General features: G+C 47.9%; 1 protein-coding gene across 2 annotated transcripts; it reads right to left on the bottom strand.

Moving 5' to 3' along the window:
* Window positions 1–26,865: 26,865 nt before the first annotated feature.
* On the bottom strand, window positions 26,866–56,372 carry LOC144175044 (retinaldehyde-binding protein 1-like). Of its 2 annotated transcripts, none has more exons than XM_077704081.1 (6): window positions 56,153–56,372; window positions 41,812–41,955; window positions 33,867–34,118; window positions 32,479–32,672; window positions 30,817–30,927; window positions 26,866–27,174 (listed from the first exon to the last, which is right to left on the bottom strand). In XM_077704081.1, exons 2-6 carry the CDS (start codon window positions 41,924–41,926, stop codon window positions 26,932–26,934), a joined length of 915 nt encoding a protein of 304 aa, XP_077560207.1. In that variant the 5' UTR covers window positions 41,927–41,955; window positions 56,153–56,372; the 3' UTR covers window positions 26,866–26,931. The 2 variants fall into 2 exon arrangements, with proteins under 2 accessions (XP_077560207.1, XP_077560206.1); XM_077704080.1 differs by having other exon boundaries at window positions 41,812–42,011.
* Between the last annotated feature and the right edge of the window lie 2,799 nt (window positions 56,373–59,171).

Consider the following 59,171-nt stretch of genomic DNA (forward strand, 5'->3'; position numbering starts at 1 on the left):
AAAATCACCATAATTGCGACAGAGTTTTATTTTTGCGATACCCGGAGGTTTTTTGTCGGAATTCAATTTATGTTTGTATATGTTTGTGTGTTTGTTTGGTGAATCGGGGCTTAGTTACGGGTTAGAAGGCATAGCACGCGAGCTATGGACAAGTTTTCAGCGCGTGATTTCAGATTTGGGGAGGAGTTGGGTAATGCCGCTTCCTTCTCACGGCAACAAATCATCCTCGAAGTTATGACCGGGAAGAAGCTGACTGTATGGGAGGCCCATGAAGGTAGGAGGAAACATATCAGCGTGAGAAAGGAGCACTCACAGTGAGTGGTCTAACTAGAAAGAATAGCAGCTGCAGTTATAAACGGAAAATTCGGTTGAATGTCTGGGCAAGGGCGAACGTAAATACGAGTATATTGTTGGGTTGCATGGGAAAGAAAAAATCGAAAAGAAGGTTTTTCATGAAATGTTGTTCTGGACGAATGAATAAGGTACCGACCCTAGAGGTTTACTCCGAGTGTTTAAGCTGCATGGCAGGGTGCCACTCAGTGCAATCAACAAGACGCCTCTGGCCACTTAGTAAAATGTGAGTTGAATTCAGATATTTGTGCAAATGCGTAGGTGATGCTTGCATTTAGCCCCATGACCGATACCCACCATCAGTTATCTCAGTGGTGAATATCAGGCAGTCTTCTGTTCCGGTATTTTTTCGTGCATTGTGCAATTACGTAGTTTACTCCAAGATACCAGTTGCGACATTTACGGCGATAACTTACTAATTCCACATCCCATTAAACAATAGTTAACCTTGATAAAACCATAGGAATTTATTTCTTTTATTAATTATTAGGTCATAATTGGTTGGCCTTTGCTTGATTTAAAGTATCATGTGGAGGACCCTGAAATAGTTGTGAAGCATACACTGTGGCAATTCTTACTCTTCCAAGGTTGGGGCGAAAGCGTACATATTTAGTTTTATTGAGCGATTAGACAGCACAAAGAAAATGTTTTACTGAAGTTTTCGCGTTGATAAAAGTGAGAAAAGAGGCGCTAGTACATCATTGTGGACCCAAATTAGCTGAAACGTGCTGCCCACTTTTAACATGCTGACCTAAAGTACTGTCAATTGAGAGATAATAGAGGCAAAAGTTTATAACCCGGAGGTAATTCTCGCAGGTATTTCTAACGCGTAGCCACCATTAAGAAGCGGAGAATAAGAGATATTGAATAAAAATAAAATAAATCCCAATTTGCTCCGCCTTAATCAGCAACATGCGCCCAGGTTTGGAGCATTGTTTATTCATTTTTTTAGACAGAGAAAAAGGTATGCTGTTGTTGCCTTTCCCTAGTGCATGGGCTTCGATATGACTGCGGGGTGCAATACTCTAGTTTCATGGGTTCCTTTCCTGTTTCATCATGCATTATTTCTACAAGCTTCGGCAACTTGATCTTAACAAAAGACTGCTTTTCTGGGAGGAGCGCCGCTGCGAAGAGTACCCTTTCTAAGTGTGTGTACTGTCGGTGTGAGCACCACTTGAAGGTAAGCTGGGGCGTAAACGCTTTTCACGCACACTTTTCCTGCTTTAACTGAGATTTAATTAGGCTCCAACCAATACAATGCAAAAAAGCAAAAACCCGACCCGCCGCAAAGAGCAGAAGAGGGGGACAAACTCTCCAAGAACTTCAATCGTCGGACCCCTGAAACGCGTGCCGGTGCCGTATATTCCAGGAGCAAGCGAGGCCTTGGCCCGCATTTTCAAAGGGGTAGGAGTACAAATAGCCCACAAGCCTTCGACAACTATAGGCCGCTTAATCCCCCGCCCCAAAGACCGGCTGACAATAGAGAAGGCACCCGGGGTCGTCTACCGCATCCCGTGCGCGGGGTGCGACGCCTCGGACATCGGTGAGACCAAAAACCTGCCGGAGAGGATTAGACAACACAAGAACGACGTCCGGAAACAAAATAGAGTCCGCAGTGCAGTCGCCGAACACTGCGAAGTGGCCGACCACAGAATTGACTTCCCCGGAACGGCCATCCTCGAAAGGGAAACGAACTGGAGGAAGCGGCTTTTCCTCGAATCGTGGCATATTCAACGCACACCTGGGAATGTTAATCGCTCGCTTGGCACTCTCCCCACGGTGTACGCACACGGATTACGTGCCGCAGCGAGGGGCTTTGTGCGAGGCCAGCAAATGTGAGACTATAAGACGCAGCTGCAGCGTGGCCACTGTCACCCCTGAAGAAGAAGCCGAGCCGGCTTCGAAACGTCGGGTTTTTGCTTTTTTGCATTGTATTGGTTGGAGCCTAATTAAATCTCAGTTCAGTAATTTCCCAACCAGACAGAAGTCTGTCGAAATGTTCACTTTCTTTTCCTGCCTTGTAAGCCTATTTTATAGTTGGGGTTAGCTCTGGCAGAAATTTTGTTTTCTTACCCTTCCAAGCAAGTGAAAACATTATCTGGCAACAGAAAGCTTGAAACTGTTGCGAAGGGGAAAATATTTCACTATTTTTTACCCAACCCCTCTGGGTGAACTGGAAATCACAAATATTTTTTACATGTTTTCCTGACGCTGGAAAATTGTCGTTGGGGTGTTTTGCAGCTTCCTATGAAGACAAGACGCATCATTGAAAGGCCGTTTGGTTGCGCCGTATCGCGGTGGATAAACAATGGGCTATCTCCTTTTACTAACCGAACGGAACAAAAATAACTCGGCCACCTTCACAATGGAGATATCATGACTGACAAAACCGTGCAGCTGGTGGTCTTCAGCATCTTTTCAGTAGGTCGCACACTGATTCCGCCGAGCGCACGCCGTCTCTCTAGACCAGAACATCTGCACGCCGGAGCTTACGTCATCACTAGGCCCTGCAAATCCCCCACGCGCGCCTCCACACCCAAACATCCATCCACTTCAACTCAGCCAAAGTCTAAAGCCAATGCCCACGCTACGAACCGAAAGGAAATGCTGAGCGCGCCGAATACAATGCAAGCGCAGTCTGATAAACGCCGATTTCATATTGTGAGAGGCCGTGGTTCGATTCCGACAACCGGAACAGCTTTGTTGAGGATCCCACTCCCCACACCTGTACGTCGGCCCCTTGCCTCCTCTCCACTTTTGGTCACACTTCTTGGAATAGCATTTTCCTCCTCCCAACCGTGTTGCGACGAGTTTTGGGCGAGGCCAAGCCCAGATAGAACTCAAGCTTTAACGGATGGAACGTCAAAATTAACCTAACAGAAACGTTCTGCATTGCTACAGCTAAACATATTGTCACGCAGCCAAAGACAACGCAGCTGTCTTGAAGAAAAAGAGGCCCATCTCCCCGCGAGGGCGACTTGTGTAAATGCGTCGCATAGGGGGTGGGTGTATTGCGTTAACGTTTAGTGTTTGGGGAGTTGGTGGTAGTGAATGCGTTGTATCAGCAGCTTCTTGACGTAGTTTGAATGAGTCAAGGATATAAGGCGCGTTCGTAGCCTTCCATTCTGTGTCGACTTTGTGGCGCAGTGGGTAGAGCACCATGTACCTTGCGTTCCGCCCGCAGGGTCGTGGGATCGAAACCAGGCGCCGGTAAGTATTATTTTTTTATATAGTGTAGGGGGAGGGGTGCGGACCTGTTGTTGAGAGCTATACTCCGTTTCATACATCAAGTGCAACGCTGTCAAAGCTAGCGCTCTTGTTTGCGCTGTGTGCTTCCGCGACCAAAAGGAGTGGTTTGCTTGCGGTGAGCCAGAAACAATAAATGCTTCGCCGGCAACCTCAAAGCACAAATATTTATCATCAGCTTGACAAAAAACGTCCCTGTTGCCGGACAAACGATCGAAATATGCGAGTTTGTATTTTATGTTTGTCGCTTTCGTATCAGGTTTTCGCTCTCCGCGCAACCTTGAACGCCGTATTTTGTTTACTCTTTGAGGCAGCGCTGAAAAAATGGCGTCCAGCTCTCGCGCTTCCACCATGTCTCCTGTACGCATTTTTTCGAGGGTTTGCACGTGAAAGTTGTCAAAGAACGCCAAGCAAGTAATTGCAAATGTGTACCCCCGTGCCAGGATGCGTTTCCCGGCGAAATCTGTGGAGGAAGTACTGCGTGTTGTCAGCGAGGACACCGGAGTATCTTCCCGTACCGTGGCGAAATTGAAGGCGAAGTATCTGCGTGGGAATTTGGTGTCCACAAAGAGAAGACCTCGCGACGTGACGATATCAAGCACGCGAACGGTCAAGCATGACAGCTTCACAGTCCATGCTATCCGTCAAAGTGCAGAGCATGTACGCCAAGAGGGAGATCCCGACACTGGACAGTGTGCGAAAGGCTGCCAACGAAGACGACGACTTGCCGAGCTTCACGAAAACCACCTTGTGGAGGTTCATGAAGGACATGGGCTTCACATATGATAAGAGAATACGGAAGCTTGCCATCATTGTCTGGCGCCGCAGGTACCTGCGGGCGATCAAGGAATCCGGCGACAGGGTAGGGGGAATCGTTGATGACCTTCCCAGGAATGTCTGACCTGTCAGTGGTGGCTTTGTTCACGAGGTTCAACTGGCAGAGGTGGAGCGTGGACACATTTCTATCCAGCCTGCTCGCGCTGCTTCATGGTGAGCCGATTCCTCGAGAAGGCTTTGTTACCGCGACAAAGCAAACTGTGTTTCCTCGTCGTGTGGTTTTGTTTGTGGGGTTTAACGTCACCAAGTGGCCCGCGCTATGAAAGAAAGTACTTTGGAGTGCTGTCCTGTTCGGTCTTGAAGTGTATACAGCCGGAACAGTCATATAACTTCTGCAAAAACTGGGTGGAAGAAAGGAGCGAAAGGAAGAAGTCGGAACGTACCAGGAAATCGACCAGAGGTGCTCTCCTATAAATAAAGTTTGTTTTTTAAACCGCGAAAGTCAGCCTCTTCTTGCAATATTTGTGTATGACACACCATCCGTATTGCCCCTGCATGCATTTATGTAGGGCAGCAAATCCCCAACTCATGAGCAAGTATTGTTTTTTATCACAGCGTTTCCTTAACACAAAAACAGGCCGTATCAAGGTACCGTATGTAAAAACAATTGACCTATCCATGATTCTCTTGCGAATAAGAGCCCAGCTTAAAGAGCTCTCTTGTCAATCACAAAAGAAGATATAACTCTTGTTTCCGGGATGAAACATTGTAGTGAAGAAATAAATAAATCTCACAAAAATTTCTCAAAAATGTTGCATATATTCGGACTGGAAAGGGGCGAATAACAAATTTAAAATATGTATTATGCGTTTCTGTGCCAGAAATCAATATTTTAAGGTACAGAAATCTGCTTTCTTGCCTTTCCCATGAATACCAAATGATACGTTATTCGCACCAAGTGCTTTGGGCTACTCCAGAATGCAGTGCCAAAGTCGTTTCCAAACTGTTTCGGTAAAAACTGAACCTGTTGCTCTGTTGGCGGCCCGGTATAACCAATAACATGCTGAGAATTTTAAGAGAGGCTCACAAAGAAGTGGATCATCAGGGCAACTGCGAAAACGAATGTTGAAAGTGAACACCTGTTGGTAATTCACCCTGGTTGGAGAAGATGTGCTAACTAATCAATCAATTAACGTGTTTTTCTTACACAAAGTTCCCGCTAGAATCAACGAGGTAAACTGACAATGCTGCAGAATCGCGACAAAATCGCCATTGCTGGTCAAACATCTGTGCAAGCTTGTTTCGGCCTGCACAAATGAGCACGGTATGCATCCAATGAACCCATACGTGCAGTTCATTTCCGCATGCGCGTAGTGTTTAAGTTACTGGGAACGAAATAAGATTTAGAATTGAACTCGCAGAAGATGTGATAAAAAATAAAAATAAACGTCGGAACGCGGTTTCGAACTCATGTACTTCAAAATTCAGCGTCTTTTCTCCAGAGTGACGCGTTAGACCACACGGCTACAAAACCGCGCGGAGTGGTACACCTTCTTTCTTTGCGGACTACTTGTGTAGCCTTCACAGCGTTGCACTTGATGTATGAAACGGAGTATAGGAGGGTAGTGTGATGCGGGAGAGGAGGAGTGGGGGAGAGGGCGCACCTGGAACGGCTGTTGCGGACGCCGAGGCACGCCGACAACGCCGGGTGACATCGTGGGTTAAAGAAATGCTCTGCATTTAAAAAACAAGTTTATTGGAGCGAACTTGTGCTCCCCTAAGAACTCAAAGAATACACAGGCGCCGAAACAGCAGTCAACAAAGTGACGTGCGGAGACTGGTGTCGACGATTCGAATGCCACGGCATCTGCTCAGCGGGGATTTATCACTCGGCGCGAGGGTTTCTGGAATAGTCGAATTGTAGCCAGAGCACTGTAGATCAACGAAGATTATTCTAGGCTTGTTCGCGTTAGTTCGAAACGCTCTGCCTATCAGAAGAGATAACAGATGCGGCACAGAAAGAGAGAACGGAACACGCGCCTCCCTTGGCACACACAACAGCGATAACACAGACCGGCGCAGCCGGGCGACAAAAGCGAAACACAAATAAAAAAACCCAATGCATGGTTCGCGGCAATATTGCGTTTTTTACAGTTTTGAAGGAGGCTGCGAACGGTAAAATAGCTTTTGTAACTTTATTAGAGCGCGAGAGTTAGAGAAACTTCTAACTCGATTGATGCCCACAAATAGGAAGCGCGGGAATGCGTGGAGAGATATTTTTCACAAACAGTGCGAATAAACAAACCTTTATCTAACGCAGGGGTACCGAAAGGACTCTCCGCGGAAAACAAGTTTGCCCCTAAGAGAACTTGGCACTTTTGAGTTAGCCTGCCAATGAAAAGAAGAAATGTCTTAGCCCAGTCCAATATTAGTTCACGCGGAATACCGTGCAGTTTTTATCTAAAAGAAATCTCATCACCAACCGTGTTAATTCAGCGCAACCGTAAGTCAGCGAAAACGTAACTTGTGTAAATAACAAATGCGGACTTTCTCAACAGATACGTTTGAGCGGTTACCCAGCTAACTGGGATTGTATTGTTTTCCACTAAATTTGTGAAACGGCTCGCCACTCGGTTTAATTCGCCTGAAAATTCCATTCTACGCCTCGCTCTTTTCTACGTGGCACAATTTGTTTACGGAATTAGAGAATGTAGAAGTGAAATCACGAGAAGGATAAAGAGGATGCAATAATGCGGGCGGGGTGCATTCCATGAATGCACTGAAGCAATTATCGGTGTGCTAACCCTGTCCATGAAAGAGGTAAACTGAGTGATGACCTAAATAATAGAAACATGTTTACTTACTAAACACCTTGAAAATAATTATGTAAGTCCATAAGCCACGAAAAAACTTTCCCAGGACTTACACCTGCTTACGCAATTTCAAGGTGAAATCAAGCTATTGTCATGAGTTATGCACTGCTACATCGTGTTTGGGTCTCTTTCTTCGCTTAGATCTTTGTCGTTTTAAGCGAATTAATTACTCCGACAGGCAGCCTGGCCGCACTTAACGCGGCGGCTTCCCCACAGCATCCCAATTCCCGTCTAATTCTTGAAGAAACTTCTTCACTCCCATCCCATCACATCCTTCACTGCATCTATCGTCGTCATGGCCATACTTGGTGTCCAACCTGTTATTCCGGCCAATCCATCCCTCATTTTTATTAAAAACGCACCCCCACCTTTTTTTGCCCCGTCCCTCACCTCCATCACTTTTTGGGAGCTGTGGGTGTTTCCCCCGCGGACAGTGAACACACAGGATGCCCAGGAAGTTCTCTGTGGACGTGTCCACCGGATCCGCACGAACTTTCCATAGCGCTACGTGGACGCGGCGGACTGGAGACAGACATCAGGACCTGGACCAAGGTCCTGCGGACAATAAAGTTTGTTCTCTCTACCCACAGCCATCACTCTCCTCCGCTTGGATCTGTTCTACGCAAGTGCCATCACATTCACTTTTTGTGGGGCACCCATGGGGCTAATTCTTGTTCTGTTCTGAAACCGTGTCGGATTTTGCGAAATTAAAATACGTGGTGGTGGCTCCTTGCATTACGATCACTAATCTTGTGCTAATCCCACGGTGGGCGTTCACCTTGTGTTAAGGATGATAAAAATACGCAGCCTAAATAAGTGTCATACCCACGATTCGACGACCTCAATGCACGATTAGTTCCTGGGTGATGACACTGCTTCGAGACGGTTCCAAACGGTCCCACTCAACTCCTTGGCACGTTTCCATTGCTGACTGTGTACGCGCTACCGTGAGAACGATCGCTGCTTTCGCTACACATCCACATAAGGCAACAACAACTCGACGTGAGCGGGCATTCAAGGTGCGAGTCCGCCCAGGTAAGGATCACTGAGCATATCCTGCTTAGCTCGGCCGACAAGTATAGCGCAAACTTTCCCAAAGCATTGGCACTTAGATCGCTATAGCGATGTAATTCTTTCGTTTCTGCAGTACGTATTTTTCGGTGTTTATTGTCCTTCCCCACTACAAATGGCATTGTTGAGCCGCGTTAGGCTAATAAAGCTGCTGTATTTGAAGAGTTTCTGCGAATTCTGATGGGAAAATCAAGGGTAGGATTAATGAACATCGTTATAAAAATTATGAGGCCGCCAATTTTAATCGAGGGATAAGCACGTTAGTTTTCCGTAACTTTCATTAATCCGGAGTGTGGCTGACCCAAACTTATAAATGAGATAAGATTCCCGAACCTCGCGGTCGTGGTGCGTTTTGAAGGCGTATTCTAAAATCGTTGCTTTAAGTTGTTCAAATGCATGCCCGTGACTGTTCACATGTCTTGACAGGGGGCAAATAAGGGCAGCTTTTTGTATGAGAGCGGTGATTATTGAACCGTTTTCGGAAGGGCGTTTCAGTTTGGCCGATATATTGTTGCCTACATACAGTGCACTCTAGAAGGTATAGGACATTAGCGGAGTCAGAGTTAAAGTTATTTTTTATATTTACGTAGTAGTCTGAAGCCGTGCTGGTGGCGCGCTGTGTAGTGGTCATGTGTGGGCATAAAGTATGCCCACTATCAATATCAATAAGCGAAAATATAAGTGGAGAAAAAATCCGCCGTTCGACTCCCTCTCCCGGAAAAAACGGCGGATTTTTTCTCGACATATATTTTCGCTTATTTATCCCTGTATCGAAGAAACATGACAAACACACGTCATTCGGCACTATTAAATATTTCGGAAACAGCCGATTAGCTCTGGCAATGACGACTACAATCCGACATGTCCAGAACCCTCTTAAGCTACCTTTGGCTCCAAGACTGCCAGAACAGAGGCCCTCGCTATGCATGTAGTGAATCAGAAATGGGAAATGAGAGGCTCAGTGAATTAACACAGAATAAGGGTTGGCAGTCAAGAAAACCTCGGAAAGCAAAGGGGGGAATGCGTTACGTCATAGAAAGAAATGAATTTTTTTGAGTCTGGGTTAAGTGAGCTATTTACATTATTTGCATAGCGGCCCTTACAGAGCGGGCGGAGGCTGCGCCCCTCACATCTTCCCATTTCCTCCTTGTCGTCAGCTTCTTGATGGTGGGCCATGGTGCCATGCTCGATTCACCGAAGCGTCCTGTGACATCACCCCTCCCCCCCCCCCGACCCCCGATTGAGGGCGACCGTCCCGGTCGAAGCCAGGGAGCCGTGACAATTCTGAGGCGAATGGACTATGCGATGGCAATACACCTACATTGAGGAATCGCTTGCTGCCACGGATGACGATGCCGTGCTTGGTGATGCCTGGCCCAGCAAGACTGATATCTTCAATGGCAACGAAGCGTCGTTGGTTGTCAGAGCCACGTCAGACGACAGGGCTGGGAACACATCGCCGGTTCGTCTTGTCACGGCTGGTCTCGGCAGGTCGTTGTCAGCGTCCCACAGGGTGGGGCGCGAGGCGGCGGACGTGGTCAAATTGCGGTGGCAGTGAGGCTGGGGCTTCCCGACATGGCCCACGTACCACCGATGATCGTGTCCAGGCCAAGACGGCGCGAAGCGCTGGCCAGGATGAAGATGATCGACCCGCACACTCCACTAAAGGTTACGTGGCGGCAGGGCAGAGATAGACGAACGATGAGACGGGCTGAAGCGATCTATTGTCATTATTTACCCATGGGGATTCACCGCAGCGCCTCGTGGCAAAATATATGTATGTATGTATGTATGTATGTATGTATGTATGTATGTATGTATGTATGTATGTATGTATGTATGTATGTATGTATGTATGTATGTATGTATGTATGTATGTATGTATGTATGTATCTATGTTGTAATGAACCAACGTCCGATGCCTACGACGCCATGTTTATTCTGCCCCTGAACGAGTCCCGCGCCGCTTCTCACTTCTCTTCCAGTCGGCCACTGTCCTCTTTGCTCTGCTGGTGGATTGGTCGCTGACCTCGCCTGCAGCTTTTCGTTGGCGAAGCCTCACGTCTTTACACTCGGGCACACTGCAAGCGGGCCCCCCAACGAACTGATTGCGTGGGCCCCTGGCTCTGGCTTGAGGGTCAACCCCCGAGGAGCTGAAAAGCCTTTGTACGTCTCTTCTCGGTGGACACGTCTCGTTGTTCGGTGGATGTACGTCACGGCTCGCTTTAAGTCTTTCTTTCCGGTTTGTTTGAGGGCCATGTCGGTTTCTGGAAAAAAATGTGTTTTGCGGGCCCAAGACAGGCGGCATGCTGTCCTTGTAGCCGGTGTGTGTTAGGCTGCTATTGTCGGTCTTGTAGAACGGGTGGTTGTTTTCGTTGCTGGGCGACTTTGCCTGTTCTTTGTGAGCTTCGAGTTTGTGTCACCGGATTGGACGCTTGGTGCTGCTCGGTTGCTGGTTCTCGACGGCATGTTCTTCCGGTTACTTTCATCAGCCTTAGCTGAAACGAAGGGTAGTCCTTGAACAGATACTTGAGAGGCGTCAGCAGATGGGTTCCACGGCGTATTTATCTAAATCGTCTTCTGGCGTTCTTGTAGCGACAAGAGGCGCTCCGTGCGGTTGTTGGTTTCGCTCGTCACGGAGAACGGAACGGTGTCTTTCTGCGCCATTTTGTGGGATTTTGGAGGCGGTTCCCCGCCGTCTATGACCTTCATGGTCGTCTGTATGGCCACCTCCTCTTCTTTCAGCGACTTCAGTTCAGCACTGACCCCTTTCTCGATCCAGCTCTGAGGGATTTTGAGCTCGTTTGCCTCCATCGGTTCTTGTTGGCCTTCCAACAGGCAGAGGTTGAGTGACTATGATGACCGGCCCTCCGTCGGCGACAACATCTCCGAACCTTCGGGAGTTGAGGGTGGCTCATCTTCAATGAAGGCCTACAACGGCATGGAGGAAACCGTCGTCTGGTTAGCGGTTTGGTACTAGGGCTCGACACACGGGGCCCCTTCTTCAGTCACAATCGGAGTCGTCTTGCTGGTTGCCTCCTCTCCTTCACCGCCGCATCACTTCATTCAGGACCAGGGCCCGGATTCTACGCAATGGTCTGCATCGAGGCTTGCAGGCGAGGCCCATCTGTCTCCCTGGTTGCACCGTGCTGCAGTTGCAGTTCCACAGCAAGGTGGATGAAATCTTGCAGTCTCAAATCTCGTGGCTGCACCGCGAGGATTGTAGCTTGGGCGGGGCCAGCAAGGTCATCTACGACATATTGCCAGGCTGCAGAAGACAGCCAAGGGAGGCCACAGTGTACGAGCAGGCGGAGCTTGTCATAGAGGATGTCCTTGAGGTCCTTTCCGCGGCCTTGGTAGCGGCTGCGCATCACGAAGTTACGAAGTCTGCATCACGAATCACGAAGTCTGCATCACGAAGTCTGCGAAGTTACCGAACGCAGGGATCAACGCACAGCTCCAGCTTGCCCGGGTCGAATGCGTCTGTCCGTCGTAGAGATTCCATGCGCGAGCAGCGTCGCGCAGGCGTTCTTCTGCGATTGACCGCTTGATGTTCTCAGGCCACGCATGGCAGGTGGCAAGGCTGTCAATCAGCTGTACCCAGCGAACAGTGTCGTCCTGGAATCCATGAAACGCCGGTACGTCCGCGAGGGCAGGCGATGAAAACGCGCTGCCACGGACCGCGTATTCAGGAGCAGGAACGATGTCGTCAAGCCACCCGCCCACCTCTGTCATGGCCTGGACAGCCCAAGAGGGGTGGCCGCCACGCGCAGCACTGTTCGCCATCAGGAAAGTTCGCTCACTTACGAAGGAGAATCCAAAGTGCAGAAATCACGCGCGAACGGCGGACGCAGCAGCGAGTCAAGAAGACTTCGGCCGCTAGGGAAGCTCGCGCCCAAGGCTGGCTCGCCTGGGGGCTGGGCCGTCCTTGCGTTCGTTGCTCGTGCAGACACTGCTGTCCCACCGATGAACTCGGGCAGCAGCGTGCCAGGCCTTGGCCGCTGCTTAGGGTCATCCCTGCGGCTGGATCGCCGCTAGGGAGAGCAGGTCCGGAGGTTGGGCCGCCTCGGGGCTTGAAGGCGTGTCGAATGCTCCACTTGTATTGAACCAACGTCCGATGCCAATCAGCGGCCTTGTGGTCAGTGGCCAATCCACCAATAGAGCAAAGAGGCCAACGGCCGACTGGAAGAGAAGGAAGAAGCGGTGTGGAACTCGTTCAGGGGCAGAATAAACATGGCGTCATAGGCGTCAGACATTGGTTCATTGCAATATAAATATATATATATATAATAATTGCGCTGGCTATTTTCTATCACCATGAACCAATACCAACTCGCCCAGCTTGCCATCTTGGTATATATATATATATATATATATATATATATATATATATATATATATATATATATATATATATATATATATATATATATATATATATATATATATACATAAGCAATCACAATAGGAAATGAGGGCCTCGTTGAATTAAAACAGAAATAATGGTGTTGGCAGTCAAGGAAACCTTGGAATGAGAGGAGAATGTGGTAGGTTATAGAAAAACAGATACAGAATCCGGAAAGACAGAAAGAAAGTGGAGAACAAAATGCCCGCCGGGCGGAATCCGAACCCAGCCGAACCCAGGACTTCCATAATCTTTATCTGCTTCCATGACCTACCACATACTCCCCTTTGCTTTCCCAGGTTTTCTTGCCAGCCGCCACCATTATTTCTCTCTATCTCACGCTCTCTCTCTCTCTCTCTCTCTCTCTCTCTCTCTCTATATATATATATATATATATATATATATATATATATATATATATATATATATATATTGTGAGCATTCGCGGCGTTACATTAATGGGCTACGCAGTGCAAGCGATACCGCCACTATCATGGCCAGTGTGAGCACTAAGAGATACGCTTCCCAATCTCCTGAACTGACGCCCCATCGCCATTACCATCTGTAAATAATCATCAGCATCATCGTCGGTCTCGCGCTTCCCGGTACGTTCGCTCCGAGGAGGACAATAAACGTCGTCTCCGAGACCTGGTCCCTCACTCTCTCAAGTGGTGGAGTGTGCGCTTGATCCCGACGTCTACCTCTCTTGGTCGCACCGCTGGAGCTACGATCGGGTCGGCGTTTGGCGCTAGCAACCAGCACCATGCAGCACGAGATCAGCCGTAGTGCTACCAGCGCAGCAGCTCCTGTCCAGCCCGCCATTACTATCACCGCTCACCAGCGCGATCCTCCGTTTTTCTATGGCCTCCGTGGTGAAGACGTGGACGAATGGCTCGATCAGTTCAACAGGGTAAGCTCCTTCAACCGCTGGGACGACACGTTCAAGCTACAGAACGTTGGTTTCTCCTTGAAGAAGGTGGCTGAGACCTGGTACCACAATAATGCGGGAGGATTCTCTGATTGGAGTGACTTCACTCAGCAACCGCGTCAGATTTTCGGCACGTCCTCTGCTAGCGCGGCTGGAGCCAAAAAGAAACTGGACGCCCGCATACAGCACCCGGAGGAAACCTACGCTTCGTACATAGAAGACGCCGTCGGACTGTGTCGTCGAGTTGACAAAGACATGCCAGAGGCGGATAAGGTACGACACATCATGAAAGGAATCTCCTCTTTCGCTTTCAATGCCCTGGCGATACAAATTCCCACCACCATTGCAGACGTGCGGGCGATATGCCAGCGCCTTGACAATCTGCAAGCTATTCGGCTCCAGCAGGATTCCTGGCCTATCATCCCCTCTGGGAATGTGGAGCTCCGTGCTTTAATACGCGCTATCATACGCGAGGAGCTGCAGCAGCGTGACGCTCCCTGCCCCCAGAATGCTCCTGTCTGCGCACATGGACTGCGGGACGTGATCAAGGAAGAGCTGGCGTGTATGACCAACATTCCCCAACCATGTCAGACTGCGCCACTACACATTCCCACTTATTCAGAAGCTGCGTCCCGACCACCCATTCCCGTGGAGCACATCGTGCACCCGACTGCGTCCGCCCACTTGACCACCCTCTCTGCGCCATCGATGCCGGCACCTTACCCGTCAACGTGGCGACCGATGCTTGCTCCAGGCGACCGGCCTGTGTGGTTCTACTGCGGCATCAGAGGACACATTTCCCGTTTTTGCCGCAGACGCCAGCTAGATGAGCGACGAGGCTATGCCCCCTTCGAACGAGACAACCGCTTCAGCTACGCCCCCCGTCAGCGTGGGTACTCGCCCCTCCAGCCCGCTCGTCTCCCTCTCCTGACGCCATGGACTATCCCGGCGATTCTCGCCCCGTTCGACGTCGTTCCCCCTCGCCATTCCGTCGGGCCTTGTCACCACTTCGACCTGTTACCAATGCCCCCAACCGACAACAGGAAAACTAGGTGCTGCAGTTTTTGGAGGGAAAACTGCATCACTTGGACCGACCACAATTCCTCCTGAACTACCGGCTAATATGCTGTCTGTTGTTGTCGAAGGTATTCAAGTGGAAGCATTAGTTGACACAGGGGCTACAATTTCCGTGATTTGTGCTAATCTGTGTTCGCGTCTTAGAAAAGTCAAGACTCCTTATTCCGGTCCTTGTTTACGTGGTGCCAATGATAGTGACATCCAGCCCAGTGCTTATTGTACCGCGCGTGTCTCGATAGGAGGAATCCGCCATTCTATTAAGTGTGCAGTTATTTCCCCGTGTGCCCATGACCTCATTCTCGGTTGGGACTTTCTTTCCTCTGCCTCTGCCGTTATCTCCTGTCGTCGCCCGGCCATCCGTATTGCTGACACACGATATCTCAGTGGTCCAGACGTGCCATACCCCACCCTGAAGTTGAATTCCGATCACGTTTTGGAAGCAGGTTGTGAAGGCATTCTATCCGTTTCTTCGGACGCATTTGCCGACGGTGATGTTTTGGCGGTACCGTCCACTCGATTTCTGCCACAAGGAATTGCCATCGCACCATGCCTCCTTCGGTTTGTGAGTGGGTCTACAGTCCTGGCTGCTTTCAACACCACAAATGAACCCATTCTATTGTCTGAAGGAACTACCATAGCTTCGGTGGCTGATAGCAGTCCTGCTTCAGTGGTTTCCAGTGGCACGTCCCCTTCAATTAGCACACTGATGGCTGTGCCAGCGGATATGTCAGCTCTTACTGCCACGCTCAGTCCCGACCTTACACCTACTCAGGCGAAGCTACTAATCGATGTTTTGGCCAAGCAACCGCGATTCATTTGACCTTCATTCATCTCGTCTCACACAGACTACTCCAACAGAGCACCGAATTGAAACGGACGGGTCAGCCGTGATTCGACGCAGACCATACCGCGTCTCCTCGTCTGAGCGCAGGATAATTCAAGATAATGTTGCCGATATGCTCAAACGGAAGGTTATTCGGCCATCCACGAGCTCATGGTCTTCTCCCGTTGTTCTGGTTGAGAAAAAGGATGGATCTGTACGGTTCTGCGTAGATTACCGGGCGCTCAATAAAATCACTCGAAAGGACGTCTATCCTATGCCCCGCATAGACGATGCCTTAGACTGCTTGCAAGGGGCCGAATACTTCTCAAGCCTCGACCTTCGCTGCGGGTACTGGCAGATACCCATGCACGAAGCCGACAAGGAGAAGACGGCATTTGCCACCCCAGACGGCTTGTATGAATTTAACGTCATGCCGTTTGGCCTGTGCAACGCTCCGGCTACCTTCGAACAACTCATGGACACGGTCCTTCGTGGCCTCAAATGGCAGACGTGTCTGTGTTATCTGGACGATGTCGTGATATTTTCGACCACATTTTCGCAGCATCTGCAGCGCCTTGACGAAGTCCTGACCTGCCTGTCTAACGCCGGACTGCAACTGAATACGAAGAAGTGCCGTTTTGCAAGCAAGAGCATTAAAGTTTTGGGGCATGTCGTTTCCAAAGAGGGAATACGTCCGGACCCAGACAAGACAGCCGCGGTTCTAAACTTTCCTCGGCCCCTCCAACTGAAAGATCTGCGGAGCTTCCTTGGCCTGGCGTCATACTTTCGCCGTTTTATTCGCAACTTTGCGACCCTCGCTTCCACTTTGAACCAGCTGTTACGTGCCAACGTGCCCTTCATCTGGTCAGACGATTGCCAGAAAGCATTTCAAGCCCGTAAGGATGCCCTTACAGATGATCCCGTCCTGTGTCATTTTGACGATACAGCGCCTACCATCCTGCATACTGATGCCAGCGGGTGCGGCATTGGCTCCGTTCTTCTTCAGCGTGACACTCGATCCAGAGAAAGGGTGGTAGCATATGCTAGTCGCTCACTGACACCCGCTGAGCAAAACTGCACTATCACTGAACAAGAATGCCTAGCTATTGTATGGTCCATTCAGAAGTTTCGCCCATACTTATACGGCCGTCATTTCACCATCGTCACAGATCATCATGCCCTCTGTTGGCTCTCAACTATGAAAAATTTATCTGGGCGCCTAGGCCGTTGGGTCTTACGTTTACAGCAGTTCGACTTTACGGTCGTGTTCAAGTCCGGTAAAAAGCATTTTGCTGACGCCCTGTCGCGATGCCCACTATCTACTTCGTCGTCTGCTACCTTCACCGAACCACGCCAACCACGTTTACCTCTGGCGCCTATCAACCATACTTCGGTGGATGCGTTAACTGACCTGCCATCGACTCAGTGGGCAGATACGTATTGTCGGACTCTCATCGACTGCCTGAATGGATCTGCCCGACCACCGAATAGCCGGCTGCGACGCCAACTTAACAACTTCCGGCTGATTGATGGAGTACTTTGCCACATGAATCGCCATGCTACAGGCTACAAATGGGTGTCAGTAATTCCTCGTGAGCTTCGTCTTGGCGTGCTTAAAGCACTTCATGATGATGCGACGGCTGGACATCTTGGCTTTGAAAAGACATACGACCGCGTCCGGAGTCGGTTTTTTTGGCCAGGCTTATCCACAAGTGTTGCAAAGTATGTCGCATCGTGCGCCCCGTGCCCACACCGCAAGCGATCTACGTCCCCTCCCGCTGGATTGTTGCACCCGGTTCCTTGCCCATCTGTTCCTTTTGAAACCGTGGGCATAGACCTGTATGGGCCCTTACCTCCTACATCTAATGGCTGCCGCTGGATCGTAACTGCGGTGGACCACTTGACTCGATACGCGGAGACTGCTCCCCTCCCGTCTGCCTGTGCTCACGAAGTTGCCGACTTCACCTTACGCAATATCATCTTGCGACATGGAGCCCCTCGGGTCCTGCTGAGTGACCGCGGCAAGACATTTCTTTCTCAGGTCCTTGCCGAAGTCCTTCGTGCTGCCAACACCATTCACAAGACTTGCTCTAGTTATCATCCCCAAACAAATGGCCTTACCGAACGTTTTCGCCGCACTTTATCCGATATGCTGTCTATGTACATAAGCCCCGACCACCGAAACTGGGATATCATCCTACCCTTTGTTACGTTTGCTTACAATTCAGCGGTTCAACGCACGACGGGTTACCCCCCCTTCTTCCTTGTTTATGGCCGCCAACCCTCTTTTGCACTGGACACCGCTGTTACGAATGGGCCAGCGCCGCAGTACTTCCCCGCATCACTCCTCGGTTGTGCGGCGAAGCCACTCGTGCGCCTTCGAAAACAGGCGCAATCATGTCGGCAACAAGTTGCGACAAAGCCTCGTCAGACGCTTCGCTCTCTGCGCATTCGGCGGCTGCCTACGGCGGCTGAACGTCGGCGGCTGCCTGCGTGGCTCGTCTCCACGCTCTTCAAGGACAGAGGCCCCGGTGATCGCTACGGAGTCCTCCTCTCTCCCCTCTCTCGGACTCAACGTGCCCGAGGCTATGAACAGCTTACGAACTCTGGAAAGAGTGTAGTGCGTGTTCCAGCGTGTTGGCGTTTGACCGTTACCGCTTTCGGGTATAAATGGAGCTCCCAAGCGTTGTAAACCATTCCTGTTAGAGCAGCGAATCGATGTTGTCGCTCTGTTCGAGTCCTGTATTGTAACCTCGCCCGTCGGGGCATTGTTCTTTGGCTTCGGCTCACCTCTCGCTATGAAGTAAACAGTTACGTTGGTCTATCAGCTCTGGACGTCTTCCCGGCTGCAGTCGGCCTTCGCGGTCGCAACAACTGGTTGGCAGCGGTCGGATGGCAACTTCGTAACACCTGAGGCCAGCGGTGCGAGACCCAACACCACGGACGTCAAGGCGGCTTCGGACTTCGCAGAATTCACGGCGGTCAAGGGTGAGTGCGGGACTTTTCTTCACTGAGTTTTACCAGGCTGCTGAGGATAGCTGGTAGGGCGTGTTTTTGTCGCGTGGGTTATTCGCGCAAAACATTTTTGGAGCAGTGGGAAAGCAGTACTCTAGACCGGCCATGAATTTGAAGGCGTTGAAAAAACCGCAGTTGTTGGAGCTTGCAAAAGAGTTGCGCTTGGATGTTACGGACGCACTGAGAAAGCCAGAGCTGATACAGGCTATACTCGCTGTCGGGGCTGACGATGAGGAGCTGTCGGAATGCATTGAGCTGATCAATGGCAGGGAGACCGCGAAACGTCAGGCCGCCGAGGCAGAGGCAGAGGCTGAGCGTCAGAAACGACAGCAGGAACGCGAGGAAAAAGAACGACAGCACCAGGAAAAGATGCGATGGTACGACCTCGAGCTCGAGCGCCTTGAACAGGAAAGAAGGGAGCTCGAGGGAGAGAGACTCCAACGGGAGAACAAGAACCTAGAGCATGAGATTCAACTCGAGCAGGAAGAAGTGAAGCCTGAGTTGATCGAAAAAGACCTCGTTGTCGTGGATAGAGAAACTGGCCACGGTAACGAAAAGAAAGTAGCAGACGCTCGGGAGCGCGAGTCGGAAGCGACCGTTGCTGCCCCGCAGCGCGTCAAGGTTGCTGAGAGAGATAACGACGGCACATTAGCTCAGACTGTCGGCAGAGGGCAGTGCGTGTACACTAAGTGCGATAATGTGTTGGCGTTTGTTTTGGAGATCTCGGCGGAGTGTTCGGACGGTTCAAATTCGCGGGAGGCCTTGGGAATGGCTACCGACTTGAACATGAACATTTCGCGAGATAGCGAGGTTTCGCTGGAGTGCGTAAACCATGGGGCTACCGAAAGACAACACGAGTCCGCTGAAACGGAGGTTGTTCTTTCGGACGGTAGCACAGAAACGAGCGATGTGGTGGCAAAGCCTGCAGTCGAAGCAGCGAGCGGTTTGCACAGCTCAGCTGGGAGTCATGACGATCTCGCCACTGAGCAAGTCGATTCCGTCCTGCCAACAGCTCAGGTAGCTGACCTCGAGCAACAGCCAGCCGAGCTCGTAGAGATTCAGGTGTCGCGGGCGGCTGAGCCGTCTTTCGAGACAGGGCAGCCTGGTTGTAGTGTAGTTCTAGCAGTGAGGAAGGAGAACGGGAACACACTTCGGCCTTCGCGTGCTGAGGCTGTCGCCGAAAACGCGAGGGATGACGAGATAGGGTCTGTTGGAAGTTACGAGGTGTCGAAAGAGCGGCTCGTGGCCTTGTCACTCCCAGCTGATGCTCCCGATGATAGGCCAACATCGGCGGAGCTAGTTGAGGTTGCGGTGTCGACTGCGGCTGAGCCGAAGTCGGGAACCGACCAGCCTAGAGCAGAGAACGCAAACGCGTTCCGGCGTTTGCTTGCCGAACGCGTTCACGAAAAGGCGAGCAAGAAGGATAGAGGGAAAACTTCCGCGCGTGCTTGTGGCGCATGTTTCAGTGCGGGCACGCCGAGAGGCAAAGCAGTGAGCTCGCTTCGCGCCAAGGGAACGCCGCCTCCAAAAAGGAGTGCGCGCCTCTCGTTTGAACGTTGGAAAATCTCGTTCGCTCCTCCGCGCGCTCGACTGTTGTCGAAGCGAACGACCGGTGTCCTCTCACGCGGTCGCAGCAGCGTTCAGAGAACGGGTGCACCTAAAGTGCGATACAAATTGGGAAAAGCTCGGAGCAATGATGAGAGCTCGAATCGCAGCTCTCAGCGCGAGAAGTGGCTTGTAGACGCCTGACTTTCTCAAGTTCATTGTTTTTCCTGGAACAGGTTTCGCCCTTTACGATTACATTTCTTTTTGTATGGGACATTTCCAATCAAGCGAAATGTCACCTTTCAAGTTTGTTCACGTGTCTAAAGTACTGCTGGGCAGAAATATAACTAGAGTAGTTAGTTATTAGCGTATTTTATCGCAACTAAAAGCCTGGTAGATCTTCAGTGTGGATTTGTCTTCGCGCTTGCCGGCGATGCGGTTGTGTCTTCCTGTGTTGTTCTGTTGCTTGCCTGAGCAAGCCAGAGACGTTCTTGTGGAGCCACTACTCGTCCAGTGACCCGCCCAGTGAAGCTCCAGCACGGTGTCGTACAGCCAAGGCCTGGAGTCGAGCGTCTGCCGAACACTTCACTTCGACAGCATCCCTCCGGACAACGGTTGCAGACCCTTATCCATCGGGATCTCGGACCCCCGGCGGAGAAGCTGTTACGAATGGGCCAGCGCCGCAGTACTTCCCCGCATCACTCCTCGGTTGTGCGGCGAAGCCACTCGTGCGCCTTCGAAAACAGGCGCAATCATGTCGGCAACAAGTTGCGACAAAGCCTCGTCAGACGCTTCGCTCTCTGCGCATTCGGCGGCTGCCTACGGCGGCTGAACGTCGGCGGCTGCCTGCGTGGCTCGTCTCCACGCTCTTCAAGGACAGAGGCCCCGGTGATCGCTACGGAGTCCTCCTCTCTCCCCTCTCTCGGACTCAACGTGCCCGAGGCTATGAACAGCTTACGAACTCTGGAAAGAGTGTAGTGCGTGTTCCAGCGTGTTGGCGTTTGACCGTTACCGCTTTCGGGTATAAATAGAGCTCCCAAGCGTTGTAAACCATTCCTGTTAGAGCAGCGAATCGATGTTGTCGCTCTGTTCGAGTCCTGTATTGTAACCTCGCCCGTCGGGGCATTGTTCTTTGGCTTCGGCTCACCTCTCGCTATGAAGTAAACAGTTACGTTAGCCTACGGCTTCTGGACTTCTTCACGGCTGCAACAGCGGCTGGCCGCTCGCATCATACACGCTACCACTCGTATGTCGGAGGCCACGGAGCTAGGATCGGGTGCCCCCGCCCGGTCGCAACACCGCCTTTTTCTCTGCTCCGGTCTCTGCCACTTCACCATTTCATGAACAGTTCGCCACGCGGATCGCTCACTGTCGACGGATGGCACGACTTCACACGGATTCGAGTCAGCAATAACGGAAGGCAAGATACGACGCATCACATCGTTCTGTTGAGTTCTGCAAAGGGGATGAGGTGCTACTTTGGACTCCGATTCGCACATCAGGCCTCTGTGAAAAGTTTCTTCACAGGTACCTCGGTCCCTACGTCGTCGTCGAACAAGTTTCTCCAGTCAATTATCGCGTTTCTCCAGTGGATATTCCAACGGACCGTCGCTGCCGTGGAACAGAAATCGTGCATGTCTCCCGCTTGAAGCGTTTTAACCGTCGCCAACCATAACCGCCGGCGGCCAGGCGGCCGCCTTCAGCCGAGGGGGGAAAATGTGTGAGCATTCGCGGCGTTACATTAATGGGATACGCCGTGCAAGCGATACCGCCACTATCATGGCCAGTGTGAGCACTGAGGGATACGCTTCTCAATCTCTTGAACTGACGCCCTATCGCCATTACCATCTGTAAATAATCATCATCATCATCGTCGGTCTCGCGCTTCCCGGTACGTTCGCTCCGAGGAGGACAATAAACGTCATCTCCGAGACCTCATCCCTCACTCTCTCAATATATATATATATATATATCAAAGTTGCAGTCCTTATTGCCAGTGCTGTTTGGCGTTTTAACAGTGTTTTATAGTGCCGAATGAGGTATGATTGCCTTTTTTTTATGCAGGAATAAATAATAGAAAATTTAAGTCGAGAAAAAATGCGCCGTTTTTTCCGGAAGCGGGAATCGAACCCACAACCTCCGCATAACGCGTGCGGTGCTCTACCATTGAGCTAGTTCCGCGGCGACTCCCCTCTCGACTATACCGCGGGGTTTGTATTTACGAGTGCTCAGAGCCCGGTCAACTAGCGCCGCCCCTCGACCACCGCGGGAAGACGTAGAACGTCTTTTCCCAGCGGCCGCACGTAAGACGTGGTCGGAAGTCGGGGATAGCCAAAGGCATTTCAGACTGCTGAAGCCAGAACCCTCGTAATGCATTTTGTAGAACAGAGACGTACGGGACGAGGGATTCCGTAAGGACACATATCAAAGTTGCAGTCCTTATTGCCAGTGCTGTTTGGCGTTTTAACAGTGTTTTATAGTGCCGAATGAGGTATGATTGCCTTTTTTTTATGCAGGAATAAATAATAGAAAATTCAAGTCGAGAAAAAATGCGCCGTTTTTTCCGGAAGCGGGAATCGAACCCACAACCTCCGCATAACGCGTGCGGTGCTCTACCATTGAGCTAGTTCCGCGGCGACTCCCCTCTCGACTATACCGCGGGGTTTGTATTTACGACTGCTCAGAGCCCGGTCAACTAGCGCCGCCCCTCGACCACCGCGGGAAGACGTAGAACGTCTTTTCCCAGCGGCCGCACGTAAGACGTGGTCGGAAGTCGGGGATAGCCAAAGGCATTTCAGACTGCTGAAGCCAGAACCCTCGTAATGTATATATATATATATATATATGTATATGTATGTATATATATATATATATATATATATATATATATATATATATGCAATGAGGGTTTATTGCCTTGAAAGCGGATAGTAGGATATGCAGAGAAGTGGCAAAAGGAACGGTGGTCCAGCCGGCCGAATGGCTCGCGCACTTCACGAGCTTCACGCCGATGACGATGCCGCTGCGGTGGCTCGTCCTGTTGCCTCGTCGTCATCTGCACAATCAGAGTGGTCAATCTCCTTGAGTGGGCGCACGGCAATCACAAGGCCATGCTGACCGTTGTTGGGGCCACGTAGCTTGCACATTGTTGCGTAGCGCTCTCACGGTGGCTTCACTCAAGTTGCTCGTCTTTCGCACCAAAATTACCACCCACAGCGAAGGGATCCACCCTGGCGACCTAAGGGCACGTCACGACGGATGGGTCGTAGTACGGCTTGAAGCGATGCACGTGGACTGTTTCGCGGTCGCGGCAGCGCAGGTGAGATGACGGGGTGAGCGGCTCCACAACGTAATTAACAGGGGAGGTTTGTTCGAGTACGAGGTACGGTTCACGGAACTTGGAAAGGAGCTTACTAGAAAGCCCAGGGGTAGTGGCTGGTACCCAAAGCCATACGAGAGAGCCGGAAGAAAAAGTCACTTGTGGGTTATCACCGTCACGCCGATGTTTTTGGTGGAATTGGTCTTCTGAAATAAAATTGCCAACAAGCTGACGGCACTCCTCAGCGTGGCTGCGGAGCTTAGAAACAGGCGTGTATTCGGTAGTGTTGGGTCGGTAGGGTAGAATAGTGTCGAGATGGCAGGATGCTTTACGGCCATAGAGAAGGAAAACGGCGAGAACCTTGTATTAGTCGCTGTCGCAGTGTTGTACGCGCAAGTCACAAACGGCAGAAGCGTGTGCCGATCGGATTGGTCAGAGAACACGCACTTGGCGAGCATGTCGCCAAGGGTACGATTAATTCTCTCCGTCAGCCAATTAGTGTAGGAATGGTAGGCTGTAGTGCTGCCGTGGGTGACGTTGCATTCTTTGAGAAGAGCCTCGACCACTTCTGCCCAGAAGAGACGCCACCGGTCACTGAGAAGTTCCCGTGGTGCTTCATGACGCAGGATGAAATGGTGCAAAATGAAGGTAGCAACTTAGCGCGCTGTGGCAGCCGGTAGCGCGGCGGTCGCAGCCTATTGCGTAAAGTATTCGACGGGCACGATAACCCAATGGTTGCCGGCAGCAGTCAAGGGCAGAGGCCCTATAAGTCTATCCCGGCCCGGTCGAAAGGGCGCGTGGGGCAGGGCAAAGGCTGTAACGCGGAGGTTTGTGACTGCGGCGGAGACTTGCGACGTTGGCATTCTCGGCATGAATTGATGAATTTACCTACAAACGAATACATCCCTCGCCAAAAGTATAGCAGCCGCAACCACTGGCACGTTTTAAAGGCTCCTGCATGCGCAAATTGCACATTCGTGTGAAAACTGGCACAGATTGTAGAGTGCAAGTCACGAGGGATCACCAACAAGCACTTACGGCCTTCGGCGAGGTACTTCCCTGCGATACAGAAGCCTCTCACGAACGGAAAAATGTACAGCCTGACGTCGCAGCGCCCGCGTTGCGCTACGTCCGGTGGGGGTCGAAATCAGGTCAAAAAGTGAAGAGTTCCAACGGTCGTTGCGTTGCTGCCCTGCCATGTCCTCAAGTCGTTCAGATGCCTGTAGGCAATCAATGGCTGTTATCTCGGACAAATCAGTGGATAAAGCTGAGCGAGCCAAAGCATCTGCGTCGCCGTGCATTCGTCCAGACCGACGTATCACTCGGATGTCATATTTCTGAAGACGAAGGCACCAGCGTGCAAGGTGACCGAAGGGATCCTTCAGCGACGATAGCAAACAAAGGGCATGGTTATCTGTGACTACATCGAAAGTTCGGCCGTAGAGATAAGGTCGGAACTTTGAAATAACCCACATGTTGGCCAAACACTCTTTCTCTGTAGCAGAGTAATTTGATTCCGCCTTTGTAAGAGTGCGGCTCACGTATGCCACCACGTAATCGTCGAATCCCTCCTTACATTGGGCAAGCACTGCTCCCAGACCTAAACTGCCGGCGTTGGTATAGATCTCGGTGGGTGCCGAAGGACCAAAATGGCGTAAAATTGGAGGCGACGTAAGTAAGGCGGCTCGCCACGATGCACGGTTAAGGGTAAAGAGGAGGTATTGCAGATGAAGATCATGCTGGTGCCATTTTCGATAGCAAGAATGGCGTAGGGAACAGGAGTGGACCTGTCGGCTCTGAACAACCGAAAGGATGTGTTGGCAATCCTCAAATACGCCAGCTCCTGTGCTCATCTGTCGAAGTAATGCGTTTGCACCGTGATAGAGCTGTCTTCACTCAACGACAGTAGACTCTAAGAAAGGAATCCGACATGGCCAGGCATCACAAAGCAAACTTAGCACGTACCAGAAAAAGTATTTTGGTGATTCCGTTATTTTGCCGCTATATGGGGGTCGCATACACCATCCGCTTTCCTCGCCAAAAGAGTGAATAAATAAAAAAAGCCAGCTACATAGTAAACACCGACAAATACATACTGCAGAAACAAAAGAATTACATCGCCATAGCGAATCTGCCAGCTCGGGCTAAGTGCCAAAGCCTTGGGAAAGTTTGCGCTATACTTGTCGGCCGAGCTAAGCAAGATTTTCTCACTGATCCTTACCTGGGCGGACTCCCACCTTGAATGGCCGATCCCGTCGAGTTGTTGCTTTATGTGGATGTGTAGCGAAAGCAGCGATCTTTCTCGTGGTGGTTCATATGCCATTGCCAAGGGAAGAGTGCCAAGAAATTGACTGGGAACTTTCGGAGCCGTCTTGAAGGAGTGACATCACCAATGTTGAAGTCACTGGTGGTGATTTGGTACGTAATCTGCGTTCAGGCACCACCCGAAAAGGTAGCACAAGCTGGCCAATTTCATTAACCTGCAATTAACTGTATGAACTGGCGTTTGTATGGCAAAGGTGGACTGCGAAAGGTAACTTCTCAGGCAGTCAAGACAAAAAATGGGTCAAAGGTAGGCAGTATAAAAGAACGTACACATATTTGTGATCTCTGTGAATAGGCGATCGCCCTCCTGGGCGCGCGGGAATAAATGTGTGGGCTCAAGTTCGTGCCTTGCACCCCCTCTTGTTGGAGCAGTCGGCAGTGCTGCCCCAACCAAGAAAGTCTTGCTACACCCCCAGTTCCAGAGCGCGAACACCACCTGAAATGGCGCGTTTCTTCTTTACACCGAAACATCTTATGTACCTAAATTACGCTGTCGGCATTGGCTCAAAGCGGTGTAGAGCACCAACATTTGAGTCCCGCGGGAGGGAAAGGAAAACCTGGTTGATCAGTTTTAATGCGGCTCAGTTCCGTTGCCCCTTTTACCAACGTCTTGGAAGTATCTTTAGATGCGGATGAAGCAAATGGATACAGCTGGCACAGTGCGCGATGTCTCTGTCGTGCCGTTTCCGGTTACCGATAGAAGTATTCGATTCATCAAGGGCTTGGGTTGTCGAAGACCGATTACAAGCGAACGCGTTGTCGCAGGAGTATCTGGTCAATGTGGGGGCGCCCGAGCTAAAAAGCCGTTTCTTGAGCGATGATGTCTTGTTTCTTGTTTTTTATCCAGACCATTTTTGTCTGTGTGTTTTTTATTTATGTGATGTACCCCATGTGTGTACCGACCATACAAACTTCACTTGAGACTTGTTTGAACCATGTGACTTAACGAATAAACGATTAACTTTGATTCACCAGTCTACCTCAGTGACGCTGCCTCTCTCTTCTCACTTTTATGTTATGCACAAAGTTTTGTAGGGCACGTTGGTGCATTTTTAGTGAAATCCCGGGCTTCACTCAGGTAGACGCGAACACAGGGTGAGACAAGACAAACTTTCTTGGTGTTAGTTTACTGCAATGCTCTTTGTATTTCATTGATATCAAAAATTGAAAAAGCTGTTACATACGGGTCACTTCACAACTCTTCTTCTCGTCAATCGCGACTAGACTGGAGATGGAATTCGTGTCTGGATTGCGATAACCGCAACGGTTCAGGTCCTCGAAAAACTTCGTCTTGCTCTCCAGCTCCCTCTTTATTTCGTCGTAGTCGTATCTTTCGAGGCTGCCTCCATGCTCTTCAGGAATTAGGTCATCAGGAAGAAGCTCCCGCATCTTCTCTGCGTCGTTTCCTAATAAATGGGTCTGAAAGTGCCACGCAAAACAGATTGCTTCAAGTATAGTTTCACGGAACTCCGGAGAAGGAAAAGGTTGGGGAAGTGTGGAATACATTTTGAACCTTCACTAATCTCCTTTCTGTGCACCTTTCGTTTACCAGAGGGAAATTTATACTGGTATGTATTTCGAGGTTGCTGGTTACACACGTACTGTTACCAAGATTTCAGGATCCACTCTCGTCGATTCACAGATTCTTCACGTAGCAGACGTGCACGTTTCTGTTATTTGTGTTTCCCGTCAACTATGTTACGTGTTTGGCTCGTATTTGCCCGTATAGTATTACACAGATTGTTCTCAGGCTGATTCGACGGTTCTGGTAAAAGCTGTGCACAAAGGATGAAGCGCAGGGGTGGCATGTTTCCCTCCAGAGAAGCCACTACAGGTGAGAATGAGCGCACCACGCTTTACAGAGGGTACGGAATTTCCAAATATTAAACCCACCTAATATATGGTCGGTGTATATTCAGGGAGTCTAACTTACTACAAAGTGAAATATTGCGCCCAGGCATTAGCCAACAATAAGGACCAGAAATAGTCTAGGCGAGCATAGAAAACAGCGTGTCATCGACAATGACAGTTGCGGTGAAAAGAACGCTGTGAATCAGCCTATTGAATGTAAAAAATACGGTACTTCCGCATTGCCTTAGGAACCGCGTGCGTCCTCGTGAAAACTTATTAGCAGAAAAGTAATGTATAGCCAACTAGCCCATACCGAAGCCTTACTTATTAGCAGGATTAAGCTTCGCCTGCAAAGTGTAACACTATAGCCAAGCAGGAGCATACGTGATTCCGCAATAAGCAAAATGACAAACATTGCCCGTAGACGACTGTGGTAAACCGACGGTTATTTTCTCGTCTGCATCCAGTTTCCGTTGTTTTTTCATCAGCCACTATAACTAGAAAAAGAGGGCGTTAGTGAACCGCAGCCCATATCGTAATTAGGAAATGTGGAACACTAATTTTTGACACGTTGCTCTCATAGGTCAAAAATGGCTTTAGGTTTGGACGAATTGGTATTTTGTGTTGTACGTTCACTTGCACAAAAAAGAGGAGGATAGAGAGAGAACACACCACACAAAGGGCACCGTTGAACTGATTTTATCATGAAGATAGCACGCTTTTTATCCGCTCCTACGCAAACATACGTCAAAAAAGGACACAAATTGTAAATTAATACAATTTTTCCTCTGTATGGGCCTTACTACACTTTTCGGGCAGGTGTCCTCACTTTTTATATTGTTATGTCAATGCCTCAGCTTGTCTCAGAAAATACGATAGTTTTTCATTGAATGACAGGCAGAGCGCGCGAAAACAACAGTCACCAGCAAGTGTGATGTCGTCTGCGACTGTGATCTCTCGCGTTGCCGGGTTCCTGCTCTTGGCTCTGATGCAACACTTTTCAAACAAGGGTGAGCACTTGCAGTCACGACAGTGAATGGCCAAATGACCTTTTTGATGTTGCATTTCGCAGAAAATTGGCGTACTCGCTAGGCATCTGGCATGCTAGTCAAGCATATGGGAAGGGCAGAGTTTGTATCGATGTATACATATTTTCAATTTTTATTTGCGTATGTGCGTAGGAACTGTTATAAAAATCTGGTGGATCCCTCTTTCATGGGAACCGGTAAAACACGAAAGTAAAATGCTATTTCACAGGAGCAGTTGAATGTTTACTGTGCATCGATATGAACGTGCACATTCTTTTTATATTTCGTCGGTATGGCACCGTTATACACGTACATCAACGTTATACACTGGATTTTACGCGCCGGAGCACTGCGAAAATCCGACTGAAACCACACGCGCTTGCATACCATCCCTGTGAACGAAACCAAACGGGTTGTCAGCAAATCGTTTGGTGAAGACACTTTCTGCAGCAGCGAAAGGAAGCAGCGGACCGTGTCAGCGGACCCTGTCATGAGCGCGACCTTCGCAAGTCGGCTTCCCCGAAGCTCCCGCGGAGCGTCCACCGTACACGTAGGCGCTGGCACCGAGGCGACAACTGTCGGCGCTCAATAGCGTCATGATGCACTACTTTACTTCGCCTCTCCTAGACGGCAGCACCATAAGACGCGTTGATCCTCCTATTTACGCGTCTGTTCATAGCTCAGATAGAAGAGAGTTTTGTACCTCCCGTTGCGGCGAAAAGACTTCGCGGCTCGAATCCCGGTGCAGCCGCGTCAATTGAAGTTTTTATGGCGATGTCATTTCCGTGACGGATATGACGACAATGAGATCTTGGTAGACCCCACTAGTAGACACTTTCGCGTTCAGGAGCCTGATATCTTCATAATAAAGTCAGTTTAGTGCTGCGGTTTGCGTCGTCTTTTCCCTCCTCTCTTGCTCTTTTACCGAGAGCAAACGTAAACGAAGAATTACGATGTTCTGGTCATATATTTGCACCTCCATGTTTGTAAAACAACGGAGACAGTCTCTTGCTTCGCAGCCGGCCATCATATTCTCCATAAATCTATTTCATGGCTTCGACAAGACGGCGACTGTTCTTCCCACGGCATTCGGGGCAGGCTCCTTGCCTTTCGATTTTACCGGAGATGCCAAAAGGCGAGTTTGGACACGAGGAAACAATTACTGATTGTTACCAGCCAGAAAAACAATGCAGTTATCTCTTTGTGTATAGATGCAATAGCGTGTGCTCTGTAAGCACTACAAACAAGAATAGGTATACAAACATTGTCCTTGCACATCGAACCTCAAACTAGTGAGATACTCGGCTTTCGCAATTTAGGTATGACACGTGTGTCACTTCGTACATAAAAAAACTATCGATTAGCTCAATAAAATTTCGTAAACAACGACTCATGACCATTTATTTTCTTTCAGCGAACCTAATAAAAGCTTCCCTGAGATTACTTCGAACAGGGAGAAGATAATGTTGCGCGGTGGCAAGGCAGTCGAGAGGGGGCATGAGCGATGGGGCCATGATTTATTCGGAGGCCATGACCGCAGGAGCGCCAGGTTTATGCCACACTCGGTTCGTAGCCTTCTTCGAGGTAGGGTTATCTTGTGTAACACGCTCCTCCCCGCTGCATTGCGCCGCGTAACCATACCTAGCAATCGCGTATGATGGGAGCAAGGATTGCTGGAGGTCACACACGGAACGTCGTAAGCCTTACAGCCAGCGACCATCATCTCATAGTTACAGTTTTATCCACTCAATTTCCTCTCCGGAGCAGCAAATCTAGTATTACTTGATCACGGTCTCCTTTGAACGGCTTGGCTTATTGCTAGGACAGAAACGCGGAAGCGGAAGGTTTGTTTGGGAACAAAACCTGGCTCTGGGTTAAATAGTTCTTGCAGTATTCGCTTTCTTGCGTCCTTCAGCCTTTTTATGAACACCTTTCAATATTTTGCGTCTGCTTTAGTATATCACGTGTTAGCGAAAGCATTCCTTACGAACATTAACATACTTGTTTTGGCCATCACTGCAGTTGGTGCGAAACCCGTGTTTTCAAAAAAAGTGTTGGGATTTTCTGTGAAATGCTCTTTGAGTTATTGCATGGCGGCCAAACTCTATACGTTCGTTTAGGCACCTAAGCGACCCACCCGACTACAATATGACCAAATGGTGAATGAAAAGAAGTGGCTTACCCTTTGGAGTAGTTTAGCCTTCATGAAGAGTTTCGCAATTGAGAAGATGGCATCAAATACAGGCGGGTTATTAATTATGTAAACTGCCTTGATTCGCATCGGGAAACAGTCCTGAAATTGTTCAACACAGTTAACGATCAGCGAGGTCACTCCTGTGGAACGGCAGGGAAAGTGCGTCAGGTCATGATTTCGTTACACATTTGCACAATGTTTTAGTTGCGAGTACGATCATACAAATTTGTAAACTTGCCCAATTCGCAAGTTGATTACAGACGACACGATGCAACGAATGGTAGTTTTTTGAGGGGCCAGATGCCTCGTTTTCTTTATAAAGCAACAGTTAGGCGGGTACCAGAAATGATTTACGGAAGAAAAAGTATGGTGAGTGTTCGGCTATTCGTTGTTGGTGGCTAATTCTTAAATCATAGGCATCTTTTTGTACAACTTTCACATTTGAGGTGTTTCAAGCGCCGAGCACTTGTAGTCTCAAACCTGCTCCGAAATCTTGCCCCGCGAGCGTTCTAGTTGCTCGCTTGCAGCAAAAATGGCCGGGATGAAACCTGCGGGCGTCCCCCAAGGGTCTGTCCTCGGACCCCTTCTGTTTCTAATATATATTAATGATCTACCCATGCATGTATCTTCTCACATCCGCATGTTTGCCGACGATTGTGTTCTATACCGCAAGATTACTAACCCTTCTGATCAAACTGCGCTCCAAAATGACCTTAACCGTGTACAGCAATGGTGCGACCTGTGGTTAATGGAGCTTAATCCCACTAAATGCAAACTCGTTTCTTTTCAACGCCAGCGTAATCCCTTGTATTTTTCTTACGTAATAGCTAACTCGACTCTTGAACAAGTTCAATCCTATGAATACCTAGGCGTCACCTTAACCAGTGATCTTTCATGGCGCACGCATATCACGAACGTCATATCATCAGCAAACCGATCTTTGGGTTTCTTAAAGCGCCATCTGCGTCATGCCCCACTGGACGTCAAACTTCTCGCCTATAAATCTTTAATCCGAACTAAACTAGAATATGCGGCTCCCATATGGAGTCCGCACCAGGTATACTTGATCAATGAATTAGAATCTGTGCAAAACCGCGCCACTAGGTTCATTCATTCCTCATATTCATATGACATAAGCATATCATCCCTTAAACGCGAAACTGGTATTTCAAATCTTTCAGTGCGCCGCCGCATCACCAGCCTTTGTTTGCTACACAAGTTTTTCTACAGCCCTCTTAATCAAGCACCCTACATCGTACCACCGACGCGCATATCTCACCGCACTGCCCACCCGTATCAAATTGCGCGTCCACATGCTCGCACTACTACTTTTTCTGCCTCTTTTTTCCCCCGTGTAGCAGTGGACTGGAATGGCCTTCCCTGTGACGTTCCGGCCATCACGTGTTCATCAACATTTAAAGAGAAGGTCACCACGCACATTTCCATTTGACGACCTGTAAACATTTATCTGTTACCCACCCCTTATGTAATACCCCCTACAGGGGGTCTTTAAGGTATTAAAGTGATGTGATGTGATGATGTGATGACTTTGGGCTGTCAAGCGCAACACGTTAGCAAGTCAGCCAACGCGGCCCGCGGCCGTGCTTCGCAATGCTTCTGGCGCACAATGACCCGAAGATTCTTACTCACCTGGACAAGCTGAATAAGCTTCCTGATGACAGAGGGTGTGTATTGAGCCAAGTGATACACACCTAAACCCTTGAAGTTGTAAACGGCTACGAAACCCTTGATTTGAGCTGCTTCGTCAAGAAGCATCTGTTCCACGTGCACCGCGTCCACTTTGAAGAAATCGTTCATCGAGCATACATTTGTGTTCCACATTCCTGTGAACACGACGAAATGAATTATTTCGGTAGTTAAACATAGCTTGACGCTTGGAATAGGACAGAGTGTTTATGACGGTTTGTATTTTGGAACCAAAATATATGTTTTTAGGGCGCCGCTTCTCACTTGGAATTTTCAGCTTTTAAGCACTGGTTATTTAATAATACGGCGTTTTTTGAGAAACTTTCCAAGCAAGTTTTGAGCTATTGTAGCCCATTTCGTTTTCCCACCGCAAAGGCTAACAGTCCCAAGAGTCGAGATGCTTATCCCGGGACATCGACGTTGGTTCAAAATCTAGGTGTTTTTGATGAAAAGTGGTAACGATCTTTAGAAAAATTTGGAAATGGGAACTAGAAAATACATCAAAGCAATCGGGTGGGCCAGGTGGCCATTTTACATGATAGAATAAAACGCGCGAGAAGGCCAGAACAAACACTAAGGAGGCATTACTCAGAAACACAAAGTGCCGTTTCGTGTCTTTTTTGTGTTGTCCCGTCCTTATTCCGCAGTCTGTCCTATCGTAAATCGGCAGGGGCTGAAGAAATATTTCGATTCACTCTTTAATTTCTCGAAGAGTGGGAAACCTTGCACTCCACTTCTCCCTTTGCAGTCAGCAGGCTCTTAGACGCGTTTGATTGCGTAAGCAATAAACAGTCCATATCCGAGTCGGGGTTGGTACCAGCGTCGGCACCAGAGTCTGTAAGACCACAACAGCGCCAACACCACATGAAATTGATGTGTTTCACAACATTCTGCGTTCCATAGCACGCTCATAAAAGTAAGCAGGGGCAAACGTGGCCGTCGACCACAGCACACCATAGGGGAAGTTAGACAGCGGAAGAAGCACAGCCACGCGAGAGACCAAACAGGCACCGCAATCCACCTGCACCGTCACCTCTACCAATACATGAGTGCTGATCCAGCAGTGGCACAATGTGCGGTACACCGATCGAAGCCGTTTAAAAGCGAAATGTGGAGAGGGGTCACGAAACAGACTGTCTCAAGAAGAAAGATGGCAAAGCTTTTTTGGGCATGTGCGGCAGAAGCGAAGTGTCTCAGGAGCATCATTGCATAACGCATTTGTGTGATGATATACGTGCTTCAAAAACTGCTAAACTACTTTCAAGCCGTCCCCCAAGCATGATGACGCCGCTTTCTGAGAGATCACACAGGCAAGGAAGAGGAACTCTTACCGGCGTTGACCAGGAATACGACCCTTCCTTTTGGGTCTTTTTTGCGTGACACGGTGAACAGTTGGTTTTGGCGACAGGCAACGTCGAAGGGGATGCAATCTGGAGTAAGTCCTTCGAATATATCTGGATTTTCTTTCCGACATGCGAAGTACTTCTTAATGGAATCGTATGCCCTTTCGATATTGTACTTGCGCTGTCGCAGAAACTTCACCAGAAAGGCCTCGTCCGTGGGACAGTCGAGTAGAGGTTCACCTGTTGGATAGCGAAACGAAATATTTTGCTTCCTTCCCGTGATACCTAATCATCTGTAGTTAGTACTTCAGTAATACACCCCAGTACAGAGACCTGACTGCGCACATTCGTTTTCTCGGTGTACACAGGTCCATTTAAGTGTCCCCAGAACTACAAAATCCACCTCACGGTTTGTGAGCAGAAAAAAATTGGGGAAGCTGCCTGCGCAACGCGGACGCGCGAGAAAGCACTTTGAAAGTGTAGCTGCTTTGGTTTCGCTTGACTTACACAAGTAACATCATGTGTCAGGCACCCCCACCGATAGGACATAGGGGAAAGCACATGTGGCTCTGTTGCTTCCCGAAGTTGTTCAATTTGCTAACAGAAATGATACGCAAACACAGAGTAAAACACAAGGTAGACTGCTGAATAGTAGTTAAATCTACGTGAACACGCAGGCCACAGCCACTGCGGCACTTTGATGCCTACTATACTTTTCGTGACTTTATGTGCCCCGTTGTTTGCAACAAAGATCGTGTATATAGCTTCCCGAAGGGAGCAGCGATGGAAGTACCTACACCATTTCGAATTCAACATGCGCCGGAAAGCCACCCGTCGCGCACGTAGAAGGCGCCGCGCCAATGGCAATGGCGTTGTGTAGTCGGCACGTAGCTTGCTATCGGCTTATGTTGCGCACTCCGCATACGCGCACATTGAGAGGACTATGAATATATTACGAGAGTTAGTGTTAAACCTTTGGATGAAAAGCACAACGCTCGAAGTTTGGGCATCTCCATTTGGCCCAGCAATACGTTTGCTGCCCTTCACACTTCCGCCATCTTAGTTCCCCACCAAAAGAAGACAACTGCGCACCGTCCTTTGTGTATTGCAAACCCTTAAATTTACTGAGAGTATTTTTTGTCTCTTGATAACGAGTGAATATTGCGCCGTGCGCAGTTTTCTGTATAGGCAGTGTCGAAGCTACATGACGGCTACATGAAAGGGTACGAAACGTGGCAGTGGGCGAAATGGAAATGCTCACGCGCCGAGCAATGGATTTTTCGTGCGAAGGTTGGATTTGAACCTCGTAATTTATCCGTACTCTGGGTATTCGCCCGTCATCAGCATGCGCTGCTGATACTGACATACACTGGCTCTGTTGTTCGAACTTAACCTACGCCACTGGCTGCAGCGGCAGCTGCAATGGGCACCCGTTACCGAACACGTGCGCGTAATAGAAAAAAAATCATTAATCCTTTCACTCTTCGAAGCAGGACGAGCAGCGAAGATGTGGTTGGTGTCACTCAAATCCACAAATCCATGTACATACTAGCAGCAGTTCGCGAAGCAAAAATATGTTTGTTTGTAATTCCCAATTGACCATACTTCCTACTTCATTAGATGGAAGAAACTTGGAAGTACTGCAGTTTTAGTGTTGCCGACAAATTAGCCGCCGTCGGTTCCCACCCGTAGACGCTGATGTATTGGCACCAGACAGGAATTCTGCAATACCTTTTACAACTGCACTGTGAATTACGCATTTACAAAAACTAGAAGAAACTCGGCGCAATGTTAAACTCGTATCAGCGGGTCGTTGTCATAATATTTGTTCAGGGAAAGTTTTGATTTTACAAGACTCAGGCCATTTTTTGAAGCCACACTCCTTCTGAAGAGAGCCACGTATTGGCACATGCTAGAATTTTTGCAGTTCACAAATCCGCTGCGAAGTAATTATGAGAAGTAAATTAAACTATGTGTAATTAACACGAGATGTAACACAAGAATTTTCGGTGCTCCCAGGGCACCGGCATTTTTCCGCAATCGGTTAGCCGCCGTGTGGGTGCGTCCCCGGGGACCGCTTGAACAGAAACCGCCGCCCTAGCCGCATGTCACTGTTGGCGTTGAAGTCCGTATCTTGCTGCGTGTTCAGGCCTCCAAATGCGGCATTAAAATTGGTAATTACCTTTTTATTTTGCATGTCTGCACGTTGCAGCTTTACCATTCACCAGAGAACGCATTCAAGGCGAGTGAGAACTGTATGCGAAGTTTGCCCATGCTGTAGACGGATCGTGAATGCAGCGTGCCGCGAATTATCCTCCTCAAAATCACGGCATTTGAGGCTCTACTTTGCTGTGCGAGGCTGTCTGCGGTCCAGTTATACACATTGGTTTTTTCAGTCAGTCGCTTTTTAAGTGCAGAGCAGTTTAGGGGCTCGCATTGCAGTCGTAGCTTGCTGTAACGGCCGATGTCAAACGACTGCCGAAATCAGGGGGTGTCGCGAGACAACGGACCCAAGTGGAGCGAGGCGTTACGTCGTAGGGCGTCCCGCAGAGGCTTAGAAAACGAAGCGGTTTGAATAGTCGTAACCGTTGGAAACTCTAAAAAAGCTGGCGCTTCTCATGCACCTCCCCGTTGTTTAACGCAAAAGAAACAGCAGGTACATTTGAAGCGAAATGTATGTAATTTGCTGGCAGCACCCGCGTTCATTTAGTTCGGAGCGCTCGTTGGGTATGTTTGTGCTAAAGTAAGCAAAAAAAGTGGCAGTGCAACGCCTGAACGAGTGAGAGGAAAAGTAAGAACAATAAGACCAGAACTCCCGCTGTCGCTGTTTCAGGCAGCGGGCACGTAAGCCGGGTAGTTCCGCGAAAGGTCAGGAAAAGTCGTGAACCTCTCAGTCTAACAACGACGATGGTTGAAGGCGAATGCTTCTCGTGAGGAATTCCTTGGTTCTCGTCCGCGTTTAGACTTCGACATGTGGAGCTGTGACTTCGACTCGCCAGCAATTTGGACTTTTAATCGCAGCGGCATTGTCTATAACCCTTTCCCATCTTATTTCGGCAGAAGGAAGCTTCGCGTTCAACCATCGTCGTCGTCACACGGAGGGGTGGATCATTTATCGCCACAGAAAGTTGGCTTTTCTGTAGGGTATTCAAAACGGAGTTTGGTCTTTGACTGCCCGACGATTTGGACTTGGCAACCTTTTCACTGGATCTCTTAATACAATTAACTTCTCATTTAAAAGATAAACTTACTGGCGTTATCGGAGCCTTTATCGGGTCATTGCATGATCACAAAACGAGTAAAATTATCTCTGTTTGATAACGCCATGTTTTCTATGCAAACAAACTTCTTGCGGGGCATCAGATGATCGTAAACCCTTCATACCGAAGAAATATGATGAATCCACAGAAGAAGCTACTTTAGGGTATACTAGGTTTTTTAGCCCTTTTATGCCAACTCTCTGCCCACCCGCTTTCCGCTATACTGGGCGAGGGGCGGAGCTACCTGCTTGCTACACAAGCAGGGAGCTCATTAGCCTGTGCTTATACGAGGCTCGGCAGCCACGTTTTCTTGCTTTTTCATTTCACTTTATTGGCATCGCAAAGACGTGAACGCACAACACAGGTTTACTTCACTGAAAAGATTGCTGTCTCTGTAGAAAAGCACGCGAATTTTCCCACAGCTTTCGAACAATTATTGTAGTCACCACCCCTCGTTGCTAGTAGATTATTCTCCTCCGATTATTACGTCACAGGTGCTCGTTTGTGCGCTTGGAGGCTGCTCCAAAATGCTATCGCCAACCAAACTTCATGATTGTGCTACTCATAATAGCTCCAATATTGCACTTCATATAGTCCGCTAATATCGTAACTTAAAGTATAGCCCCTAGTAGCCCTATTTTTTGCTCTTGCCCTATTACGTCACCCCTAGACGTCGCGTAGAGTGAAGTTTACAGGCTTGTACATATTTCTCGTCGTTTTTGTGGGGAAACAACGTCATTTGTACTGAAAGGCACCGACCTCATTACCTAAGGCTGTATTTCCCACAAAAAAAGTTCGTATTGTCTTCACGGACCTTTAAAAAGCTTTTATAACTGTTGGCCACGACCTAAAGGGACACTGAAGTGAATTTGTCGAGGTCCCGTTTTTGCTTGCACTGCGTAGACTGGCTCAAATTACCACACTTTTCATTGTTTATCCGGTTGATAAGACGTTAATTATTTTATAAACCGGGAAAGAAAAAAAACTACCATGCGCGGTCTGTGGCGGCCGCACCAACTAAAGCTGTGACGTCGCGAAGAGACGGCAGCGTGATTGGACGATGTCCGAGGTAAGCATTCAAACAAGTTTCGGTTTCGGTTCTGTAAAACAACATGTTTGACATCCGACGGCATCGTTGGATGGGCCTTCTCGATATCTCAGTAATCGCCGTACCGCCCTTCTACCATATTTTCGGCTGTAAAATGCCTGAGATAAGCCTCCCAGGACGGCTTGGAATCGTAGAAATCACTAGCCGAGGCCTACGCAGTGGATGACGCCCTCCGCGTCACCGCTGACGCTCAAATGCCATGCGCTTTTCCCTCATATTCGGAGCTTGCTTCACTCATGCCTGTATCGTAAAAAGCGTGTTCGCACCAGGCCAAGGGTGTGCTGATTCAGGCCTATGCCCACTGCCCGCAAGCAGCAGCACGCTAACGAGAACTCGCTAGAGCGTCAGTGGCAGTCTGCGCGCGTTCTGCAAACTCGCTCGTGGAACAGTGAACGTTACGGACCAAAAATGGTGAACTCAGTTTAGAAAACAACGGCCGAAAACAAAAAATCAACTGGCAAAAAAAACAAAAAACGATGGAACCTCGGGGATTCGAACTTGCGACCTGCAAAACGGTTACCTTGCGCCTTAGACCACTCGGTCACAGGCCTTTTTTTCTTTTTTTTTCTTTAATGCATGGAAATGTTAGAAAACTTCAAAAGACGAGACACTTAACACACAATTTAAGCACTAACAGACAGTCGAACAAAGATCAAAACTCAGGCAAGCAAACGCACGCATCCAAAAGAGGCAGCCACTCTGGTGGATAACTCTGCGCAGCATAAACGCTCCGCACCAACGCCGCCTGTTCCCGAAAAATGCACTTGGTCGGCCTAGGGGGTTCCGCATGCCGATCAGTCATACGGCACTTCCACAAGCTAAACAATCCTAGGAGAACGAAAACGTCATATGGCACCCGATTAACATCTTCAAATGGCAGGAAGCGAATGGTGTACGGGGTGATGTCGATGTCCTTTTTTAGTGTCCGCTGCAAAACGTCCCAGAAGAACACAGCGTCCCGGCACAACACAAAACAATGATCAATTGTCTCTGGTTGATTACAGAGGCGACAATTGTCCGACCAAGGAATAGCCATTCCTTTTTCGCGCAGCCATGTCTTAACTGGGAGTGTGGAAGAATGAAGCTTGAAGAAAAATGTTTTTGCATTTGGCGGGATACACATGCTCATTACGCGTTTTAAAACATTGCTTTTCTGGTGGCCTAAGTAAGGCTGGCGATAAACAGGCACCGGGAATAGACTTTCAATAAGAGTGTTCGTCATAGTTTTCCTTGACATGCTGAACAGATATTCCAAGGAAAACCGCGCGGTAAGAAAGTTAAATGACTCCACGACCTCTTTGAGAAATCCCCATGGAGGCTTCGTATTGACCTCGCCCGTACATACAAGCAAAAAAGGCAAATGGAAACTTATGCGCTGCTGAAGTACAGTCAGTAAAAGTGGGTGATCAACCAATTTGTAGAAGAAAAAACGAGACACAAGTTGGTGCACAAACAAATGCATGAGCCCAACACCCCCTGCCTTTAAAGGAAGAAACAAGTTGTCCCTGCGCATAGGTTCCCATTGAGAGCCCCACACAAATGTTGCAAAAACTCTATGTAGGGCCTGAACTTTTGCTCGCGCACAGTGAAGCACTTGAAGCACATAAAGGAGCTTTGTGGCAAGGAAGACGTTACACACTCTTGCATGTGCAAACACAAAGAGGCCTCGCCCATTCCATGCCTGCGATGCGCGCCTAACTTGCGTGAGCGCTGATGACCAATGAGGCCCTGTGTTCCGTATTTGATGTAACGGCACGCCGAGGTACTGAAGTGGGGCGCTATCCCAAATAATACCAGCGAATGTAGATGGTTTTGTTCCCCATTGTCCGATCCAAAATCCCTTAGTTTTTTCCATATTAACGTCCGCTCCAGACACATCGCAGAACTGCTTAGTCACTGTAAGGGCTTCCTGGACACTCCTTTTGTCAGCACAAAAATACGCTATATCATCTGCATAAGCAAGCACCTTAACTTTTGGCGCCTTCAATTTGTAATTAGTAGTTTAGTGGGATCCCACCAAACTTGCGGTATTCGGGGTAGGAGTATTCACACAAATATTCATATCGCTCGTTCTGTCTTGGAGTGCGTGTCCGATTCGGTAGATCAGATGGCCCTAATACAAATTGACCTTGCAAAAGCTTTTGATCGGGTTTCTCATGATTTCTTATTCGCACTTCTGGCAGCAGTCAACTTAGGTGATGTGTTATATAAGGGCATCAAGCTGTGCTATGATCGGTGCAGTACACAGCTTATCGTCAATGGTATTCTGTCTGAGCCGATTGCGATCAAGTCGTCTGTCAGACAAGGTTGCCCCCTGTCACCATTGCTGTTTGCATTGTACCTCGAGCCTCTTTGTCTCAGCATTCAGCAGAGTCAGAGAGTAAAAGGTTTTTGCTTACAATCACTCGGCCACAGGCCAGCTCGCCCGAGGTTGGATATATAAGGTATATAATGTATAACCAGTTTACACTTTTATTTAGCCTTATCATTTGAAGTACTTTAGGTGACTATTTTTCGTATAGCGCCCGTGCAGTAAGCGTCCCCCAAACTTCCACAATATCTCACGTCTAGCAACTGCATTTCTTGGACGGAAAAGCGTTCGCAGATGTGCGGTCGTGCAGCTGACCGCTGTGCTTGTTCACCCAGCGCAAAAAAGTGCTTCCTGCTCCCTAGTTTTGCGCTGTACAGTAAAAGTTCCAGTTGATTTTATTTTCTTAGTACGAATATTGACTTCCTTGACTCTTCTCCCGCCTTCAAGTGGCCTTAGATTTTCCTACTAGCGTAAAGTCAGCGAAGCGTCGCATGTGCCCTTGTGCAGCGCTTGTGTGAGGCGACCTTGACTCGACTTGGAGCTAGATACAGTGTACAAACTAACAAAGTAAAGAAAGGCACATTCTTTCATTAACAAACGTGCGGTGGACCCGTCGGCGGCCGGCGGTCTAAACGCTGTGCCGACTGACTCGATCGGAAGGTCGGCGAACCGTGCAGTAGCGCAGCCAATTGCCAGCTCGTCTCCTCGTGACGTCACACGAAAACGCCACAAAAAATGGGCGAGTGCGCAGAGAGGAGGACAGCATTTTCGAATTTCTTTTTCTACTAAATAATTTCGCGTAACCGCGCTCAGAGTGGTCGAAACATGGCCTATGGACTCCGGACTACAATTTGCGCTAGTAATCCCGCAATGTTTACAAATCACTTCAGTGGCCCTTTAAGTATCAGAGATGTTGGTGTGCTTAGTTCACATAACGTGCGCGCGCCGGTACGCAATCACACGCGACAATTTCACGGCTTGCGCGTTATTCGCATTTTTTGTGTTTGCAAGCATTGATTAACTTTAAATTAAAATTAACTGATAAATAAAAAAATTGGAAATAGCAAAATGCTGATAAATTTTTATGAGTAGTTTTCATGTCTACAAACGATTTTAACGTTTTTGGTACCTTAGCTTAAAAACTCGATTTCGAAAAACCTCCATTACAAATATAATGATGCAGTCTTTGCAAGTTCAGCTGTACAGATCTGCTTCCTTTTCAGCGCTATCCCGGCGTTCCTTGCGTGCTCTTACCTGAAAGCAGTTCCCGTAGTCGTTTTACTGCTTGCTGCTTGACCTCAGGTGTCTCTCCAAGCTCTAATCTTGCCACCTCCTCCAACTCCTTCGACATGGAGCCAGCAGTGCTCATAGCAGTATTTCAACCCTTCACGCCAGACGCTGAAAATGTGTATTGTTTTTCTGTAATTCCTGACCTTGCCAGAAAGCCAACTTTTCTGCAGGGAGAAAGAAAACACAACTGTCACTGTTAAACGCAGAACAGTTGCGTGCCAACAGGAAGGAGGGAGGGAGAAAGGGGGAACGATGACACTTTAAAAGTGGTCAGCAAACAAGAAACAAATGTTTGGGTAATCTAGACGCGTCCGTCTGGTGCCAAGCGCTGGCGCCGCACCGGTGCTGCGACCTTGCCCAACGATGAAATGTGTTGAACTCGTTAATTATGCATGTCTGTACAAATTCACGGGGTCACATGGTTGGTCCATTTTGCACATTTTTAAGGGGAAAGCCCGAGATACTAATGTTGGTTGTAGAGTATTCGTTACAAAAAGGGGTAAAGTACCCAGCATCCCACAAGAAATCGGAGCGTAGGGCGCAAGCCGGAGATTGCGCGCTTGAAAATAAAACAGCACTGCGGGAGGCAGGTAGGAGGAAGCCTCTTAAAAGGGGCAAGCCACATTGCGTAGGGAAATCAGAAGAACCGCACTGAAAGAGGGTTACCCGCTGCCCCACGTGTAATACCAGCCCCCTTGAGAGGTAAAAATACCCACGGGTGCGGACTACAAGCTCCTGGCGATGGATAGTAAGCGGAACAAGTTCCGGAGGGAGGTGTGCAGTGGTGCTCGTAAAGTAGTAACAGCAGCGGCAGCGGACTTCAACAGAAAGTTTGACAACAAGTTAACAGAAGGTCCAACTAGGCATTCGTCTGGACATTACTAGGAAGTTGTAAGCATCCATGTTAGTTTTGATCGTATTTTGTTTTTAGGGTGCTTCGTTTATATTAATTCTGTTTTGTGAGGGCTCAGCAGAAGATACAAATGTTTAATTTCGTAATTATGGTGCCTGATTTCGTTAGTTCCTTAGTTTGTTTACGTTTCGTGCAATAACTTCAACCAAATATTGCCTTTGCGCTTGTGTAAACAATATTTATCATTATATTCAGAATATGCAATATTGTTGAAGGGCACGGCGTGCCACAGTTGATCGATTATAATTATTTACTCCTATTACAGTGTTTGTTTTTACTGGAATATTTGTTTTTTAAGAGTGGTGTACAAGATATATAATTTTAAATCGGTTCATTAGTTTCGTACTTTCTATTGTTTTTTGTATTTTTTGGACGTTTTAAAATTTCCGCTACTTTAATTACGCTGTGATTCTTTTTCGCGGAAATCATGGGCGTTACCTGATTGGGTCGTTTTCAAAATTTTAGTTACGTTTTTGCTCTTTCTACAATTCCTTCATTGAAGGAGTACTGACAGCAAATGTTCGTGTTATATTTTCTTCGCTGTTAAGGGTGCCTCCCAGGCCGCTAATAATACAATGACCCATAAGATGGTCGATCGGCGCGTAAATAATTATTTACAGCCTCGTTTATTTGTTTCAGTTTCAGTTTCGAGAAAACGAACACCAAGGCTTCCGCCATGACAGGGAAGAACTCGTGCAATCACCGTTTTTGTCGCATCAGACACGCTCTGTACGCCAGCGCGAGCTTCCAGACCGGCTGCGGTCGCCACCGATTCCACGCGACCGGGAAGCATCAGGTTAGTCCCAAAACCGTGAAGTGGTATACACGACAGCGCAGCACGCGCCAACCGCAAAAAGCTCGTCCGCCACGTTACGGTGGCAGTCACGGCGGCAGTTTGGTGCCAGGAGGAGCAGATGGCGGCATTCTGATGCCGATTGCGACAGGATATTCGTTCTGAGCTTTCTCGTGCGCCCAAAGATTAAAATGGATTAAAATTGTGTTATACTGAATGGTTTTTGTTGAAGCATGCTGGGAGATATCTCCATATACAAGGAAGTGTTTTATATAGTTATCTCTGCTGTAAAGTTACGTGTCAGTACTCGTTTTAAAAGCCTTAAAGGGACCATGAAGAAAAATACAAGTTTGTTTTATTCGAAAGATTTCGCGTTTTATAGTGTCCCCAGCGCTTCTACGGGAGGAAACGCTGCAGTATTCACTGAAAAATTAATCAATTTAGGTAAAACGTTTCATTCTCCAGCCAAAAGCGTGTGTTTTCGTGACGTCAGCCATCAAGTCCCCATGGCGGGTATTTAAACGAACTTCTAGTGCGTCGTTAGGCTCTGCAGCCTTGATTACCGTCGGCCCTGCCAGATCGCGCTACCATATGGAGCCGCGGACCGTTATTCGTCGTCGCTTCTCTTGACCGTATTTGCATCGGGCTTGTTTTTGACACGGTAGAAAGTAACCGTTTCGTGAAACATGGGGTATGCTTGACAAACAGGGCCACGTAGGACACCGTCACTTACGCCAATCTGCCTGTTTCGTGTGAGACATCTCCGAAGCAGCGGACTGCTCTGCAGCTAAAACATGCGTGGTGCGCCCACTACCAACAGCAGTGCGCATCGGTACATCTATGTTTACGTGTATTTTCGCAACTTTCATTGTTTACCCAACCATCCTTATGGTTGTAAAAAAAAAATATGCACTACATTTAAGTGCGAATAACTCGTTCGGCAAGCTTATAAGCTATGCCTAATTGTCTTTTGCTTTTTCCGGCCTCAGGCAATCGCGGAGCTGGGCGTATGACATTGTAGGTTCTGCGGCGGGAAATGAGCTCTTGGGTCGCATGACCATTCCCTTTTTTCCGACTTATATACCTTAATTGACCGTAGTGTGCGTTAAATGTGGTGTCAGCATGATTCCAACGAGGCAATCTTTCGAAGGAACTAAACTTGCGTTTTGTCTGCATGGTCCCTTGAAATGCCCCATTCCCCCAAAGACCGTCGCTTTTGTTGTTTAGTTCTTCTAGTTCTTGTCCGGTCAAGAAATAGCCGCTGTTTTCAAAACCAAACAAACGCATCATGGAATTTCAATGCGGTTCTTCACCGTAGCGCTACGCCTGGCAACGGGGAGTGTTAGCTCTCAATACTGAGCTAACACCACACGTCGTCTGCGGTAGAGCAAAAGTTGTTGTTTTGTTCGTCGGGAGTGACCAGGAATCGGGAGCTTAGGGGGGCTAATGTGCCCGTTTGCCAAAATTCATATAACTCTGAAGGAATTCGCGTCGAATGACAAGAAAGCAAGCGTAGTCAGAGGCTACATAGGATGCAGCAGTAAAGGAGTCGAATTCACAGGCCTTCCTTTTTCAAGCACACACGCAGACTTAAGTGAGTTGATCAATTTTTGTGCCTTCGTCTAAGATATTATTGATTTGGATAGTTCGTTTTTATACATATCAGTTTTCTAGTTTTGGTATTGTGTTTGAAATCGTCCTGTTATCTCTATTTACGCCAATACAAGGAATAAATTAAGTTAGCCAACTACGGAAATCAGCGCCAAAGACGGCGGTACATGTCGGGAGCCATGGGTGGTACTCGACATACATGCTACGGGGTGGTTCCAAGGGAACAAACATGCGTGGGAACGCGAATTTTCTCATTTTCCGTGCAGTCCGTTTTCCTGTAGCGTACGTACTTCGCCAAAAATTTGCATAGGTGGGGCGGGTGACGAGCGATTTCCGGCTACTGCTGTTTTTTTCCAACGCCGTTTTTCAAAACAAATTCCGGGAGACCTCAACCGGTTGCCCCCCGCATTCAGCCGATGCACAACAGTGCGGTTGAGGCGTGTAAGAACGGCCACGGCACTTACGCCTAGTACTGCTCACTACTTCTTCGGGCGTGGAAACCCATACAGCTCTCCTAACGGCCAGAAATGTGGCACCGGGGGCCTGTGCAGTGCGCAACACCTCCCGTGGAAATGTCCAGCACTCAGTGTTTCTAGAGAACCCTGCCTACAGACACTTGGCCCGCTACGACCGGCAGACTACGAACTTTGGGTTAATCCACTCGGAGCCGCACCTCAGAAAAAGCACTTGGTTAACACTCTGCTGATTTTCATCAGCCAGCCAGCATTGAGGACTACCGGTTAATTAGGTGTATTTTGCCTCAAATGTACCTACAGTTTTCTTTGCGCTAAACAACGGTGAGATGTATGAGACAAGTGCCAGCGGTTCATGAGTTTCGAACGCTTATGACTATATTACCCGCTTGGCTTTCGAAGCCTCTGGGTTTCGCTGCGACGGCGGAACGGCGTGTTGCTCTGCTTGGGTCCATCGAGCCAGCTACGACGATAAGACGAGCCCCTAAAGTGCCCTGCACTCACAAGAAGTGCCTTATATTCGTAACGACGTTCTGGCTGATACATAAACACCAGCCACAACTGCTACCACTGGAAGCTTGAAACATAAAAAGTGCGATTCCATCCTGGCGGAGGGGCCCGATAAGGCGGTACTTTGGTAAATTCCCCTCCAAACAGAAGAAAACTGGTAGGTTGACTTCCTTGAAATTTTTTATTATCTCGCTCAGCCACGCAGACATGTAAGTGCTTTTTTGATGATATATCTAGCCCGTAAGACTCCAAAAAGCGCCTGCGGTTCACGAGTTTCGAACATTTATGACTATATAAGCCGGTGGGCTTTCGAAGCCTCTGGGTTACGTCGCGACGACAGCCGCTGCGGCGGAACGCCATGTGGCTCTACTTGGGACCAGGGAACGAGCTACGACGACAAGGCGAGCCCCTAAAGTGCTCTTCGTTCAAAAAGTAGTTTTGTGATTTTGCCCAAGACTAATGGTGTACAGTTCGCAGAAAACTGGGCGTTTTTAGAGATATCGCAAACACTCCCTTACCAATTGACATTTCCAACTAGTTATGGTGAATAATGTTACTCATGCAAATGGACTAAACCAGTTTTAAGGATTTATCCCTGTGACACCGCTAAAAGAACGAAACGATATTTTTTCAAATGCACACCTAAGGAGGCGAAACGGCCTAACCGCTGATGTCAACGCCTAGTCATACTGTTGGTTCAAACGGCTTCAAATTTTATTAGCACCTTCTGATTATGCTGTAGGAGCTCACCAGTTGTAAAATTCGTAAAAATTACATCTGGTAGAGAGTGAGAAGCCTCAAATAATTGCCAGGTATTTCTTTTTAGGCAAGTTGAATAGAAGTTTACTTGCGTCATATTACCGTACTTTTTGCTAACCTAAGCATCCCCCCCCCCACCCTATATTCTAAGCGGCCTCTCCTACTTTTGGAGGAAAAGGAATTGAAAAACAAAAACGTTTGCATGCGAATCTAAGCACCTCCTAAACTAAGCAACCAATGCAATATGGATTTCAGGCGAGTGGAAGCGTGCCCAAGTTGACGCTGTGGCCAAGTCGAGTTTTCAATTACTAACCACTTCACCGTAACAGAACACTATCTGCTGGGGTATACAGCTAGCGGCGGCCCACGTGGCACAACGGACTCGAATGGTAGTGAGGATGACTGAGTATAAGACGTAAGCAGTGAGGTCACTGTCTGTGCCTATTTTTCTTTTCAATGTTTGTCAAATAAAACATTATTCCTTGCCGCCCACCTCGTCGAGATACGGCCGCGAAAAAAGTGCTGGGAGGAGTGTGGTAATTTAGGTTTTTCAAATTTAAGCAACCCCCTTACTTTGGGCATCGTGTTTATAGAAAATAGGGGGTGCTTAGAATTGCATAAATACGGTAGATATAGAGTGCATGTGGCACCAGAAGCGCAAGGAAACAGATGACTCAAGGACAACTTGACAAAGCCCCACGCTCCCACAAGTGGCGTCGCCCCGCGGTGTCGTAACAGCTCAGCTAGAAAAAAACAATCTATACGCAGTAATGAATTCACAAACAGTATAGGTCAGCCAATGACGCAGCATAGTCAACCTAAAGATGAAGGCAAAACTGCCCAGATAACCAAAAATGCACCAACCAATACATAGATAATGCAGAATACACAACAAAATACCAAACCGAGCAATCCAGCATATGCTCTTAAAGGGACCCTGCGACGCTTTTTTTAGTTTTTTTTAAATCTTAAATGCTTGCAGAACGTACTCACCCAACACACCCAGTACTTAGGTTAGGAAGTTGCAAAGTACCTCAGCCATAGAATTACTGCTCCATGCCCAACAGATAACTTGTAAACTCGCTCAAAAATTTTTTATTTCTTTCCTTGTCTTGGCGTGCCTCGATGGCTCGAATTCCGTCTCTAAGGCCATGTAGCGGCTGTTCGCTGGTTTTCCTTCAGTCGCAGCAATGAACGCTTTTCGATAGCAACTTCAAAAAACAGCCACAAAAACAAAGCAGACATGGAAGGCGTATCGGATGCGATGATCAAATCACGCAGTGCCTCTCTGAGCTGGAGATAACTGTAGCGTTCGAAGTGGTTCCAGACGCGAAAGAAAGAGTGAAAGCGCTTATCGAAAGTGTTGCAGGGTTCCTTGAAATCTCGCTATCACAGGAGTTGTTGGTAATGGCACGTATTGTTTTGAAGCTAACTGCAGTAAGGTGAATGTTATTATTGAGTAGTCAGATACGGTATGATGTTGAACTGCTTTTTGTTGACATAGTTAACTTCTACACGCATATAAACACTGTTTCAGTACACTTTTCCATAACGCCTACGTAATAAATAAAATCAAGATTCTGGGAGAATTCCGTGCTGTAACAAATTAGCCAATATCTATACAGCCTGTTAGTATGCCGAAATCGGGATTTCCGTCAAGTCCTGGTCATACAATTCTCCAAAAGCTGACTTCATGATTTTGTCCTAACACGCGAATAAAAATAAAAGCGGGATTTCTTAAATTACACCCGTCTGGAAGTGAAATTCAGTTCAATTTCCACGCTGTGGAATACGGCTCATCTGCTGAAGCTTTGGGCAACCACACGCCTCCGTCTATTAGCCCATGTTATTTGTATGCAACTGCGACTGATCGGTATCATTCACACATACTGAAGAAACAACTTGTGCTTTATCCATTGGTGTCATTCTTACAGTGGCCCACCAGGCCATCGTCGGGTTCTAGTACTGCTATTATTATAAAGAATCGAGAGTTCGTACGAACGCAATAACACTTCTTACACATTACGAGAGAATTCTCGTAGTTTCTGGAAGTTTTTTTTGCCGATAGTGTGCTTCTTTCCCGCAGAACGCAATTTGTTTAATTTGCAAATGACACCGTCTTCTCGAGAGTTGGGTGCTTAACTTGACTTGCTGATAAGCCGTCACCTTGGGAGATTCCTGGTCTTAGGAAAGGAGATTATATTCTCTTTCGTAAGTAAGGGCCATGTGAATGGTTGGAAACATAGCGAAGAACGTTCGTCAGTTTCTTGAGAAATATACGAGACCTAAGCGAACCCATTAAATGTATTGGATTCAGTACAGCACGACAACCAGTTTTGTTCTCGGCTGTTACGCTTCCGAATTCTCGGCGTCAGAAGGAAACGGGGGTCCATAAATTCTGCGCAGTTTTACTGATACCAAACTTGTGTAATGCATAATCTTCGACTTGCGTGTGTATACATTATGATTGCGGAAAGACGTCGCGAGAAAAAGTCGAGGCGATGGAATAAAGTTACGACACAAACCGGTCAGCCCGTTGCATGGGGTGGGTGCTTTCCGAGCATTTCGTTTCCGTCTTTGCCCAACTGGCACTGGCGATACTGCTTAAATTTTGGAGCGCGTCACTTCCTCAAAAACAAGAAAATAATCACGGAATTGTAAATACCACGCAATGCTTACACCCATCATTTGTCCGTCAGGACAATTTTGAAATAAAGTTTCACCGCCACCACTGTGAAAGTTCGGCTGAAATGTCTAACATAGAACGTATACAGAAACTTTGATAAACAAAAAATGCACAACGTGGTAACATAATTATTTTTAGTGATTAAGGACCCCATTTTACACGCTTGGGTAAGCCAGGCAAGACACCTTGAAGACTTGTTTTTGCTTTAAGCCCTGTCTTTCTTATTTGCACTTGCTAAAAATTCTGAGAATGAGACCGAAGGTTCCACAGTGGCCACTAAATAACGAAAGACTTTATATTAAAATTTGTACGACATGCGTGGTTCATATTATGGCGTCATTACAAAGTGCCCACGCTATGTGGGTAAGACGTATCTATGTGAACAAAAAGGGTGCAGCGCAATTTGTATAAGATGTTCTATATGTCTAAAATTAGTGCAACGACAGCTACGCAAACCTCCTCGTATATTTAATAATGTGGTGACCCAATGCCCCTAATTGGTAAAGGTTGGAAACAAATAATTTCCTTCACGTACCAACTCATTGTGAATATAAATTTACCTTCTTCTGCATAACATCTTGAATTCTATCCTTTAATTACAGATGATGTAAGGGTACGTGTTTTACACGCTTGACAACGACACCACTTGCGGATAGCGTGAGTTGCCAGCTCACCATATGTTATACAACGAAAGCCATTTCTTGCATTCGAACAAAATCAACCCAGTTGCCTAACGGCTTTGCACATTCTCTGCATCCCGACTGAGCGCTTATAATTATCACGTGGGATAGCCAGGAGATTTCCCACTTTCCGGTCGATGATGAAGTACGCAACAAACGTTTTTACACCCTTTTAGCCACAAAGGGTGTGGCATTAGTGGAACAGGGGGTTGGGAAGCCTTCGCACCCTTTTTTTTTTAATCTCAACGCCCTTTTTCTAGCTCCACACCTTTTTTCTGTGAAAAAAGGGTGTTGATCAACTTCAACACCCTTTGTTTTCTCCCGGTGTTGCTAAGTTTTGTTATGCTTGCTAAGCTTTGCAATGTTCTTGCTAAGCTACGATGACCGCTGAGGGGTGAGGCCAAGTTTAACGTGTGTCCTCCCCCCTTCCAAGGGATCCAAGGGGGAAACAAGCTAGGTCGGCCCCCAGCTATGCGGTTTCTCCAGCCTTGCACCACTATTGCAAGCTGCGACAATTTTTTTGCCTTTTAGAATCCAAAAAGGGGTAGTACCTTTGAAATGGTATAGCGAGAGGTGCGCATACGCATACGCCGCTTGTGCTCACACTCTAACAAGATCGAAAGCTGACTTCACTGTTATAATACCCTATCTGCGGTGGTGCGCCCTTTACAGGTGCCGCAGTTCTTTTTCTTTGTATTTTTTGCTAACGCCACCGAAACTAGCTCAAGCTTAAAGAGCTTCACTGGTAATAAATTATGCCGATTCATATTGCTTTAAACATCGTGAGGTACAAAACACCCTCCTTCTTGTAGAAAATGTTCTGTCCACCAGTGCAAACAGGTACAAAATTCCTCCAAAATTGGAGGTCTCTTCACCTTTTTTCTTAGTTGGCGGTCTTTTATTACACCTTTTTTCTTACACCCTTTTTCTTTGCGCCCTTTGTCATAGTTTCGAACGACCTTATTTTTTTGAGACAAGCCTACCGACTCGATCGGAGGGCTTTCCTGTGCTGGATATAAAAGCAAGAACAGCACATGTATTACTAAGTAAGTATGCAGTCCCTGTACCGCTTGCATGCCGTTGGTTTTCTTGCTCAATTCATGTGTGTTCCAACTGTACCTTGTGCGTATTGACGGTTTGTGTTGAATGCTGCGCGATATGCCAATTCAGATTGCCACTGCGCATGCCATCTCCTTAAAAAATGGTGTGAGAGCTCAACACCCTTTTTTTTCAAAACACCTTTTAAGGGTGTTGAGCTCGACACCCTTTTTTTCATCCGTACCCCCTTTTTTTGCAAAAACACCTTTTAAGGGTGTTAGCCATGGGACAAGATTTTTACACCCCTTTCGGCCAAAAAGGGTGTAAAAAAGTTTAGTGTGGTATACATTGTTGTGGAGCATTGTTTGCCGAGTATGCCCACAGCCAGAACCATCTAACCCCCTGCATTTTCACACTAATACAGATGTGGCGGAAGTAACACCTACAATAGTGAGAACGCATATTCCAATGAAAAAAATCTCAGGCCATTTCCGCTAACGCGATGTCTAGGGCGGGGCGAAGTATGCAGTGTATAAGTGTATTCTTGGTGTTTTTGGCAACGGAGATGAAGCCGTTGGGGGGTAGAGGTATGCAGGTTTGTTGTAAGAGTCAACTGTCTTTAAAGCACGAAGCTCTCCAGCACGACGTGTAAACGAATGTCCGGGTGTTTCAAAGACGACATTCTTTCTTGGGCTACTTGAACGGATAAATTTTGTTCTGTCTCTCTCTCTGTCTGTTTGTCACTCGATTCAGCCAGCCGACCGAACTGACCACATGCTGTGCAATAGCCTTATATATACTCCGAGCCACATGGGGACATCTAAATCCGGTTCTAATGTTCATACTTGTCAACATTGTACAACAATAACGAGGAACTACGCAAATATAAGGCACAAAATCAATACATGAGTAATATTTGCAGTGTTCCTTTATTCAAAATTACGGGTGCTTGCTTTTTCGATTAGTATATAAGATACTAATCAACTGCAGAAAATCATTGCCTGCTGTTCCCCGCGCCACATGGCGGAATTCGAAAAAATCAAACGGCTACAGCGAGGAAAGGTTCCACTAGGCTAGACGTTCCACGCTCCGCTTGGAACGCTCGTGGAGTAGGGCACAGTGATTCTATGAACAATGCAGTGGTGCCCATCGATTCACAAGCGTCTACGCCGTACGGCCGCGCTGGTATCGAAGCATCGGACTTGGAGAAGTGGAACGCGGTAAATTTATATTGACTTGAGCAAATCTCTAACGTACGCGTGTTATCTTGGGAGGAACGAGACGGGAGAGGAATAGCCTGAGAAGTAAGGGGGAAAGAGAAGTGATGCATTTACTTGCCAGAGGCGCCAGTCGACTATCGCCTTGCGTAGACATTTGCAACGCAAGGAGCAGATCCCACCACAACCCCACATGTTGCGGAAGAGGTGGCCATAGCCCTGGCTCTCGCACAGCAGCCTCCCCCTGATATAATATTATCTGATTCAAAATCGGCCATCAAAAATTTTGCTAACCGCAGTATCTCCACGCTAGCCTGCAAAATTCTGCTTCAAAATTCTGCCCCCCAGCATCCTACGGAGCTCCTCTGGTTACCGGGACACACGGGAGTAGACGGCGCGGAGTGGGCTCTTAAAGCGGCACGAGCACTCGTCACCCGTGCGCCTGACGAGACCACTTCCCGTGAAGGAGTTTACTCCGCCAGAGACTCCCTCACCACTTACAGGGAGGTTACAGATTACTACCGCCTCTCCCGCAACACGCTGCCCCCGGCTCACCCCATCCCTTACCCTACCGGAAGAACGGCTGTGGCGCCTCCTCCAAACGGAATCGCTCCCCAACCGAGCCCTCCTTCATCACATTTACCATCCGCCTACCCGCCCCCGCTCTGCCCACAGTGTGGCGCTAAATCCATAGTGCAACACCACATGTGGGCCTGCCCCTATGACCCCCACCGCACCATAACTTCCCCTGGCCACTGGACGGAGGCACTGGGCCGCTCGGACGAAGATTCCCAGCGCCCACCTATCACCTGAGCACAAGCCGTGGTGGCGGCCCTTCGGGCAGCCTTGGCAGCCCCTTAGGCCAGTGGTGTCAATAAAAGTTTTTATCTCTCTCTCTCTCTCTCTCTCTCTCTCTCTCGGTGGCGTGTTTACAAACTGTTCACTGCACAGAGCACCCACGTGACATGTGTGATGCCACTGCATGCGCTATTCTTTCGAGCCCCTTGAAAAAGGAGCCAACCGTCCGTGCTCTCTGGCCTCGATGTAGAATACTCAGTACTTGCTCTGACGGCTTGGTTTCGAACTCTAGTCGGTATATCTATTAGTTTTTTTTCTCATTGCGTATCTTTTTTTCTAAATTTAATTTTTTTAGCTCAAATATATGTGTTGTTTTTGTCAACAATGCGGATTTGGTATGTTTTACGTCGATTTAGGTTTAGGGGGCAGCCAATGACGACGTTTAATTACCGTTCTGCATCGCGCGAACAGACATGTCACGTTGGTACACTGCTCAGCGCAACATTTGGAAATACGCTTCCCGGCGTTTTAGTACCGTGACTGCATGCGACTACGATTACTACGACGACAGGAGACGACGACTGCCCCAGCTTTAAGGGGTGCTTCGCCCACAAAAAGGAATTTCTACCGTTTGAATAAGTTCTCAGTTTGAAAAAGCTATTACAAATCAAGGAAACTCACCCTGACGCGTAAGACTTGAAGGTAGCGACGCTGTCCGCAACATTCCCGAACATCGCGAAGGTTTAAGCCCACGATTGCAGCCGATTAGCTTCTTCTTCACTGCCGCAACGACCCTTACTCCATCATTGTGGTTATAAGTGTGGGTGTCTTTCATTTTTGCGGAAGTCATAATCATTGGACATCATGTTGGAGGGGCGTACGGCGTGACGTGTCTTTCTCCCTGGCCGTTCTCCATAAGTGGGTATGCTTGGCTTCAAAAACGTGTTCAGGGGGTGCTGGGCGATCGTCATGAGGCGCGCACACATGAGCGCTCGGCGTTTTTTTTTTTTTTTTGGTTTTCTTAACTACCGGGCTGTCGCCACAAGGGCCACGTGCACGCGCGTGCGGTAGGCAATTTCTTGGCATTTTCAACTGCGGACATTAAAAACTACAATTGCTAAACCACTTCGCTTTTATGAGAATATCAAACGGACTATTAAGAGCAAATTATTGATGTTGGGTCAACTATATTCTGCTAATTCACATTCACATCGTAGAATATAATCATAATAGTGGCGGCCGACAGAAAACGTTAAGGTTGAATATCATGGGTGGTTTTACGTCATCACAAATTAATGCGAAATACAATATTAAGTAACGGGAGTGGTTGCGGTTTCAAAAGTATTTTAACGCGACACAAGGACGCGGGTTTGATTCCCGGCCTCGGTGGCCGGTTTTCAGATTCAGGCGAAAAGCAAAAACACCCGTGTCTAAGAGATTTCGGCGCACGTTATAGATCCCCAAGTGGTCAAAGGTAATCAGGAAGCCTCCACTGCGGCGCGCCTCCTCGCCTGCGTTGCATCGGTGCATTAAACCCTACAATCAATCAATCAATTTTAACGGAAAGTCACTCAATTATTTAATGTACCATTAAGCTGAAATGCGGCTTCAGGCTTCGCCGCAATCTAAACATGGCACCAAGATGTCTGAAAGGGCAAACAGGTAGCTAATTACAAATGTAGCAATGTCATACACGGCATTACCGTATATTAGCTGCTAAAATGGCGATAGTGCAAACCTCTCAGTAACAGTAACACTAAGAAGGTTATGAGTGAATCGGAAGAGGATATGACAATTATCATGAAAAAAATCGCACCACTGGGCACGTTTCTCTGTGCAATGTTTTATGTACTGCGATGGACACTAATGCGTGTGCCTCAGCAGTGGTTCTGAAACGTGGTCGGCGGCGGAGGTACGCCTAAGGAATTGCAAGCGAACATAAAAAGGCTGCACTGCAAGAGCGGAGCTAGGCACTTTATTCAGTTAAGACCACCACCAGCCAACCCCATCGTAATTGTTACGGCGCGAAGTTTACACGTCACATACACATCCATCTGATAATGTAGACATTGTCGCAACAGGAGACAACATAATAACAACACATCTATCGTTAGACACTGAGGACCCTACTTATTGAAGTAATGTATCGTGCTTTCGCAATCCCACACGTGAGCAGCCTTAACTGTCTCACTTGGATTTTTTACGTGGAGATAAACTGTCGGGCACTCATTCGAATATTGTTTTTCCTACCTGAAGCATTCATGTGATGATTTTTCTGAGTTACGATGCCGAAATGTGGGCACGTAACAAATCGCTCATTCAGCTAGCTAATTTAGGAAAACAAAATGTTCACGCCGCTACAGTGATCCTTTTCCGAAAGAACGTGAACTTTAAAATAGTCGACCACAGTTGAGACATCACTAACCAACCGCTGTTAGCTCCGCTCTCTCGGCGAGGCAGTTTCATTAGCTGCACCCATTAAGTCTTGGGAAAAAATTGGGATAAAAGTTTTACACCGCCGATGCATACTAAAAATGTTTCTCCAAAACGTACTGCAGTATGACAAATTAACTATCTTCCGTGTAAATAAAAAACATATTTCGCAGATACATACGCTACTCATCAATCACAACAAAAAGTAACTTTCTCATTTTCGTAAAAATTGGGAGAAAACGTGGTACGCCGCTAATGCACACAAGAAAGTTCTTACAAAAAGCACTGCGCAATGATAGACAAATTATCTTCCGTTCAAAAAAGTATATAAATTTGCCGATATATGCGCTACTCATCAGCCAAAACTTCAAGAAAAATTATTGGTGATCCTTACCTGGCCAGGATCGCTGGGTGAACTTCCCGTCGCCTTTCGCTCTTACTTTGCGAAACGTTGAATGATTGCGCCTTGTCTTCCCATGTGGTCGCTCCACAGGCGATTGTCGCAACTGGCCAATCAGCTGCTGCCCTTACAGCATTTTTATTATTTTTGTCCAAACGTGCCATCAGACTGTCGAAGGTCAATTACGAAACATATCGAGCGTCAGCTCTGGCACCCGTCCATGGAGCGTGCGCACGCCGACTTGGAAGTACGCGGGGAGCAACGATGATAATTAGACATGTACCCTCAGGTTACAGAAATGCGCCAGTTCCTTAGCTGCCCGTTCATTCTGCGCAAAGTCTGACCATGCAGTTTCTTTTCGAAGAACCCTCCACCCTTAGCAGTAAAGCTTCACCCTTCAGAAGGGCTTATTGTGGAAGCGGGAACCGGTCGACCTGAGTCGAGTATTCATGCAAGAGAACCCCCGATGGGTTGGCGAAAATACGCGACGTGAATAAAGATTTCTGGCACCTCTGGGCCTCATATCCAACTTGTCTTCAAACCACCACAGAATTCCCCTTCCACTCACCACACGTACCTCTCTCTCCTCAAATGAACCAAGAGCCTTACGTTCTAAAAAAGTGTTCCTGCTCCTTCTTTAAGGACTGGTTTTGCTTTTGTATTTGCTTTAAAGCTTTTTGCTTCCGTATGCAGAGTTTTCTACGCGTATGAAGGTAACCGAAACCAGCATATATGTAAAGGCACTACTAAAACGTCTTTTATAAAGAAGTGTGTGCATGAGAGAATGTAGTGTTGCAAAGTAGCTGCTTTGCATTTCAGTTCATCCTCGTCACTGTCGATATCCTGTTTGTGTCTACTCTATATTTAAGAGCGGCTAGAAAAAAGTTTAAGCTACTTTCAGAATCTCGGAGATAGAGTGGCCGAAGCCAGGGTAGAGTGGCGAGACTGTTTTTTTACGAAAAACCAACCACTTCTAAGTCATACGAAATAACAGAAACAAGTGTTTTTAGAGCAGAATCCTACGCCCGTGTTACAAATCATGTACTGGTAGGCATTCTTGCGTTGGGCGCTTGTCTCAATTAGGCGCCCCATTTTTTTTTCTATCCCGAGCAAAAAAGAGACCGTTGAGCTGAGCCGTGCAGCCCCTAAAGGGCGCCGACTACCAGCTGCCAAACGTCGGGTAGCTTACCAGACCAACGGAAGTTGAAGTGGCGTTAAATTCTTACCGGACACACTTTCTTACGCCAGATGCCTTACGGGATGTCTTCCGGGATAGTGTTTGCCGGTCCGGCAAGGGCGCACAGAATGTACCGCCTAGGAGTCCTGAGCGTCGGAAACAAAAAACGTCGAGAGAAAGACAGAGTTGTGCAGGAAAGGAAGAGACGGGACTTTTTTTAACTTTTCTTGAAATCCCAACTTCTTGCAGAACGTAGTCAACCAACACATTCAGTACTTTTATTAAGGGATCGCTTAGTACCTTAGCTAGAATTACTGCTATGTGCACTTCACGCAGCTTAGAAACTTGCTCGAAAGATTTTTAGGGCGAAGCCCCTTAGGGGCTCGGGGTCCGATCGTCGTTGACGACAGGAGCCCCAGTATCCTGTCGCCAGAAAACGACAGGAAACGAGTCAGGAGACATGAAATGAGCCTCCTGTCGTCGTCGACGTTTCATCTAGTCGCGGTACTCAAACAAGCGGGACACTCCTTTTCAAACGCGCCGCGCTAGAACGCGACGAGTACTAAAAAACACATCGGGGCACTCGTTGTCCTACGCCTCGCTCTAGAGCGCTTCGTGCTTCAAAGACTCGAAACGGTCACAGCAAAGCTGTTTACCTCTACCCAACAACGGTTTTATCTCCGTGGGCAAAATGACAAAGCGCCAAGAATACACTTATACATTGCATGCTTCGCCCCTCACCAAGTTTTGAGTGAGTAGAGATGGCCTTGAATATATTTTTCACTCTTCCCCGGTCTTGGCTGTCTTCGAGCACTGGAATTACGTCATTAGAGCGGTGTAGCTGCTATTGGCCAGGTTTCCATCAGTTGAAGCAATTAAGGAATTCCATAGCCACTTTAAAAAGAAATCCACACAAGCAAAGCAGAAAAGGAAAGCATATCTGCTGGGGCGAGCAAACCACGCAGTGCAGCTCCGTGATGGCGATAACTATAGCTTTTGCAGTGCTTCCAGTCGCGAAGGAAAGAGTAAAAGCGTTTATTGGACGTGTATCAGAGTCCCTTTACTAGGGATGGCGATTTTAGCTTACCCATTGTGGGTAGCTTGCTACGTCAGATGAAAAAAACGATTTTAAATTCACCTGGCCGTTCACACTGTGGAATATGATGAACAACGAACCAGGGGCGCCTATATGCGTTATCTGGGATGCTGTCCACAAAGTGCACGAAACGAAGCACATTTGCTTGGAATTTGCGATAAAGCACATTTCCTAGTAATGTAGCTGAAATAAACTTAAAAATACAAGAGCTTTAAACTAGCCGACGAACATGCGGCTGTGGGTTTCCGTCACATTAAAGCCCATGTATTGACGATACTATTTACAAATTCACTACGAACTACACAATTATGAAAACTAGGTCAAATTATGCGCAATATTAGGCTTCTCCTAGCTGCTACCGATACGATGCATACTTTTTTGCTTGTTTTCGGATTGTATCAATAATACAAAAGTTACGGCCACTTTCTGTAACCCTAGTGCCTCCGTATACGGCAAAGAATTAACTGCCAACGGAAATTCTCCACCATTCACAAGTTTACAGTGAGCTAAATATGCAGGTAAATGAAACACGGCGTAGCGGTAAAATTGTCATAGCGACCACTTTTGGTATGATTTCTTCCACAATACCTACGCTGCATTGAGAGCTTTACAGCATTTTCACGATAAACTGGAGACGGTCCTATTTTCTGCCGACGCGATGCGTATACTAACGCACATCGAATATACACCGGACACCCAGGGAGGGTTATAACCCTGGGTAATAATAAAGTTATACCATA

The sequence above is a fragment of the Haemaphysalis longicornis genome, unplaced genomic scaffold (genome assembly GCF_048455015.1).
Source record: "Haemaphysalis longicornis isolate Haplotype H1 unplaced genomic scaffold, Haemaphysalis longicornis Haplotype H1 scaffold_3, whole genome shotgun sequence".
In the NCBI taxonomy this organism is placed as follows: Eukaryota; Metazoa; Arthropoda; class Arachnida; order Ixodida; family Ixodidae; genus Haemaphysalis; species Haemaphysalis longicornis.

Excerpts from the sequence above, each read along its gene's own strand:
- LOC144175044 (XM_077704081.1), bottom strand. The coding sequence starts at position 41,926 with ATGAGCACTGCTGGCTCCATGTCGAAGGAGTTGGAGGAGGTGGCAAGA. Across the intron at positions 32,673-33,866 it reads CGTATTCCTGGTCAACGCCG|GAATGTGGAACACAAATGTA; the intron begins GTAAGAGTTCCT and ends TCGTGTTCACAG. Across the intron at positions 27,175-30,816 it reads AGGCTAAACTACTCCAAAGG|ACCCATTTATTAGGAAACGA; the intron begins GTAAGCCACTTC and ends TGGCACTTTCAG.